The sequence below is a fragment of the Oncorhynchus nerka genome, linkage group LG10 (assembly GCF_034236695.1).
Source record: "Oncorhynchus nerka isolate Pitt River linkage group LG10, Oner_Uvic_2.0, whole genome shotgun sequence".
NCBI lineage: Eukaryota > Metazoa > Chordata > Actinopteri > Salmoniformes > Salmonidae > Oncorhynchus > Oncorhynchus nerka.
The window spans coordinates 100,088,710-100,160,798 of NC_088405.1; the positions used below are offsets into that span (position 1 = coordinate 100,088,710).

The 72,089-nt window shown below is 42.5% G+C and overlaps 2 protein-coding genes across 2 annotated transcripts; both read right to left on the reverse strand.

Moving 5' to 3' along the window:
• Positions 1-861: 861 nt before the first annotated feature.
• On the reverse strand, positions 862-6,723 carry LOC115122717 (UDP-glucuronosyltransferase 2C1-like). Its single transcript, XM_029651964.2, has 5 exons — positions 6,350-6,723; positions 5,944-6,086; positions 3,005-3,169; positions 2,040-2,750; positions 862-1,923 (listed from the first exon to the last, which is right to left on the reverse strand). The coding sequence occupies exons 1-5, from the start codon at positions 6,408-6,410 to the stop codon at positions 1,336-1,338; spliced, it is 1,668 nt and encodes a 555-aa protein (XP_029507824.2). The 5' UTR covers positions 6,411-6,723; the 3' UTR covers positions 862-1,335.
• Positions 6,724-20,778: 14,055 nt separating this feature from the next.
• LOC135573813 (UDP-glucuronosyltransferase 2C1-like) lies at positions 20,779-26,249 on the reverse strand. The gene is made up of 5 exons (XM_065024008.1): positions 26,225-26,249; positions 25,819-25,961; positions 22,953-23,117; positions 21,948-22,661; positions 20,779-21,831 (listed from the first exon to the last, which is right to left on the reverse strand). Exons 2-5 carry the CDS (start codon positions 25,954-25,956, stop codon positions 21,244-21,246), a joined length of 1,605 nt encoding a protein of 534 aa, XP_064880080.1. The 5' UTR covers positions 25,957-25,961; positions 26,225-26,249; the 3' UTR covers positions 20,779-21,243.
• Between the last annotated feature and the right edge of the window lie 45,840 nt (positions 26,250-72,089).

A 72,089-nucleotide genomic window follows, 5' to 3' on the forward strand; every position in this document is an offset into this window, starting at 1 on the left:
ACAGAACTCACCACTTAGGTTTATTACGGGTGCTGGCTACAGAACTCACCACTTAGGTTTATTACAGGTGCTGGCTACAGAACTCACCACTCAGGTTTATTACGGGTGCTGGCTACAGAACTCACCACTTAGGTTTATTACGGGTGCTGGCTACAGAACTCACCACTTAGGTTTATTACGGGTGCTGGCTACAGAACTCACCACTTAGGTTTATTACGGGTGCTGGCTACAGAACTCACCACTTAGGTTTATTACAGGTGCTGGCTACAGAACTCACCACTCAGGTTTATTACGGGTGCTGGCTACAGAACTCACCACTTAGGTTTATTACGGGTGCTGGCTACAGAACTCACCACTTAGGTTTATTACGGGTGCTGGCTACAGAACTCACCACTGTGTTTTATAACAACATGTGGGTTGGACCATGTTTTGGAATATTTGTATTCTGTACAGGCTTGCTTCTTTTCACTCTGTCATTTAGGTTTGCATTGTGGAGTAACTATAATGCTATTGATCCATCCTCAGCTGTCTCCTATCACAGCCATTAAACTCTGTGACTGTTTTAAAGTCACCATTGGCCTCGTGGTGAAATCCCTGAGGAGTTTCCTTCCTCTTCGGCAACTGAGTGAAATCCCTGTTAGGAGGTTTGCGAGGCATTGGGAAACCTCCCTGGTCTTTGTGGTTGAATCTGTGTTTGAAATTCACTGCTCGTTACTTATGTGTGGGGTTCAGAGATAAGGTAGTCATAAAAAATTATGTGAGTGAGTCCATTCAACTTATGTGACTTGGTGAAGCACATTTTTACTCATGAACATATTTAGGCCATAACAAAATGATTGAAAACTTATTGACTCAAGACATTTCAGCTTTTTTTTTTCTTTTTTTTTTAATCAATTTTAAATTCAGGCACATCAAAATGTTGAACAAGTCAAGGGATGTGAATACTTTCTGAAGACCCTGTGGCTGCACGGTTGTTGTAGGTTTTAATACGTTGTTTGATGTTGTTCCTGATATAAGTACAGATTTATAATTCATATAGATTAAAGAACATCTAATGGGCTGTATCTAATTAGTGGATACTAACACTGCTCTCAGGGCAGTGTCTGCTCATTTTTACTAACACTGCTCTCAGGGCAGTGTCTGCTCATTTTTACTAACAGAAGTTACTTTTTTGTAGCAGGTTAAGAGAACTTACCCAGTGGCTTAGGAGAACTACATTAAGTTTAGGGAAAAGGGTAGGGTTACCTAAAATGGTATAATTAAAACTATTTAGCTATATCCAGGTCTGCCCTGAGAACAGTCTTGATTTCCAGTAATGTGATTCTGCTACTGGTGTCAGTGTTGTTTGGTTTTGTTCCTGTTCTTCCGGCAGGTTCTCCAGAGGATCCTGATCAGGAGCCCAGTAAAGAGCAAGACTCCTCCCCCGGCAGCCAGCAGCAGTAGCAGCACATCCACAGAGTGGTAAGAGTACCAGGGCATCCTGTTGGCCGACGTACGGAGGTGAGACGCCCCCTTGTGTCCCATCACAAACTCCAACCAGAAGAGGGCCTTGTCCATGGGTTTGATGGGCTGGTCCCTGTGCAGGCGGGACAGCCTCTGCATGTTCTCCCTGTAGGGGGCGTGGGTGAGCACCTGGTTCAGAGCCTGCTGGAAACTGGGTCCGTTGAACATGGCCAGCTCCAGGATCTTGGCAGCGCCTCTCTCCTGCAGACGCAGAAGATTGTCATACTGGTCAAAGAACAGGGGTATCCCCAGTAATGGGGTGCCGTGGTAGATGGCCTCCTGGACCCCGTTGGTTCCTCCGTGGGCCACAAAGGCTCTGGTCTGGGGGTGACCCAGGAGGTCTTTCTGGGGCATCCAGTCCACCAGAAGAGTGTTGTTGCCCAGAGTGGAGGGCCTCTTGCCCCGGTGCCTCCAGATCACCTTAGATAGAAGAAGAAGAAGATATTAATTTCTCTTTAAATAACTTCTCGTTTACATCACTTACATTGCAGAGATTTTTACATATAAAAGCTAATAATGAAAAACAATCAGGATACCTTCTGAGGCAGCTTGGCGAACACGCTGGCGATCTGGTCTGTGATATCAACAGGAAGTGCATTAACAAGAGTCCCCAGAGACATGACGATCACCCCATGCTCCCCGGCACTCTGGACAAACTCCTCCAGGTCTGGAGGCAGGGGCTGGGCCGGCTTGCACTGGAACCCCCCCATGTAGACGACGTTGGGCATGGTGGGACGGGGGAAGTCAAACACAAAGTCAGACCTCATCAGCCAGATGTCAGCTTCCTGGATCAAGGAGATGATGTCACAGCCCCCTTCGAAGTACTTGAAGCAAATTGCGTCATAACTCGGCCCAACCATGAACCTCTGCTGATACACGATGATGCTGTAGTGCAGCATGTTTTGGACCCGTTGGACGAAGGTCATCTTGTCAGTGAATCCAGACCCTGGGACCGGGATGTAGGACAGGGGAGGGGGCGATGGCAAAATGGCCCTCCCGCTGGTGATCCAACGGGCGTTGAGCACCACAGGCAGTTTGAGGTAGTGGGCCATCAGCAGCCCTCCAGCCATAGCAGGGTCGGTGAGCATCATGTCATACTGAGCGTCCTGGAGACTCTTCATCAGCTTCTTGTCGTCAAACATGCGAGCCAGTGTGTCGCAAGCCAGGATGTGCGCTTCTTCTATCATACTGAGGAACTCCATGGTTAGTTGGAAGAACCTCAGTGTTGATACCACCTCTTGCTGAGCCTGAAGTAAGATATTAAACAGAGATTGAATGTTTCTTAGACAAAATAAATGGATGTCTTGCTGGATGGTTGATTGGCTCGTTTGCTGGCTGGATCGATTGATCAACCAATCAACCAATCAAGAAGACACATCAAACCTTCATGTGCTTCTGAAGGCACGTTATGAAGACATACCTTCAGGGTCTTCAGTAGGCACATTGCAAAGACATACCTTCAGGTTCTTCTGTACTGTAGCTACATTATGAAGACATATACCTTAAAGTGCTTCTGTAGGAAGGCCTCGAAGAAGCTGTATAAGGATTCTTTCTCCTTGATGGTGATGGAGGTGTATAGAGGTGACTCCTCAGTGATGTACCAGCTGGTGGAGGGTCTGACTACCGTGATGTTGTGGCCTCTGGCATGAAGCTCCTCGATCAGTACCTACACATTGGTGACGTTAGTAAGCTCACAAGGGAATGGTATTATGTCAGAGGCATGTTGTGGAGAGCTGTCAAAAATGTGCTTTATAAAAGGTATTAATCCTCAATCTAAGAAACCTAAGAAGTAAATGTGCATCAAAATCTTTCAGTTCAAGCTGGAGATATCATGACCTGATCTCAATCCACTGCATCTGCCTAGGTCAGCCTTCCACATCTGCGGTGGAAGTTGGCCGAGCTACAGCAGCGTTTGTCAGACTTTGAGACATCCCGAAATCGGTCTTCTCACGAAAACATCTGTAGGGTCCCAACAGTTTGACCTACAAAACTAATATGACCAGTCTATGGAAAGATGACTCTCACAAACATGATGGTGTTCTCTGTTTTGTTCTACGACCCCCAGCAGTGTCACTGGACTCGTCCGAAGCTAACCCATGCAAGCAAATGGAGGTATGAAGGTCATTTTGCATAGAAAATAAGGGATTAAATATTCAAAAATGAAAATAAGATATAATACAGACACTTCAAAACCATTTCCTTTTTTGCAATGTCATTCAATGCATTTCTATGGGCTATAGTAGTAAAGGCCAATTTCAATATTTTATCAAATCTTTTTTCAATATATATTTTTTAATACCTAAAGGGGTCCTATAATTCAACATCATTTAGCTAAATGATCCACAGTATGACCGTCCTAAAATAACTCCATATGTTAGCACAGTATACACAGTAGTCTCATTGAGATGCAGGGTTCTTCAACTCCATATGTTAGCACAGTATACACAGTAGTCTCATTGAGATGCAGGGTTCTTCAATTCCGGTCCCGGAGGGCCGACACCCACCCTTTTTTAAATTTTTTAATTTTACCTTTATTTAACCAGGCAAGTCAGTTAAGAACACATTCTTATTTTCAATGACGGCCTGGGAACAGTGGGTTAACTGCCTGTTCAGGGGCAGAACGACAGATTTGTACCTTGTCAGCTCGGGGGTTTGAACTCCGGTTACTCCGGATAACCTTCCGGTTACTAGTCCAACGCTCTAACCACTAGGCTACGCTTCCGCCCCACCCTGGTGGTTGTGGTGAGGTGTGGCCTGATTAACATGGTTGAAATCATTCATTTGAAATAGCAAAACTTGTGCAGAACACCATAACGGTAAATGACCAATGGCAGAGGTGGCTATAGTACTGAAAATCTGTATTTAAGTAAAAGTACTGCTACTTAGGTTGTAATTTACTCAAGTAAAAGTAAAAACGTATCCTGTCAGAAAACTACTTCAGTACTAGTTACACATTTGGCTTGGTCATTTTTAACACCTTACTGTAAACTGTGTGCAAACAAAAACAGATTTTTCTTCTTCTTGCGGACCTAGCTATTTACAACGTTTAGTGTTGTGTTTGGCAGTCAAATGTCCAAAGTCTGCAAAGCTGTCATCAAGGCAAAGGGTGGCTACTTTGAAGAATCTAAAATCTAAAATATATTTTGATTTGTTTAACACTTTTTTGGTTACTACATTATTCCCTATGTGTTATTTAATAGTGTTGATGTCTTCACTATTATTCTACAATGTAAAAATTAGTCACACAAAGAAACACTTAAATGAGTAGGTGTGTCCAAACCTCCGACTTCAACTGTACTGTATATATATAAACTATGAAATAAAAATATAAAAATATAATAAAAATGAAACTTCCCTTTTACCTTTTACTTTCTAAAATAATTCGTAATAAATATTTATCTTGACAGATATTCAAGGGTTTAAACATTGTTTCCTATGCTTGTTCAATGAACCATGAACAACTAATGAACATGCACCTGTGGAACGGTCGTTAAGACATTAATAGCTTACAGACGGTCGGCCATTAAGGGATCCCTAAGAGGTTTTAATGCAGCTGGTGGCCACACTAGATACTGACTGTTACTTTGATTTTGACCCTTTGTTCAGGGACACATTATTCCATTTATGTTAGTTACATGTCTGTGGAACTTGTTCAGTTTATGTCTCAGTTGTTGAATCTTCTTATGTTCATACAAATATCTACACATGTTAAGTTTGCTGAAAATAAACACAGTGAGAGGACGTTTTATTTATTTTTTGCAGAGTTTATACATAAATATATGTATTTTTTCCAAGCAGGCCGTGGATGACTGACTGCCCAGAAAGTTTCCATTAATAACCTTCCCCGGCCAGCGGGCAGTCCTGTATGTCGAGCCCTGCGACATAATATATAATAATATAAACCTATGTAACTGGAGGGATTTGGTCAAATGTAACTAAGTAAACAGTAAGTTGCAGTTCTTGACACACTGAAACATGTGCGCCTGGCACCTACTACCAGACCCTGTTCAAGGGCACTGAAATATTTTGTATTACACTTTCACCCTCTGAATGGCACACAGACACAATCCAAGTCTCACTTGTCTCAAGGCTTATAAATCCTTCTTTAACATGTCTCCTCCCCTTCATCTACACTGATTGAAGTGGATTTAACAGGTATTTCAGCTGGATTTACCTCATCAGTCTATATCGTGGAAAGGGCAGGTGTTCCTAATGTTTTGTACACCCAGTGTATAATATGTCAAGACACAATTAAGGAACCAATTTCTATTTGCTTTTCAAAATTCCCTGATTTTTCCTTGTTGGATTTCAGCATGAAATCTTTGTAAAGTAACTTTGTAAAGTAACAAAACGCTAGACATATATACACAATCCAAGTCTCACTTGTCTCAAGGCTTTAAACCCCATCTTTAACAAAACGCTAGACACAACATTGAGCACCTTCATGTTGATCCAGTGGCTTCCATCGACAGGATAGACCAGGACTTTTCCTCCATGGCAGGACGGTGCAGGAAGGAGTAGGAGAAATGACACCAGACTTAGAAACGAGAGGTGTCCCCAAGGAGAGCGGGAATACATTGTGTCTACACAGAGGAAAAAGAGGACAAAAGTCACTTGTTTTTCCAACTAGTCACCTCTAGACGTAAAATGCTTTATTGACCTGAAAGCCTATCAAGTCTTACACTCGTGCAACGTATAGGTAAATAACAGTTCATTAAGCTTCATCATTATGTTATATACTCGTGTCAATAAGTTACTATTGTCTGCACATCTTTATTACACTATTACATAACAACAAACTACTTGAGTGTAGGTGAATAAGAATATGCAATAAGAGTTGGCTTACCGGTGCTATAGAGTCCATGCAACACTAACAACGCTCTGCAGGGGACTGCAAACTGCAACATATAGGCTGGCAATACTTTGAACGTTTCCGGGTTCAAAGTCCACCTGATAGTATGGACGTCCTGCTATAGTCCAGGTAGATGATTTACAAACAGATAGTGGTGCCTCCCAAATTGCACTAGTTTTGCCCAGGGTCCTCAGGGCTCTGGTCGACATAGTAGACTATTGTAGGGAATAGGATGCCATTTGGGATTTAACCACTACATGGGCAATAACACTAGTGAGTTCTGGTAAAACACACCTGTCACATAACTGACCTCTTACCCAATTTAAATGCCTACTTATCATTGATGCAATCCTTACCATATGTGATTGTGTCCATCTCTAGTCCATCTCTAGTCTGACTCCAGGTTGTAGTTACGTGCCTTCAGAATGTATTCACTTTAATATTTTAAACATTTTGTTGTGTTACAGTCTGAATTTAACATGGATTAAATTGAGATGTTTGTGTCTCAACGTGGAATTCTGGTTTTTCGATTTTTTGTTACAAATGAATAAAAAATTAAAAGCTGAAATGTCTTGAGTCAAAAAGTCTTCAACCTCTTTGTTATGGCAAGACTAAGTCATTTCAGGAGTACAAATGTGTTAACCTGTTTGGGATAGGGGACAGTATTTTCATGTTCGGATGACAAGCGTACCCAGAGTAAACTGCCTGCTACTCAGGCCCAGAAGCGAATATATGCATATCATTAGTAGAGTTGGATAGAAATTACTCTGATGTTTCTAAAACTGTTTGAATGATGTCTGTGAGTATAACAGAACTCATATGGCAGGCAAAAACCTGAGAGAAATCCAATCAGGAAGTGGGAAATCTGAGGTTTGTAGGTTTTCAAGTCTTTGCCTATCCAATATACATTGTAAATGGTGTCATATTGCACTTCCTAAGGCTTCCACTAGAAAGGAAAAAGATGTATGATAAAAACATTCTAAAGATTGACATCGTTTGACATGTTTCTACGATCTGTAATATAACTTTTTGGACTTTTCGTCTGTACTTTCGTCTGGACTTGCTCGCGCCTTGTGAGTTTCGATGGGTGAACTAAACGCGCTAACAAAAAAGGAGGCATTTGGACATAAAGATGAACTTTATCGAACAAAACAAACATTTATTGTGGAACTGGGATTCCTGTGAGTGCATTCCGATGAAGATCATCAAAGGTAAGTGAATATTTATAACGCTATTTCTGACTTTTACTGACTCCACAACATGGCTTGTTTTCGTGGCTTAGCGCTGTACTCAGATAATTGCATGGTGTGCTTTTTCCGTAAAGCTTTTTTGAAATCTGACACAACGGTTGCATTAAGGAGAAGTATATCTTTAATTCTATGCATAACACATGTATTTTTTTATCAAAGTTTATGATGAGTATTTCTGTAAATTGATGTGGCTCTTAGAAAATTTGCCCGATGTCGAGGCACAACATTACTGAACATAACGCACCGATGTGCGTTTTTGGATATAAATATGAACTTTATCGAACAAAACATACATGTATTGAGTAACATGAGGTCCTATGAGTGCCATCTGATGAAGATCATCAAAGGTTAGTGATTAATTTTATCTCTATTTCTGCTTTTTGTGACTCCTCTCTTTGGCTGGAAAATGGCTGTATGTTTTTTTGTGACTAGGCTCTGACCTAACATAATCATATGGTGTGCTTTTGCTGTAAAGCCTTTTTGAAATCAGACATGATGGCTAGATTAACAAGAAGTTCATCTTTAATTAGGTGTATTGCACTTGTGAATGTATGAAAGTTAAATATTTCATTTTTTTTTCACACTCTGCCATTTCTACCGGAACCCTTAAATAAACACATAATGAGTTGCATGGACTTATTCTGTGTACAATAATAGTGGTTAAATTAACATTATTTTTATGACTTCTGTACCCAGGGGTGCAACTTTGGTTTTAGAAGTGGGTGGGACATAATTATAATATTGTAATTTTATTTTTTTCAGGTCGGAAAAACACTCCAAGCAGCCTACCCGACCGCTTGGAGGTGTCCGCGTGGTCCTAAAGCAAACCATCACCTCCATTTGTATTACTTTCCAATGATAAAACATGATTAAACACATATCTGTAAGGCCCCTCATTCGAGCAGTGAACTTCAAACACAGATTTAACTTCAAAGACCAGGGAGGTTATCCAATAGCCTCGCAAAGAAGGGCACCTACTCAGTTGCTGGAAGGACATTTTTTGTATTCATATACATTTTTTTTTATTTCACCTTTATTTAACCAGGTAGTTCTCATTTACAACTGTGACCCGGCCACGATAAAGCAACGCAGTGTGACACAAACAACAACACAGAGTTACACATGGAATAAACAAGCGTACAGTCAATAACACATTGGAGAAATAAAGAAAGTCTATATACAGTGTGTGCAAGTGGAGTAAGGAGATAAGGCAATGAATAGGCCATAGTAGCGAAGTAAATACAATTTAGCAAATCAACACTGGAGTGATAGATGAGCAGATGATGATGTGCAAGTAGAAATACTGGTGTGCAAAAGGGCAGAAAAGTAAATAAAAACAATATGGGGATGAGGTAGGTAGATTGAGGGGGCTATTTACAGGTGGGCTATGTACAGCTGCAGTGATCGGTAAGCTGCTCAGATAGCTGATGTTTAAAGTTAGTGAGGGAAGTATAAGTCTCCAGCTTCAGCGATTTTTGCAATTTGTTCCAGTCACAGGCAGCAGAGAACTGGAACGAAAGGCGGCCAAATGAGGTGTTGGCTTTAGGGATGATCAGTGAGATACACCTGCTGGAGCGCGTGCTACATGTGGGTGTTGCTATGGTACCAGTGAGTTGAGATAAGGCAGAGCTTTACCTAGCATAGACTTATAGATGACCTGGAGCCAGTGGGTCTGGCGACGAATATCTAGTGAGGGCCAGCCAACTAGAGCATTCAGTTCGCAGTAGTGGGTGGTATACGGGGCTTTGGTGACAAAATGGATGGCACTGTGATAGACTGCATTCAGTTTGCTTAGTAGAGTATTGGAAGCTATTTTGTAAATGACATCGCCAAAGTCGAGGATCGGTAGGATAGTCAGTTTTACTAGGGTATGTTTGGCGGCGTGAGTGAAGGAGGCTTTGTTGCGAAATAGGAAGCCGGTTCTAAACTTAATTTTGGATTGGAGATGTTTAATATGAGTCTGGAAGGAGAGTTTACAGTCTAGCCAGACACCTAGGTACTTATAGATGTCCACATATTCTAGGTCGGAACCATCCAGGGTGGTGATGCTAGTCAGGCGTGCGGGTGCAGGCAGCGAACGGTTGAAAAGCATGCATTTGGTTTTACATGCGTTTCAGAGCAGTTGGAGGCCACGGAAGGAGAGTTGTATGGCATTGAAGCTCGTCTGGAGGTTAGTTAACACAGTGTCCAAAGAAGGGCCAGATGTATACAGAATGGTGTAGTCTGCGTAGAGGTGGATCAGGGAATCACCAGCAGCAAGAGCGACATCATTGATGTATACAGAGAAATGAGTCGGCCCGTGTATTGAACCCCGTGGCACCCCCATAGAGACTGCAAGAGGTCCGGACAACAAGCCCTCCGATTTGACACACTGAACTCTGTCTGAGAAGAAGTTGGTGAACCAGATGAGGCAGTCATTTGAGAAACCAAGGCTCTTGGTAAGAATGCGATGATTGACAGAGTCAAGTTTGATGAAGATGGCTGCACAGTACTGTCTTTTATCAATGGCTAGTACCATGTTTAGTACCATGAGCGTGACTGTGGTGCACCCGTGACCAGCTCGGAAACCGGATTGAAAATCACTCAGGGATTTCACCATGAGGCCAATGGTGACTTTAAAACAGTTACAGAGTTTAATGGCTGTGATGGGAGAAAACTGAGTTACGCCACAATACTAACCTAAACGACAGAGGGAACAGGGAAACTGCTAAATGTGACAATAGAAATGAATGTCCTGAATCCAAAGTGTTATGTTTGGAGCAAATCCAACACAACACATCACTGAGTACCACTCTCCATATTTTCAAGTATGGTGGTGGTTACATTATATTATGGGTATGCTTGTCAACATCAAGGACTAGGGAGTTTTTCAGGATAAAAAAGAAAGCAATAATCAACAAGCAATTTGAAAGAGTTTGAAGGATTTTCAAAAGAATAATGTGCAAATCTCTTAGAGACATACTGAGAAAGAATCACAGCTGTAATCGCTGTGAGAGATGATTCTAACAAGCAGATGAAGGTATGTCTTCATAATGTGCCTACAGAAGAACCTGAAGGTTTGTCTTCATAACGTGCCAACAGAAGCAGATGAAGGTTTGTCTTCATAATGAGCCAACAGAAGCAGATGAAGGTTTGTCTTCATAATGTGCCAACAGAAGCAGATGAAGGTTTGTCTTCATAATGTGCCAACAGAAGCAGATGAAGGTTTGTCTTCATAATGTGCCAACAGAAGGCCCCAACCAGAATCTATGGATTACAGGCAACATTCGCACTGAATTAAAGGGAATTAAATGGTAGAGCTGCCACTTTCAAAGAGCGGGACTCTAACCCAGAAGCTTATAAGAAATCCTGCTATGTCCTCCGGCGAACCAACAAACATGCAAAGTGTCAATACAGGTCTAAGATCGAATCGTACTGCTCCAGCTCCGACACCTTGAAAACCATTACAGACTACAAAGGGAAGCTGCGAGCTGCCCAGTGACACAAGCCTACCAGACGAGCTAAATCACTTCTATGCTCGCTTCGAGGCAAGCAACACTGAGGCATGCATGAGAGCATCAGCTGTTCCGGACATCTGTGTGATCACGCTCTCCGCAGCCGATGTGAGTAAGAACTTCAAACAGGTCAACATTCACAAGGCCAGATTAGCAGGAAGTGTACTCCGAGCATGTGCTGACCAACTGGTAAGTGTCTTCAATGACATTTTCAACCTCTCCCTGTCCAAGTCTGTAAAAACCAACATGTTTCAAGCAGACTACCATTGTGCCTGTGCCCAAAAACACTAAGGTAACCTGCCTAAATGACTACCAACCCGTAGCACTCATGTCTGTAGCCATGAAGTGCTTTGAAAGGCTGGTAATTGCTCACATCAACACCATTATCCTAGAAACCCTAGACCCAGTCTAATTGGCATACCACCCTAACATATATAACAAAAGGAACACCTATGAGCGGCCCAGTGCATCACCGGGGCCAAGCTTCCTGACATCCAGGACCTCTATTCCAATTGAGATGTTGTGGTAGGACCTTAAACAAGCCGTTCCTGCTCGAAAACCTACAAATGTTGCTGAGTTAAAAGGGATTTCGCCCTGGCTCTGCAACAACATATAGTCATTATCATATTAACAACGATCATAAACATCCAATGCGGGCTTCAACTGGAAGCCAGTGGAGAGAGCGGAGGAGCGGGGTGACGTGAGAGAACTTGGGAAGGTTGAACACCAGACGGGCTGCGGCGTTCTGGATGAGTTGTAGGGGTTTAATGGCACAGGCAGGGAGCCCAGCCAACAGCGAGTTACAGTAATCCAGACGGGAGATGACAAGTGCCTGGATTAGGACCTGCGCCGCTTCCTGTGTGAGGCAGGGTCGTACTCTGCGGATGTTGTAGAGCATGAACCTACAGGAACGGGCCACAGCCTTGATGTTAGTTGAGAACGACAGGGTGTTGTCCAGGATCACGCCAAGGTTCTTAGCGCTCTGGGAGGAGGACACAATGGAGTTGTCAACCGTGATGGCGAGATCATGGAACGGGCAGTCCTTCCCCGGGAGGAAGAGCAGCTCCGTCTTGCCGAGGTTCAGCTTGAGGTGGTGATCCGTCATCCACACTGATATGTCTGCCAGACATGCAGAGATGCGATTCGCCACCTGGTCATCAGAAGGGGGAAAGGAGAAGATTAATTGTGTGTCGTCTGCATAGCAATGATAGGAGAGACCATGTGAGGTTATGACAGAGCCAAGTGACTTGGTGTATAGCGAGAATAGGAGAGGGCCTAGAACAGAGCCCTGGGGGACACCAGTGGTGAGAGCACGTGGTGTGGAGACGGATTCTCGCCACGCCACCTGGTAGGAGCGACCTGTCAGGTAGGACGCAATCCAAGCGTGGGCCGCGCCGGAGATGCTGCTCTTCCTCCCGGAGATGCCCAACTCGGAGAGGGTGGAGAGGAGGATCTGATGGTTCACAGTATCGAAGGCAGCCGATAGGTCTAGAAGGATGAGAGCAGAGGAGAGAGAGTTAGCTTTAGCAGTGCGGAGCTCCTCCGTGATACAGAGAAGAGCAGTCTCAGTTGAATGACTAGTCTTGAAACCTGACTGATTTGGATCAAGAAGGTCAATCTGAGAGAGATAGCGGGAGAGCTGGCCAAGGACGGCACGTTCAAGAGTTTTGGAGAGAAAAGAAAGAAGGGATACTGGTCTGTAGTTGTTGACATCGGAGGGATCGAGTGTAGGTTTTTTCAGAAGGGGTGCAACTCTCGCTCTCTTGAAGACGGAATGGACGTAGCCAGCGGTCAGGGATGAGTTGATGAGCGAGGTGAGGTAAGGGAGAAGGTCTCCGGAAATGGTCTGGAGAAGAGAGGAGGGGATAGGGTCAAGCGGGCAGGTTGTTGGGCGGCCGGCCGTCACAAGACGCGAGATTTCATCTGGAGAGAGAGGGGAGAAAGAGGTCAGAGCACAGGGTAGGGCAGTGTGAGCAGAACCAGCGGTGTCGTTTGACTTAGCAAACGAGGATCAGATGTCGTCGACCTTCTTTTAAAAATGGTTGACGAAGTCATCTGCAGAGAGGGAGGAGGGGGAGGGGAGGAGGATTCAGGAGGGAGGAGAAGGTTGCAATGAGCTTCCTAGGGTTAGAGGCAGATGCTTGGAATTTAGAGTGGTAGAAAGTGGCTTTAGCAGCAGAGAGAGAAGAGGAAAATGTAGAGAGGAGGGAGTGAAAGGATGTCAGGTCCGCAGGGAGGCGAGTTTTCCTCCATTTCCGCTCGGCTGCCCGGAGCCCTGTTCTGTGAGCTCGCAATGAGTCGTCGAGCCACGGAGCGGGAGGGGAGGACCGAGCCGGCCTGGAGGATAGGGGACATAGAGAGTCAAAGGATGCAGAAAGGGAGGAGAGGAGGGTTGAGGAGGCAGAACATGGAGATAGGTTGGAGAAGGTTTGAGCAGAGGGAAGAGATGATAGGATGGAAGAGGAGAGAGTAGCGGGGGAGAGAGAGCGAAGGTTGGGACGGCGCGATACCATCCGAGTTGGGGCAGTGTGGGAAGTGTTGGATGAGAGCGAGAGGGAAAAGGATACAAGGTAGTGGTCGGAGACTTGGAGGGAGTTGCAATGAGGTTAGTGGAAGAACAGCATCTAGTAAAGATGAGGTTGAGCGTATTGCCTGCCTTGTGAGTAGGGGGGAAGGTGAGAGGTGAGGTCAAAAGAGTAGAGGAGTGGAAAGAAGGAGGCAGAGAGGAATGAGTCAAAGGTAGACGTGGGGAGGTTAAAGTCGCCCAGAACTGTGAGAGGTGAGCCGTCCTTCAACGGATTGGAGCATCGAGGTCAGGGATTGGACAGCCAGGGACAATTCTTGGAAGACAGCCTTGTCTACCATTTTAATTGGAGACATGTTCAGGATGTTGTTTAGTTCATTCTGGACTAGCTGACGTGGCTCACCATATCTCGCCTTCAGGGCCTGGAGAGCAGCAGTGTATGGTGTTGCGGAGTGCATAAAGGATTGGGCCAGCCTATATGCACTGGGAAACTGCAAATGATCCATTAGTACTTGGTATTTGTAGCATTCTGACATATGACTGTGAATACCCAGTAGGCTCTCCAATGCCATTTCCAAAGGACAAATTCACTCTCCTTTCCGTTTTCAAAGTATGGCAGTTTGGGTCTGGGAATTCCATAGGCTGAGGCTACTAGAAGTTTCTCTTCTGGTTGCGTGAAGGATAAACCGGGACTTCTGATGAGCCCACTGTGGCCTCATTGGGCCGGTCCCCTACTGTCCCAGACCCTCCATTTGTGGCAGCCGGAATTGGGTGAGAGCCCTCCGACCTGATGTTTGGGGACTGGCCTGGCCCTGGACGAAAGGAACGATTTGCCGTGGTTGGTAATTGGCGGAAAGGCGAAGGAGTGATGCTTTGTCCAGATGGAGGAATGCTAACTTGTGTCACTGGCATAGAGGGTGTTGGTGGAGAGGCCTGTCACACGTGCTCCGTGTTGGCTGTTGACCCCGGAGCCTCCGGGGACTGTGTGCCATGCTGTACCAGAGGGGCAGATTGGGAAAGAAAGGCAGACAGTACAGGTCCATGTGGAGGGGTGGTCAGGTCAACTCCCTGTTCGTTCCTCTCCAGGAAGGATGAGACCATCCGTGCCTCCTCTAATTCCCTTCTGGCTTGACGGTGCCGTCGCTGCTGTGTCAGGTCCTTGGCAATGAATTCCTGTTCCTGTAGAGCTCTACGGGCCGGCACATCCAATTGGTGACATCGTTCGTCAGCCTGTCGTTCCTCCTCAATCTGACGCTCATTTCCTCCAGTGCTAATAGTTTCATCCTCTCTTGTAGGACAGCGGTCTGTGAATCACTGAGGGCTAGTGAATGGCGGCTGCCATGGCCACTTCTAAAGGGGTATCCACTGGTCGAACTCCCACTCCGTCTATAGTACTTTGACGATTTCCCTTTAGATAACTCACTTAGACCAGGAAACTCCTTGACATCTCTGCCGAAGCAGTGACCGAACTGAAATTTGTGATGTTTTTAGTAAGCATTTTATTTCTGCTGGTTTTCTTTTTTAAATAAAAAAATGTCCAACATGATCCTGACCGGTCTATTGTTTCAGTCCCTCGGCCAGATGTGGAAAACAGTAAGCCTGTTTTTAATTTTCAAGAAAGTCACAGAAGATGAGGTCTTATCTGCATTAGATTCTAAGAAATCATTAGGCGCTGACAATCTGGATCCATATTTACTCAAGTGTGCGGCACCTATTATTGCTGGTGTAGTGACGTATATCTTTAATCAAACATTTGTCGTAGGAAAGATTCCTAAAGCTTGGGAAACATCTTTTGTTTTACCACTCCTCAAGGGAGGTGATGGTAGTGAATTGGATAATTATTGGCCCATCTCTAAGCTCTCCTGTTTGGCTAAATTTCTAGAGTCATTGGTGACTACAATCTGTTTTAACTGGTAACAATACTCTTTCTAGTAATCAATCTGGCTTCAGACCTAAACACAGTACTATTACGGCCACTGTACGTGTTGTAAATGATATTACTAATGCCCTAGATAATATTAAGTACTGTGCCGCCTTGTTCATAGATTGATCTAAAGCTTTTGACACTGTAGACCATGCGATACTTTTGGGTAAACTGTCGCCAATAGGACTGGGACTGGATGCCTGTCGTTGGTTTCATGACTATCTAAAGGATAGAAGCCTGGCTGTTAGAGTAGACGGCATCCAGTCGAAGCCATTGGAGTTGGTTAAAGGGGTCCCACAAGGTTCTATACTCGGTCCATTACTGTTTACTCTCTACATAAACAATATCGGTGATGAGATAAGTAAGTGTAAAATTCATTTATATGCTGATGACACTGTCAGGTACTCTATCGCTTCAACGGCTGACCAAGCATTATCACAATTGGAGACAGATTTTTTAAAGATATTACAAGGGTCTTTTATACAGCTGAAACTTGTTTTAGATAAATACATTTTATGATTTTGAATAGGTTCAAAAAGTTTGTTTGAAAATACACTTGCACTTACGAGCTTAGATGTTTCTCGATTTAATCAGGTCTCTGCATATAAATACATAGGGATATGGTTGGATGATAAACTGTCTTTTAAAATGCATATTGACAAACTTTTATAAAAGGCTAAAAATCAAGATGTATTGATCCAGCGCCGACAGAGATGGCCGCCTCGCTTCGCGTTCCTAGGAAACTATGCAGTTTTTTGTTTTTTTACGTGTTATTTCTTACATTAGTACCCCAGGTCATCTTAGGTTTCATTACATACAGTCGAGAAGAACTACTGAATATAAGATCAGCGTCAACTCACCATCAGTACGACCAAGAATATGTTTTCCGCGACGCGGATCCTGTGTTCTGCCTTACAAACAGGACAACGGAATGGATCGCATGCAGCGACCCAAGAAAACGACTCCGAAAAAGAGGGAAACGTAGCGGTCTTCTGGTCAGACTCCGGACAAGGGCACATCGCGCACCACTCCCCAGCATTCTTCTTGCCAATGTCCAGTCTCTTGACAACAAGGTTGATGAAATCCGAGCAAGGGTAGCATTCCAGAGGGACATCAGAGACTGCAATGTTCTCTGCTTCACGGAAACATGGCTTACTGGGAAGACGCTATCCGATGCGGTGCAGCCAACGGGTTTCTCCACGCATCGCGCCGACAGAAACAAACATCTTTCTGGTAAGAAGAGCGGCGGGGCGTATGCCTCATGACTAACGAGACATGGTGTGATGAAGGAAACATACAGGAACTCAAATCCTTCTGTTCACCTGATTTAGAATTCCTCACAATCAAATGTAGACCGCATTATCTTCCAAGAGAATTCTCTTCGATTATAATCACAGCCGTATATATCCCCCCCCAAGCAGACACATCGATGGCTCTGAACGAACTTTATTTAACTCTTTGCAAACTGGAAACCATTTATCCGGAGGCTGCATTCATTGTAGCTGGGGATTTTAACAAAGCTAATCTGAACACAAGACTCCCTAAATTTTATCAGCATATCGATTGCGCAACCAGGGGTGGTAAAACCTTGGATCATTGTTACTCTAACTTCCGCGACGCATATAAGGCCCTGCCCCGTCCCCCTTTCGGAAAAGCTGACCACGACTCCATTTTGTTGATCCCTGCCTACAGGCAGAAACTTAAACAAGAGGCTCCCACGCTGAGGTCTGTCCAACGCTGGTCAGACCAAGCTGACTCCACACTCCAAGACTGCTTCCATCACGTGGACTGGGACATGTTTCGTATTGCGTCAGATGAAAATATTGACGAATACGCTGATTTGGTGTGCGAGTTCATTAGAACGTGCGTCGAAGATGTCGTTCCCATAGCAACGATAAAAACATTCCCAAACCAGAAACCGTGGATTGATGGCAGCATTCGCGTGAAACTGAAAGCGCGAACCACTGCTTTTAATCAGGGCAAGGTGTCTGGTAACATGTCCGAATATAAACAATGCAGCTATTCCCTCCGCAAGGCTATTAAACAAGCTAAGCGTCAGTACAGAGACAAAGTGGAATCTCAATTCAATGGCTCAGACACAAGAGGCATGTGGCAGGGTCTAAAGTCAATCACGGACTACAAGAAGAAACCCAGCCCAGTCACGGACCAGGATGTCTTGCTCCCAGGCAGACTAAATAACTTTTTTGCCCGCTTTGAGGACAATACAGTGCCACTGACACGGCCTGCAACGAAAACATGCGGTCTCTCCTTCACTGCAGCCGAGGTGAGTAAGACATTTAAACGTGTTAACCCTCGCAAGGCTGCAAGCCCAGACGGCATCCCCAGCCGCGCCCTCAGAGCATGCGCAGACCAGCTGGCCGGTGTGTTTACGGACATATTCAATCAATCCCTATACCAGTCTGCTGTTCCCACATGCTTCAAGAGGGCCACCATTGTTCCTGTTCCCAAGAAAGCTAAGGTAACTGAGCTAAACGACTACCGCCCCGTAGCACTCACTTCCGTCATCATGAAGTGCTTTGAGAGACTAGTCAAGGACCATATCACCTCCACCCTACCTGACACCCTAGACCCACTCCAATTTGCTTACCGCCCAAATAGGTCCACAGACGATGCAATCTCAACCACACTGCACACTGCCCTAACCCACCTGGACAAGAGGAATACCTATGTGAGAATGCTGTTCATCGACTACAGCTCGGCATTCAACACCATAGTACCCTCCAAGCTCGTCATCAAGCTCGAGACCCTGGGTCTCGACCCCGCCCTGTGCAACTGGGTACTGGACTTCCTGACGGGCCGCCCCAGGTGGTGAGGGTAGGCAACAACATCTCCTCCCGCTGATCCTCAACACGGGGCCCCACAAGGGTGCGTTCTGAGCCCTCTCCTGTACTCCCTGTTCACCCACGACTGCGTGGCCACGCACGCCTCCAACTCAATCATCAAGTTTGCGGACGACACAACAGTGGTAGGCTTGATTACCAACAACGACGAGACGGCCTACAGGGAGGAGGTGAGGGCCCTCGGAGTGTGGTGTCAGGAAAATAACCTCACACTCAACGTCAACAAAACTAAGGAGATGATTGTGGACTTCAGGAAACAGCAGAGGGAACACCCCTATCCACATCGATGGAACAGTAGTGGAGAGGGTAGCAAGTTTTAAGTTCCTCGGCATACACATCACAGACAAACTGAATTGGTCCACTCACACTGACAGCGTCGTGAAGAAGGCGCAGCAGCGCCTCTTCAACCTCAGGAGGCTGAAGAAATTCGGCTTGTCACCAAAAGCACTCACAAACTTCTACAGATGCACAATCGAGAGCATCCTGGCGGGCTGTATCACCGCCTGGTACGGCAACTGCTCCGCCCTCAACCGTAAGGCTCTCCAGAGGGTAGTGAGGTCTGCACAACGCATCACCGGGGGCAAACTACCTGCCCTCCAGGACACCTACACCACCCGATGTTACAGGAAGGCCATAAAGATCATCAAGGACATCAACCACCCGAACCACTGCCCGTTCACCCCGCTATCATCCAGAAGGCGAGGTCAGTACAGGTGCATCAAAGCTGGGACTGAGAGACTGAAAAACAGCTTCTATCTCAAGGCTATCAGACTGTTAAACAGCCACCATTGAGTGGCTGCTGCCAACACACTGTCATTGACACTGACCCAACTCCAGCCACTTTAATAATGGGAATTGATGGGAAATGATGTAAATATATCACTAGCCACTTTAAACAATGCTACCTTATATAATGTTACTTACCCTACATTATTCATCTCATATGCATACGTATATACTGTACTCTACATCATCGACTGCATCCTTATGTAATACATGTATCACTAGCCACTTTAACTATGTCACTTTGTTTACTTTGTCTACATACTCATCTCATATGTATATACTCTACTCGATACCATCTACTGTATGCCGCTCTGTACCATCACTCACTCATATATCCTTATGTACATATTCTTTATCCCCTTACACTGTGTATAAGACAGTAGTTTTAGAATTGTTAGTTAGATTACTTGTTGGTTATCACTGCATTGTCGGAACTAGAAGCACAAGCATTTCGCTACACTCGCATTAACATCTGCTAACCATGTGTATGTGACAAATAAAATTTGATTTGATTTGATTTGATTTAAGTGTGTGTGTGATGATCGTATTAATGAGTTATCGGTTCCAATGAACAGATCAATTAAGCAATTAAACACTCAGATGGAGAAGGAGACAGACACCATGGGAGACCCATGTTTTAGATAGACAGGTATAATCTCTAGGATCACCATCACCTACTGATAAGGGTCTCTGCATATAAATACTTAGGGATGATGAACATTCTATTAAAATGCATGTTGACAAACTTTATAAACGGCTAAAAACCAAGCTAGAATTCCTCTTCAGAAACAGGACATGTTTGTCCTCTACAAATAGAAGACAAATTGTGCAAGCTACTTTTATGTCTGTTACAGATTATGGGGATGTTATTTACATGAAGGTTACGGCATCAACACTTAAATCGCTGGATGCTACTTATCATTGCGCACTTAGGTTTATTACGGGTGCTGGCTACAGAACTCACCACTCAGGTTTATTAAGGTTGCTGGCTACAGAACTCACCACTTAGGTTTATTACGGGTGCTGGCTACAGAACTCACCACTTAGGTTTATTACGGGTGCTGGCTACAGAACTCACCACTGTGTTTTATAACAACATGTGGGTTGGACCATGTTTTGGAATATTTGTATTCTGTACAGGCTTGCTTCTTTTCACTCTGTCATTTAGGTTTGCATTGTGGAGTAACTATAATGCTATTGATCCATCCTCAGCTGTCTCCTATCACAGCCATTAAACTCTGTGACCGTTTTAAAGTCACCATTGGCCTCGTGGTGAAATCCCTGAGGAGTTTCCTTCCTCTTCGGCAACTGAGTGAAATCCCTGTTAGGAGGTTTGTGAGGCATTGGAAAACCTCCCTGGTCTTTGTGGTTGAATCTGTGTTTGAAATTCACTGCTCGTTACTGAGGGACATAACAGATAATTGTATGTGTGGGGTTCAGAGATAAGGTAGTCATAAAAAATTATGTGAGTGAGTCCATTCAACTTATGTGACTTGGTGAAGCACATTTTTACTCATGAACATATTTAGGCCATAACAAAATGATTGAAAACTTATTGACTCAAGACATTTCAGCTTTTTTTTCTCTTTTTTTTTTAATCAATTTTAAATTCAGGCTGTAACACATCAAAATGTTGAACAAGTCAAGGGATGTGAATACTTTCTGAAGACCCTGTGGCTGCACGGTTGTTGTAGGTTTTAATACGTTGTTTGATGTTGTTCCTGATATAAGTACAGATTTATAATTCATATAGATTAAAGAACATCTAATGGGCTGTATCTAATTAGTGGATACTAACACTGCTCTCAGGGCAGTGTCTGCTCATTTTTACTAACACTGCTCTCAGGGCAGTGTCTGCTCATTTTTACTAACAGAAGTTACTTTTTTGTAGCAGGTTAAGAGAACTTACCCAGTGGCTTAGGAGAACTACATTAAGTTTAGGGAAAAGGGTAGGGTTACCTAAAATGGTATAATTAAAACTATTTAGCTATATCCAGGTCTGCCCTGAGAACAGTCTTGATTTCCAGTAATGTGATTCTGCTACTGGTGTCAGTGTTGTTTGGTTTTGTTCCTGTTCTTCCGGCAGGTTCTCCAGAGGATCCTGATCAGGAGCCCAGTAAAGAGCAAGACTCCTCCCCCGGCAGCCAGCAGCAGTAGCAGCACATCCACAGAGTGGTAAGAGTACCAGGGCATCCTGTTGGCCGACGTACGGAGGTGAGACGCCCCCTTGTGTCCCATCACAAACTCCAACCAGAAGAGGGCCTTGTCCATGGGCTTGATGGGCTGGTCCCTGTGCAGGCGGGACAGCCTCTGCATGTTCTCCCTGTAGGGGGCGTGGGTGAGCACCTGGTTCAGAGCCTGCTGGAAACTGGGTCCGTTGAACATGGCCAGCTCCAGGATCTTGGCAGCGCCTCTCTCCTGCAGACGCAGAAGATTGTCATACTGGTCAAAGAACAGGGGTATCCCCAGTAATGGGGTGCCGTGGTAGATGGCCTCCTGGACCCCGTTGGTTCCTCCGTGGGCCACAAAGGCTCTGGTCTGGGGGTGGCCCAGGAGGTCTTTCTGGGGCATCCAGTCCACCAGAAGAGTGTTGTTGCCCAGAGTGGAGGGCCTCTTGCCCCGGTGCCTCCAGATCACCTTAGATAGAAGAAGAAGAAGATATTAATTTATCTTTAAATAACTTCTCGTTTACATCACTTGCATTGCAGAGAGCTTTACATATAAATGCTAATAATGAAAAACAATCAGGATACCTTCTGAGGCAGCTTGGCGAACACGCTGGCGATCTGGTCTGTGATATCAACAGGAAGTGCATTGACAAGAGTCCCCAGAGACATGACGATCACCCCATGCTCCCCGGCACTCTGGACAAACTCCTCCAGGTCTGGAGGCAGGGGCTGGGCCGGCTTGCACTGGAACCCCCCCATGTAGACGACGTTGGGCATGGTGGGACGGGGGAAGTCAAACACAAAGTCAGACCTCATCAGCCAGATGTCAGCTTCCTGGATCAAGGAGATGATGTCACAGCCCCCTTCGAAGTACTTGAAGCAAATTGCGTCATAACTCGGCCCAACCATGAACCTCTGCTGATACACGATGATGCTGTAGTGCAGCATGTTTTGGACCCGTTGGACGAAGGTCATCTTGTCAGTGAATCCAGACCCTGGGACCGGGATGTAGGACAGGGGAGAGGGGGCGATGGCAAAATGGCCCTCCCCGCTGGTGATCCAACGGGCGTTGAGCACCACAGGCAGTTTGAGGTAGTGGGCCATCAGCAGCCCTCCAGCCATAGCAGGGTCGGTGAGCATCATGTCATACTGAGCGTCCTGGAGACTCTTCATCAGCTTCTTGTCGTCAAACATGCGAGCCAGTGTGTCGCAAGCCAGGATGTGCGCTTCTTCTATCATACTGAGGAACTCCATGGTTAGTTGGAAGAACCTCAGTGTTGATACCACCTCTTGCTGAGCCTGAAGTAAGATATTAAACAGAGATTGAATGTTTCTTAGACAAAATAAATGGATGTCTTGCTGGATGGTTGATTGGCTCGTTTGCTGGCTGGATCGATTGATCAACCAATCAACCAATCAAGAAGACACATCAAACCTTCATGTGCTTCTGAAGGCACGTTATGAAGGCATACCTTCAGGTTCTTCTATAGGCACGTTATGAAGACATACCTTCAGGGTCTTCAGTAGGCACATTGCAAAGACATACATTCAGGTTCTTCTGTACTGTAGCTACATTATGAAGACATATACCTTAAAGTGCTTCTGTAGGAAGGCCTCGAAGAAGCTGTATAAGGATTCTTTCTCCTTGATGGTGATGGAGGTGTATAGAGGTGACTCCTCAGTGATGTACCAGCTGGTGGAGGGTCTGACTACCGTGATGTTGTGGCCTCTGGCATGAAGCTCCTCGATCAGTACCTACACATTGGTGACGTTAGTAAGCTCACAAGGGAATGGTATTATGTCAGAGGCATGTTGTGGAGAGCTGTCAAAAATGTGCTTTATAAAAGGTATTAATCCTCAATCTAAGAAACCTAAGAAGTAAATGTGCATCAAAATCTTTCAGTTCAAGCTGGAGATATCATGACCTGATCTCAATCCACTGCATCTGCCTAGGTCAGCCTTCCACATCTGCGGTGGAAGTTGGCCGAGCTACAGCAGCGTTTGTCAGACTTTGAGACATCCCGAAATCGGTCTTCTCACGAAAACATCTGTAGGGTCCCAACAGTTTGACCTACAAAACTAATATGACCAGTCTATGGAAAGATGACTCTCACAAACATGATAGTGTTCTCTGTTTTGTTCTACGACCCCCAGCAGTGTCACTGGACTCGTCCGAAGCTAACCCATGCAAGCAAATGGAGGTATGAAGGTCATTTTGCATAGAAAATAAGGGATTAAATATTCAAAAATGAAAATAAGATATAATACAGACACTTCAAAACCATTTCCTTTTTTGCAATGTCATTCAATGCATTTCTATGGGCTATAGTAGTAAAGGCCAAATTCAATATTTTATCAAATCTTTTTTCAATATATATTTTTTAATACCTAAAGGGGTCCTATAATTCAACATCATTTAGCTAAATGATCCACAGTATGACCGTCCTAAAATAACTCCATATGTTAGCACAGTATACACAGTAGTCTCATTGAGATGCAGGGTTCTTCAACTCCATATGTTAGCACAGTATACACAGTAGTCTCATTGAGATGCAGGGTTCTTCAATTCCGGTCCCGGAGGGCCGACACCCACCCTTTTTTAATTTTACCTTTATTTAACCAGGCAAGTCAGTTAAGAACACATTCTTATTTTCAATGACGGCCTGGGAACAGTGGGTTAACTGCCTGTTCAGGGGCAGAACGACAGATTTGTACCTTGTCAGCTCGGGGGTTTGAACTCACCCACCCTGGTGGTTGTGGTAAGGTGTGGCCTGATTAACATGGTTGAAATCATTCATTTGAAATAGCAAAACTTGTGCAGAACACCATAACGGTAAATGACCAATGGCAGAGGTGGCTATAGTACTGAAAATCCGTATTTAAGTAAAAGTACTGCTACTTAGGTTGTAATTTACTCAAGTAAAAGTAAAAACGTATCCTGTCAGAAAACTACTTCAGTACTAGTTACACATTTGGCTTGGTCATTTTTAACACCTTACTGTAAACTGTGTGCAAACAAAAACAGATTTTTCTTCTTCTTGCGGACCTAGCTATTTACAACGTTTAGTGTTGTGTTTGGCAGTCAAATGTCCAAAGTCTGCAAAGCTGTCATCAAGGCAAAGGGTGGCTACTTTGAAGAATCTAAAATCTAAAATATATTTTGATTTGTTTAACACTTTTTTGGTTACTACATTATTCCCTATGTGTTATTTAATAGTGTTGATGTCTTCACTATTATTCTACAATGTAAAAATTAGTCACACAAAGAAACACTTAAATGAGTAGGTGTGTCCAAACCTCCGACTTCAACTGTACTGTATATATATAAACTATGAAATAAAAATATAAAAATATAATAAAAATGAAACTTCCCTTTTACCTTGTCTTTCTAAAATAATTCGTAATAAATATTTATCTTGACAGATATTCAAGGGTTTAAACATTGTTTCCTATGCTTGTTCAATGAACCATGAACAACTAATGAACATGCACCTGTGGAACGGTCGTTAAGACATTAATAGCTTACAGACGGTCGGCCATTAAGGGATCCCTAAGAGGTTTTAATGCAGCTGGTGGCCACACTAGATACTGACTGTTACTTTGATTTTGACCCTTTGTTCAGGGACACATTATTCCATTTATGTTAGTTACATGTCTGTGGAACTTGTTCAGTTTATGTCTCAGTTGTTGAATCTTCTTATGTTCATACAAATATCTACACATGTTAAGTTTGCTGAAAATAAACACAGTGAGAGGACGTTTTATTTATTTTTTGCAGAGTTTATACATAAATATATGTATTTTTTCCAAGCAGGCCGTGGATGACTGACTGCCCAGAAAGTTTCCATTAATAACCTCCCCCGGCCAGCGGGCAGTCCTGTATGTCGAGCCCTGCGACATAATAGATAATAGTATAAACCTATGTAACTGGAGGGATTTGGTCAAATGTAACTAAGTAAACAGTAAGTTGCAGTTCTTGACACACTGAAACATGTGCGCCTGGCACCTACTACCAGACCCTGTTCAAGGGCACTGAAATATTTTGTATTACACTTTCACCCTCTGAATGGCACACAGACACAATCCAAGTCTCACTTGTCTCAAGGCTTATAAATCCTTCTTTAACATGTCTCCTCCCCTTCATCTACACTGATTGAAGTGGATTTAACAGGTATTTCAGCTGGATTTACCTCATCAGTCTATATCGTGGAAAGGGCAGGTGTTCCTAATGTTTTGTACACCCAGTGTATAATATGTCAAGACACAATTATGGAACCAATTTCTATTTGCTTTTCAAAATTCCCTGATTTTTCCTTGTTTGATTTCAGCATGAAATCTTTGTAAAGTAACTTTGTAAAGTAACAAAACGCTAGACATATATACACAATCCAAGTCTCACTTGTCTCAAGGCTTTAAACCCCATCTTTAACAAAACGCTAGACACAACATTGAGCACCTTCATGTTGATCCAGTGGCTTCCATCGACAGGATAGACCAGGACTTTTCCTCCATGGCAGGACGGTGCAGGAAGGAGTAGGAGAAATGACACCAGACTTAGAAACGAGAGGTGTCCCCAAGGAGAGCGGGAATACATTGTGTCTACACAGAGGAAAAAGAGGACAAAAGTCACTTGTTTTTCCAACTAGTCACCTCTAGACGTAAAATGCTTTATTGACCTGAAAGCCTATCAAGTCTTACACTCGTGCAACGTATAGGTAAATAACAGTTCATTAAGCTTCATCATTATGTTATATACTCGTGTCAATAAGTTACTATTGTCTGCACATCTTTATTACACTATTACTTAACAACAAACTACTTGAGTGTAGGTGAATAAGAATATGCAATAAGAGTTGGCTTACCGGTGCTATAGAGTCCATGCAACACTAACAGAGAAAATGGTTACATATCGGCTGGCAATACTTTGAACTTCTGAAGGTTCATACTCCTGATAGTACAGAAGTCCTGCCATAGCCCAGGTTGATGATTTACAAACAGATAGTGGTGCCTCCCAAATTGCACTAGTTTTGCCCAGGGTCCTCAGGGCTCTGGTCGACATAGTAGACTATTGTAGGGAATAGGATGCCATTTGGGATTTAACCACTACATGGGCAATAACACTAGTGAGTTCTGGTAAAACACACCTGTCACATAACTGACCTCTTACCCAATTTAAATGCCTACTTATCATTGATGCAATCCTTACCATATGTGATTGTGTCCATCTCTAGTCTGACTCCAGGTTGTAGTTATGTGCCTTCAGAATGTATTCACTTTAATTTTTAATTTGATGTTGTTGTGTTACAGTCTGAATTTAACATTGATTAAATTGAGATGTTTGTGTCTCTACCCTATAATGTCAACGTGGAATTCTGTTTTTTTGATTTTTGTTACAAATGAATAAAAAATTAAAAGCTGAAATGTCTTGAGTCAAAAAGTCTTCAAACTCTTTGTTATGGCAAGACTAAGTCATTTCAGGAGTACAAATGTGTTAACCTGTTTGGGATAGGGGACAGTATTTTCATGTTCGGATGACAAGCGTACCCAGAGTAAACTGCCTGCTACTCAGGCCCAGAAGCTAATATATGCATATCATTAGTAGAGTTGGATAGAAATTACTCTGATGTTTCTAAAACTGTTTTAATGATGTCTGTTAGTATAACAGAACTCATATGGCAGGCAAAAACCTGAGAAAAATCCAATCAGGAAGTGGGAAATCTGAGGTTTGCAGGTTTTCAAGTCTTTGCCTATCCAATATACATTGTAAATGGTGTCATATTGCACTTCCTAAGGCTTCCACTAGAAAGGAAAAAGATGTATGATAAAAACATTCTAAAGATTGACATCGTTTGACATGTTTCTACGATCTGTAATTTAACTTTTTTGGACTTTTCGTCTGTACTTTCGTCTGGACTTGCTTGCGCCTTGTGAGTTTCGATGGGTGAACTAAACACGCTAACAAAAAAGGAGGCATTTGGACATAAAGATGAACTTCATCGAACAAAACAAACATTTATTGTGGAACTGGGATTCCTGTGAGTGCATTCTGATGAAGATCATCAAAGGTAAGTGAATATTTATAACGCTATTTCTGACTTTTACTGACCCCACAACATGGCTTGTTTTCGTGGCTTAGCGCTGTACTCAGATAATTGCATGGTGTGCTTTTTTCGTAAAGCTTTTTTGAAATCTGACACAACGTTTGCATTAAGGAGAAGTATATCTTTAATTCTATGCATAACACATGTATTTTTTTATCAAAGTTTATGATGAGTATTTCTGTAAATTGATGTGGCTCTTAGCAAATTCGCCCGATGTCGAGGCACAACATTACTGAACATAACGCACCGATGTGCGTTTTTGGATATAAATATATGAACTTTATCGAACAAAACATACATGTATTGAGTAACATGAGGTCCTATGAGTGCCATCTGATGAAGATCATCAAAGGTTAGTGATTAATTTTATCTCTATTTCTGCTTTAAGTGACTCCTCTCTTTGGCTGGAAAATGGCTGTATGTTTTTTTGTGACTAGGCTCTGACCTAACATAATCATATGGTGTGCTTTTGCTGTAAAGCCTTTTTGAAATCAGACATGATGGCTAGATTAACAAGAAGTTCATCTTTAATTAGGTGTATTGCACTTGTGAATGTATGAAAGTTAAATTTCATTTTTTCTTTTCGCGCTCTGCCATTTCTACCGGAACCCTTAATTAAACACATAATGAGTTGCATGGACTTATTCTGTGTACAATAATAGTGGTTAAATTAACATTATTTTTATGACTTCTGTACCCAGGGGTGCAACTTTGGTTTTAGAAGTGGGTGGGACATAATTATAATATTGTAATTTTATTTTTTTCAGGTCGGAAAAACACTCCAAGCAGCCTACCCGACCGCTTGGAGGTGTCCGCGTGGTCCTAAAGCAAACCATCACCTCCATTTGTATTACTTTCCAATGATAAAACATGATTAAACACATATCTGTCGAGCAGTGAACTTCAAACACAGATTTAACCTCAAAGACCAGGGAGGTTGTCCAATAGCCTCGCAAAGAAGGGCACCTACTCAGTTGCTGGAAGGACATTTTTTGTATTCATATAGATTTTTTTTAATTATTATTATTTTTTTATTTCACCTTTATTTAACCAGGTAGTTCTCATTTACAACTGTGACCCGGCCACGATAAAGCAACGCAGTGTGACACAAACAACAACACAGAGTTACACATGGAATAAACAAGCGTACAGTCAATAACACATTGGATAAAAAAAGAAAGTCTATATACAGTGTGTGCAAGTGGAGTAAGGAGATAAGGCAATGAATAGGCCATAGTAGCGAAGTAATTACAATTTAGCAAATTAACATTGGAGTGATAGATGAGCAGATGATGATGTGCAAGTAGAAATACTGGTGTGCAAAAGGGCAGAAAAGTAAATAAAAACAATATGGGGATGAGGTAGGTAGATTGCTTCCCACAATTGCTATTTACAGGTGGGCAATGTACAGCTGCAGTGATCGGTAAGCTCGGTAAGCTGCTCAGATAGCTGATGTTTAAAGTTAGTGAGGGAAGTATAAGTCTCCAGCTTCAGTGATTTTTGCAATTCGTTCCAGTCATTGGCAGCAGAGTACTGGATTGAAAGGCGGCTAAAGGAGGTGTTGGCTTTGGGGATGACCAGTAAATATACCTGCTGGAGCGCCTTGCTATGAGTGGGTGTTGCTATGGTGACCAGTGAGTTGAGATAAGGCAGAGTTTTACCTAGCATAGACTTATAGATGACCTGGAGCCAGTGGGTCTGGCGACGAATATCTAGTGAGGGCCAGCCAACTAGAGCATTCAGTTCGCAGTAGTGGGTGTTATACAGGGCTTTGGTGACAAAATGGATGACACTGTGATAGACTGCATTCAGTTTGCTTAGTAGAGTATTGGAAGCTATTTTGTAAATGACATCGCCGAAGTCGAGGATCAGTAGGATAGTCAGGTTTACCAGGGTATGTTTGGCGGCGGGATTGAAGGAGGCTTTGTTGCGAAATAGGAAGCCGGTTCTAAACTTAATTTTGGATTGGAGATGTTTAATATGAGTCTGGAAGGAGAGTTTACAGTCTAGCCAGACACCTAGGTAATTGTAGTTGTCCACATATTCTAAGTCAGAACCGTCCAGAGTAGTGATGCTGGACGGGCAGGCGGGTGCTGGCAGCGAGCAGTTGAAAAGCATGCATTTGGTTTTACTAGCGTTTCAGAGCAGTTGGAGGCCACGGAAGGAGAGTTGTATGGCATTGAAGCTCGTTTAGAGGTTAGTTAACACAGTGTCCAAAGAAGGGCCAGATGTATACAGAATGGTGTTGTCTGCGTAGAGGTGGATCAGGGAATCACCAGCAGAGAGCGACATCATTGATGTATACAGAGAAAAGAGTCGGCCCATGAATTGAACCCTGTGGCACCCCCATAGAAACTGCAAGAGGTCCGGACAACAAGCCCTCCGATTTGACACACTGAACTCTGTCTGAGAAGAAGTTGGTGAACCAGACGAGGCAGTCATTTGAGAAACCAAGGCTCTTGGTAAGAATACGATGATTGACAGAGTCAAGTTTGATGAAGATGGCTGCACAGTACTGTCTTTTATCAATGGCTAGTACCATGTTTAGTACCATTAGCGTGACTGTGGTGCACCCGTGACCAGCTCCGAAACCGGATTGAAAATCACTCAGGGATTTCACCATGAGGCCAATGGTGACTTTAAAACAGTTAGAGAGTTGAATGGCTGTGATAGGAGAAAACTGAGTTACGCCACAATACTAACCTAAACGACAGAGGGAACAGGAAAACTGCTAAATGTGACGATAGAAATGAATGTCCTGAATCCAAAGTGTTATGTTGGGAGCAAATCCAACACAACACATCACTGAGTACCACTCTCCATATTTTCAAGTATGGTGGTGGTTACATTATATCATGGGTATGCTTGTCAACATCAAGGACTAGGGAGTTTTTCAGGATAAAAAAGAAAGCAATAATCAACAACAAATTTGAAAGAGTTTGAAGGATTTTCAAAAGAATAATGTGCAAAGCTCTTAGAGACATACTGAGAAAGAATCACAGCTGTAATCGCTGTGAGAGATGATTCTAACGTGTAGTGACTCAGGGTGTTGAATACTTACTTATATTTGTGTGTTTTACATTTAATAACTTTTATTTTTATTTTTTATTTTTACAAATGTTAGAATTTTTCTTCCACGTTGAAGTTACACAGCATTTACACAGCATTGTGTCGATCGTTGACAAAAATGACAACTAAACCCTTTTAATTTAACACAACAAAATGTGGAATAAATAAAGGCATTTGAATTACTTTCTGAATAACTTGTCTTCATAACAACCTGAAGGTTTGTCTTCATAACGTGCCAACAGAAGCAGATGAAGGTTTGTCTTCATAACGTGCCTACAGAAGCACATGAAGGTATGTCTTCATAACGTGCCTTCAGAAGCACATGAAGGTATGTCTTCATAACGTGCCTTCAGAAGCACATGAAGGTTTGTCTTCATAACCTGCCTACAGAGGCAGATGAATGTACACTGTATACAGTCGTGGCCAAAAGTTTTGAGAGTGACACAAACATAACATTTCCACAAAGTTTGCTGCCTCAGTGTCTTTAGATATTTTTTGTCAGATGTTACTATGGAATACTGATGTATAATTACAAGCATTTCATAAGTGTCAAAGGCTTTTATTGACAATTACATGAAGTTGATGCAAAGAGTCAATATTTGCAGTGCTGACCCTTCTTTTTCAAGACCTCTGCAATCCGCCCTGGCATGCTGTCAATTAACTTCTGGGCCACATCCTGACTGATGGCAGCCCATTCTTGCATAATCAATGCTGGACTTTGTCAGAATGTGTGGGGTTTTGTTTATGCACCCGCCTCTTGAGGATTGACCACAAGTCCTCAATAGGATTAAGGTCTGGGGAGTTTCCTGGCCATGGACCCAAAATATCGATGTTTTGTTCCCGAACCACTTAGTTATCATTTTTGCTTCGTGGCAAGGTGCTCCAACATGCTGGAAAAGGCAGTGTTCGTCACCAAACTATTCCTAGATGGTTGGGAGAAGTTGCTCTCGGAGGATGTGTTGGTACCATTCTTTATTCATGGATGTGTTCTTAGGAAAAATTGTGAGTGAGCCCACTCCCTTGGCTGAGAAGCAACCCCACACATGAATGGTCTCAGGATGCTTTACTGTTGGCATGACACAGGACTAATGGTAGGGCTCACCTTGTCTTCTCCGGACAAGCTTTTTTCCAGATGCCCTGAAAAATCGGAAAGGAGATTCATCAGAGAAAATGACTTTACCCCAGTCCTCAGCAGTCCAATCCCTGTACCTATTGCAGAATATCAGTCTGTCCCTGATGCTTTTCCTGGAGAGAAGTGGCTTCTTTGCTGCCCTTCTTGACACCAGGCCATACTCCAAAAGTCTTTGCCTCACTGTGCGTGCAGATGCACTCTCACCCACTTGCTGCCATTCCTGAGCAAGCTCTGTACTGGTGGTGCCCCTATCCCGCAGCTGAATCAACTTTAGGAGACGGTCCTGCCGCTTTCTGGACTTTCTTGTGCTCCCTGACAGAACACAGTGTTATAGAGACATATATAGACCCCTGACAGAACACAGTGTTATAGAGACATATATAGACCCCTGACCCACTGACAGAACACAGTGTTATAGAGACATATATAGACCCCTGACAGAACACAGTGTTATAGAGACATATATAGACCCCTGACAGAACACAGTGTTATAGAGACATATATAGACCCCTGACAGAACACAGTGTTATAGAGACATATATAGACCCCTGACAGAACACAGTGTTATAGTGACCTATATAGACCCCTGACAGAACACAGTGTTATAGTGACATATATAGACCCCTGACAGAACACAGTGTTATAGAGACATATATAGACCCCCTGACAGAACACAGTGTTATAGAGACATATATAGACCCCTGACAGAACACAGTGTTATAGAGACATATATAGACCCCTGACAGAACACAGTGTTATAGACCCCTGACAGAACACATATAGACATATATAGACCCCTGACAGAACACAGTGTTATAGTGTATATAGACCCCTGACAGAACACAGTGTTATAGAGACATATATAGACCCCTGACAGAACACAGTGTTAGTGTTATAGTGACCTATATAGACCCCTGACAGAACACAGTGTTATAGACCCCTGACAGAACACAGTGTTATAGTGATATAGACCCCTGACAGAACACAGTGTTATAGAGACATATATAGACCCCTGACAGAACACCCCTGACCCCTGACAGAACACAGTGTTATAGAGACATATATAGACCCCTGACAGAACACAGTGTTATAGTGACATATATATAGACCCCTGACAGAACACAGTGTTATAGAGACATATATAGACCCCTGACAGAACACAGTGTTATAGAGACATATATAGACCCCTGACAGAACACAGTGTTATAGAGACATATATAGACCCCTGACAGAACACAGTGTTATAGAGACATATATAGACCCCTGACAGAACACAGTGTTATAGAGACATATATAGACCCCTGACAGAACACAGTGTTATAGAGACATATATAGACCCTGACCCCTGTTACAGAGACACAGTGTTATAGAGACCCCTGACAGAACACAGTGTTATAGAGACATATAGACCCCTGACAGAACACAGTGTTATAGAGACATATATAGACCCCTGACAGAACACAGTGTTATAGAGACATATATAGACCCCTGACAGAACACAGTGTTATAGAGACATATATAGACCCCTGACAGAACACCATATATAGACCCCTGACAGAACACAGTGTTATATAGACCCCTGACCCCTGACAGACACAGTGTTATATAGACCCCTGACAGAACACAGTGTTATAGAGACATATATAGACCCCTGACAGAACACAGTGTTATAGAGACATATATAGACCCCTGACAGAACACAGTGTTATAGAGACATATATAGACCCCTGACAGAACACAGTGTTATAGAGACATATATAGACCCCTGACAGAACACAGTGTTATAGAGACATATATAGACCCCTGACAGAACACAGTGTTATAGAGACATATATAGACCCCTGACCCTGACATATAGACCCCTGACAGAACACAGTGTTATAGAGACATATATAGACCCCTGACAGAACACAGTGTTATAGAGACATATATAGACCCCTGACAGAACACAGTGTTATAGAGACATATATAGACCCCTGACAGAACACAGTGTTATAGAGACATATATAGACCCCTGACAGAACACAGTGTTATAGAGACATATATAGACCCCTGACAGAACACAGTGTTATAGAGACATATATAGACCCCTGACAGAACACAGTGTTATAGAGACATATATAGACCCCTGACAGAACACAGTGTTATAGAGACATATATAGACCCCTGACAGAACACAGTGTTATAGAGACATATATAGACCCCTGACAGAACACAGTGTTATAGACTTATATAGACCCATATATAGACCCCTGACAGAACACAGTGTTATAGAGACATATATAGACCCCTGACAGAACACAGTGTTATAGAGACATATATAGACCCCTGACAGAACACAGTGTTATAGAGACATATATAGACCCCTGACAGAACACAGTGTTATAGAGACATATATAGACCCCTGACAGAACACAGTGTTATAGTGACATATATAGACCCCTGACAGAACACAGTGTTATAGAGACATATATAGACCCCTGACAGAACACAGTGTTATAGAGACATATATAGACCCCTGACAGAACACAGTGTTATAGAGACATATATAGACCCCTGACAGAACACAGTGTTATAGAGACATATATAGACCCCTGACAGAACACAGTGTTATAGAGACATATATAGACCCCTGACAGAACACAGTGTTATAGAGACATATATAGACCCCTGACCCCTGACAGAACACAGTGTTATAGAGACATATATAGACCCCTGACAGAACACAGTGTTATAGAGACATATATAGACCCCTGACAGAACACAGTGTTATAGAGACATATATAGACCCCTGACAGAACACAGTGTTATAGAGACATATATAGACCCCTGACAGAACACAGTGTTATAGAGACATATATATGACAGAACACAGTGTTATAGAGACCCCTGACAGAACACAGTGTTATAGAGACATATATAGACCCCTGACAGAACACAGTGTTATAGAGACATATATAGACCCCTGACAGAACACAGTGTTATAGTTATAGACATATATAGACCCCTGACAGAACACAGTGTTATAGAGACATATATAGACCCCTGACAGAACACAGTGTTATAGAGACATATATAGACCCCTGACCACAGTGTTATGACAGAACACAGTGTTATAGAGACATATATAGACCCCTGACAGAACACAGTGTTATAGAGACATATATAGACCCCTGACAGAACACAGTGTTATAGAGACATATATAGACCCCTGACAGAACACAGTGTTATAGAGACATATAGACCCCTGACAGAACACAGTGTTATAGAGACATATATAGACCCCTGACAGAACACAGTGTTATAGAGACATATATAGACTGACAGAACACAGTGTTATAGAGACATATATAGACCCCTGACAGAACACAGTGTTATAGAGACATATATAGACCCCTGACAGAACACAGTGTTATAGAGACATATATAGACCCCTGACAGAACACAGTGTTATAGAGACATATATAGACCCCTGACAGAACACAGTGTTATAGAGACATATATAGACCCCTGACAGAACACAGTGTTATAGAGACATATATAGACCCCTGACAGAACACAGTGTTATAGAGACATATATAGACCCCTGACAGAACACAGTGTTATAGAGACATATATAGACCCCTGACAGAACACAGTGTTATAGAGACATATATAGACCCCTGACCCCCTGACAGAACACAGTGTTATAGAGACATATATAGACCCCTGACAGAACACAGTGTTATAGAGACATATATAGACCCCTGACAGAACACAGTGTTATAGAGACATATATAGACCCCTGACAGAACACAGTGTTATAGAGACATATATAGACCCCTGACAGAACACAGTGTTATAGAGACATATATAGACCCCTGACAGAACCCTGACACCCCTGACAGAACACAGTGTTATAGAGACATATATAGACCCCTGACAGAACACAGTGTTATAGAGACATATATAGACCCCTGACAGAACACAGTGTTATAGAGACATATATAGACCCCTGACAGAACACAGTGTTATAGAGACATATATAGACCCTGACCCCTGACAGAACACAGTGTTATAGAGACATATATAGTTACTGACAGAACACAGTGTTATAGAGACATATATAGACCCCTGACAGAACACAGTGTTATAGAGACATATATAGACCCCTGACAGAACACAGTGTTATAGAGACATATATAGACCCCTGACAGAACACAGTGTTATAGAGACATATATAGACCCCTGACAGAACACAGTGTTATAGAGACATATATAGACCCTGACCCACTGACAGAACACAGTGTTATAGAGACATATATAGACCCCTGACAGAACACAGTGTTATAGAGACATATATAGACCCTGACCCACTGACAGAACACAGTGTTATAGAGACATATATAGACCCCTGACAGAACACAGTGTTATAGAGACATATATAGACCCCTGACAGAACACAGTGTTATAGAGACATATATAGACCCCTGACAGAACACAGTGTTATAGAGACATATATAGACCCCTGACAGAACACAGTGTTATAGAGACATATATAGACCCCTGACAGAACACAGTGTTATAGAGACATATATAGACCCCTGACAGAACACAGTGTTATAGAGACATATATAGACCCCTGACAGAACACAGTGTTATAGAGACATATATAGACCCCTGACAGAACACAGTGTTATAGAGACATATATAGACCCCTGACAGAACACAGTGTTATAGAGACATATATAGACCCCTGACAGAACACAGTGTTATAGAGACATATATAGACCCCTGACAGAACACAGTGTTATAGAGACATATATAGACCCCTGACAGAACACAGTGTTATAGAGACATATAGACCCCTGACAGAACACAGTGTTAGAGACATATATATAGACCCCTGACAGAACACAGTGTTATAGAGACATATATAGACCCCTGACAGAACACAGTGTTATAGAGACATATATAGACCCCTGACAGAACACAGTGTTATAGAGACATATATAGACCCCTGACAGAACACAGTGTGACATTATAGACCCTGACAGAACACAGTGTTATAGAGACATATAGACCCCTGACAGAACACAGTGTTATAGAGACATATATAGACCCCTGACAGAACACAGTGTTATAGAGACATATATAGACCCCTGACAGAACACAGTGTTATAGAGACATATATAGACCCCTGACAGAACACAGTGTTATAGAGACATATATAGACCCCTGACAGAACACAGTGTTATAGAGACATATATAGACCCCCTGACAGAACACAGTGTTATAGAGACATATATAGACCCCTGACCCCTGACAGAGCACAGTGTTATAGAGACATATATAGACCCCTGACAGAACACAGTGTTATAGAGACATATATAGACCCCCTGACAGAACACAGTGTTATAGAGACATATATAGACCCCTGACAGAACACAGTGTTATAGAGACATATATAGACCCCTGACAGAACACAGTGTTATAGAGACATATATAGACCCCTGACAGAACACAGTGTTATAGAGACATATATAGACCCCTGACAGAACACAGTGTTATAGAGACATATATAGACCCCTGACAGAACACAGTGTTATAGAGACATATATAGACCCCTGACTGACAGAACACAGTGTTATAGAGACATATATAGACCCCTGACAGAACACAGTGTTATAGACCCCTGACAGAACACAGTGTTATATATAGACCCCTGACAGAACACAGTGTTATAGAGACATATATAGACCCCTGACAGAACACAGTGTTATAGAGACATATATAGACCCCTGACAGAACACAGTGTTATAGAGACATATATAGACCCCTGACAGAACACAGTGTTATAGAGACATATATAGACCCCTGACAGAACACAGTGTTATAGAGACATATAGACCCCTGACAGAACACAGTGTTATAGAGACATATATAGACCCCTGACAGAACACAGTGTTTATAGACCCCTGACAGAGACAGTGTTATAGAGACATATATAGACCCCTGACAGAACACAGTGTTATAGAGACATATAGACCCCTGACAGAACACAGTGACCCCTGACAGAACACACTGACAGAACACAGTGTTATAGAGACATATATAGACCCCTGACAGAACACAGTGTGTATAGACCCCTGAGAGAACACAGTGTTATAGAGACATATATAGACCCCTGACAGAACACAGTGTTATAGAGACATATAGACCCCTGACAGAACACAGTGTTATAGAGACATATATAGACCCCTGACAGAACACAGTGTTATAGAGACATATATAGACCCCTGACAGAACACAGTGTTATAGAGACATATATATAGACCCCTGACAGAACACAGTGTTATAGAGACATATATAGACCCCTGACAGAACACAGTGTTATAGAGACATATATAGACCCCTGACAGAACACAGTGTTATAGAGACATATATAGACCCCTGACAGAACACAGTGTTATAGAGACATTATAGAGACATGACAGAACACAGTGTTATAGAGACATATATAGACCCCTGACAGAACACAGTGTTATAGAGACATATATAGACCCCTGACAGAACACAGTGTTATAGAGACATATATAGACCCCTGACCCACTAGAACACAGTGTTATAGAGACATATATAGACCCCTGACAGAACACAGTGTTATAGAGACATATATAGACCCCTGACAGAACACAGTGTTATAGACATATATAGACCCCTGACAGAACACAGTGTTATAGAGACATATATAGACCCCTGACAGAACACAGTGTTATAGAGACATATATAGACCCCTGACAGAACACAGTGTTATAGAGACATATATAGACCCCTGACAGAACACAGTGTTATAGAGACATATATAGACCCCTGACAGAACACAGTGTTATAGAGACATATATAGACCCCTGACAGAACACAGTGTTATAGAGACATATAGAGACCCCTGACAGAACACAGTGTTATAGAGACATATATAGACCCCTGACAGAACACAGTGTTATAGAGACATATATAGACCCCTGACAGAACACAGTGTTATAGAGACATATATAGACCCCTGACAGAACACAGTGTTATAGAGACATATATAGACCCCTGAGACCCCTGACAGAACACAGTGTTATAGAGACATATATAGACCCCTGACAGAACACAGTGTTATAGAGACATATATAGACCCCTGACAGAACACAGTGTTATAGAGACATATATAGACCCCTGACAGAACACAGTGTTATAGAGACATATATAGACCCCTGACAGAACACAGTGTTATAGAGACATATATAGACCCCTGACAGAACACAGTGTTATAGAGACCTGACAGAACACAGTGTTATAGAGACATATATAGACCCCTGACAGAACACAGTGTTATAGAGACATATATAGACCCCTGACAGAACACAGTGTTATACCCCTGACAGAACACAGTGTTATAGAGACATATATAGACCCCTGACAGAACACAGTGTTATAGAGACATATATAGACCCCTGACAGAACACAGTGTTATAGAGACATATATAGACCCCTGACAGAACACAGTGTTATAGAGACATATATAGACCCCTGACAGAACACAGTGTTATAGAGACATATATAGACCCCTGACAGAACACAGTGTTATAGAGACATATATAGACCCCTGACAGAACACAGTGTTATAGAGACATATAGATAGAGAGACCCCTGACAGAACACAGTGTTATAGAGACATATATAGACCCCTGACAGAACACAGTGTTATAGAGACATATATAGACAGAACACAGTGTTATAGAGACATATATAGACCCCTGACAGAACACAGTGTTATAGAGACATATATAGACCCCTGACAGAACACAGTGTTATAGAGACATATATAGACCCTGACCCACTGACAGAACACAGTGTTATAGAGACATATATAGACCCCTGACAGAACACAGTGTTATAGAGACATATATAGACCCCTGACAGAACACAGTGTTATAGAGACATATATAGACCCCTGACAGAACACAGTGTTATAGAGACATATATAGACCCCTGACAGAACACAGTGTTATAGAGACATATATAGACCCCTGACAGAACACAGTTATAGAGACATATATAGACCCCTGACAGAACACAGTGTTATAGAGACATATATAGACCCCTGACAGAACACAGTGTTATAGAGACATATAGACCCCTGACAGAACACAGTGTTATAGAGACATATATAGACCCCTGACAGAACACAGTGTTATAGAGACAGTGTTATAGAGACATATATAGACCCCTGACAGAACACAGTGTTATAGAGACATATATAGACCCCTGACAGAACACAGTGTTATAGAGACATATATAGACCCCTGACAGAACACAGTGTTATAGAGACATATATAGACCCCTGACAGAACACAGTGTTATAGAGACATATATAGACCCCTGACAGAACACAGTGTTATAGAGACATATATAGACCCCTGACAGAACACAGTGTTATAGAGACATATATAGACTGACAGAACACAGTGTTATAGAGACATATATAGACCCCTGACAGAACACAGTGTTATAGAGACATATATAGACCCCTGACAGAACACAGTGTTATAGAGACATATATAGACCCCTGACAGAACACAGTGTTATAGAGACATATATAGACCCCTGACAGAACACAGTGTTATAGAGACATATATAGACCCCTGACAGAACACAGTGTTATAGAGACATATATAGACCCCTGACAGAACACAGTGTTATAGAGACATATATAGAGACCCACTGACAGAACACAGTGTTATAGAGACATATATAGACCCCTGACAGAACACAGTGTTATAGAGACATATATAGACCCCTGACAGAACACAGTGTTATAGAGACATATATAGACCCCTGACAGAACACAGTGTTATAGAGACATATATAGACCCCCCTGACAGAACACAGTGTTATAGAGACATATATAGACCCCTGACAGAACACAGTGTTATAGAGACATATATAGACCCCTGACCTGACAGAACACAGTGTTATAGAGACATATATAGACCCCTGACAGAACACAGTGTTATAGAGACATATATAGAGACCCCTGACAGAACACAGTGTTATAGAGACATATATAGACCCCTGACAGAACACAGTGTTATAGAGACATATATAGACCCCTGACAGAACACAGTGTTATAGAGACATATATAGACCCCCCTGACAGAACACAGTGTTATAGAGACATATATAGACCCCTGACAGAACACAGTGTTATAGAGACATATATAGACCCCTGACAGAACACAGTGTTATAGAGACATATATAGACCCCTGACAGAACACAGTGTTATAGAGACATATATAGACCCCTGACAGAACACAGTGTTATAGAGACATATATAGACCCCTGACAGAACACAGTGTTATAGAGACATATATAGACCCCTGACAGAACACAGTGTTATAGAGACATATATAGACCCCTGACAGAACACATATAGAGACATATAGACCCCTGACAGAACACAGTGTTATAGAGACATATATAGAGACCCCTGACAGAACACAGTGTTATAGAGACATATATAGACCCCTGACAGACACAGTGTTATAGAGACATATAGACCCCTGACAGAACACAGTGTTATAGAGACATATATAGACCCCTGACAGAACACAGTGTTATAGAGACATATATAGACCCCTGACAGAACACAGTGTTATAGAGACATATATAGACCCCTGACAGAACACAGTGTTATAGAGACATATATAGACCCCTGACAGAACACAGTGTTATAGAGACATATATAGACCCCTGACAGAACACAGTGTTATAGAGACATATATAGACCCCTGACAGAACACAGTGTTATAGAGACATATATAGACCCCTGACAGAACACAGTGTTATAGAGACATATATAGACCCCTGACAGAACACAGTGTTATAGAGACATATATAGACCCCTGACAGAACACAGTGTTATAGAGACATATATAGACCCCTGACAGAACACAGTGTTATAGAGACATATATAGACCCCTGACAGACAGTGTTATAGAGACATATATAGACCCACTGACAGAACACAGTGTTATAGAGACATATATAGACCCCTGACAGAACACAGTGTTATAGAGACATATATAGACCCCTGACAGAACACAGTGTTATAGAGACATATAGACCCTGACAGAACACAGTGTTATAGAGACATATATAGACCCTGACAGAACACAGTGTTATAGAGACATATATAGACCCCTGACAGAACACAGTGTTATAGAGACATATATAGACCCCTGACAGAACACAGTGTTATAGAGACATATATACCCTGACAGACACAGTGTTATAGAGACTGACCCTGACAGAACACAGTGTTATAGAGACATATATAGACCCCTGACAGAACACAGTGTTATAGAGACATATATAGACCCCTGACAGAACACAGTGTTATAGAGACATATATAGACCCCTGACAGAACACAGTGTTATAGAGACATATATAGACCCCTGACAGAACACAGTGTTATAGAGACATATATAGACCCCTGACAGAACACAGTGTTATAGAGACATATATAGACCCCTGACAGAACACAGTGTTATAGAGACATATATAGACCCCTGACAGAACACAGTGTTATAGAGACATATATAGACCCCTGACAGAACACAGTGTTATAGAGACAGTGTTATAGAGACATATATAGACCCCTGACAGAACACAGTGTTATAGAGACATATAGACCCCTGACAGAACACAGTGTTATAGAGACATATATAGACCCCTGACCACTGACAGAACACAGTGTTATAGAGACATATATAGACCCCTGACAGAACACAGTGTTATAGAGACATATATAGACCCCTGACAGAACACAGTGTTATAGAGACATATATAGACCCCTGACAGAACACAGTGTTATACCCCTGACAGAACACAGTGTTATATAGACATATATAGACCCCTGACAGAACACAGTGTTATAGAGACATATATAGACCCCTGACAGAACACAGTGTTATAGAGACATATATAGACCCCTGACAGAACACAGTGTTATAGAGACATATATAGACTGACAGAACCTGACCCCCTGACAGAACACAGTGTTATAGAGACATATATAGACCCCTGACAGAACACAGTGTTATAGAGACATATATAGACCCCTGACAGAACACAGTGTTATAGAGACATATATAGACCCCTGACAGAACACAGTGTTATAGAGACATATATAGACCCCTGACAGAACACAGTGTTATAGAGACATATATAGACCCCTGACAGAACACAGTGTTATAGAGACATATATAGACCCCTGACAGAACACAGTGTTATAGAGACATATATAGACCCCTGACAGAACACAGTGTTATAGAGACATATATAGACCCCTGACAGAACACAGTGTTATAGAGACATATAGACCCCTGACAGAACACAGTGTTATAGAGACATATATAGACCCCTGACAGAACACAGTGTTATAGAGACATATATAGACCCCTGACAGAACACAGTGTTATAGAGAACACATATATAGACCCCCTGACAGAACACAGTGTTATAGAGACATATATAGACCCCTGACAGAACACAGTGTTATAGAGACATATATAGACCCTGACAGAACACAGTGTTATAGAGACATATATAGACCCCTGACAGAACACAGTGTTATAGAGACATATATAGACCCTGACAGAACACAGTGTTATAGAGACATATATAGACCCCTGACAGAACACAGTGTTATAGAGACATATATAGACCCCTGACAGAACACAGTGTTATAGAGACATAGACCCCTGACAGAACACAGTGTTATAGAGACATATATAGACCCCTGACAGAACACAGTGTTATAGAGACATATATAGACCCCTGACAGAACACAGTGTTATAGAGACATATAGACCCCTGACAGAACACAGTGTTATAGAGACATATATAGACCCCTGACAGAACACAGTGTTATAGAGACATATATAGACCCCTGACAGAACACAGTGTTATAGAGACATATATAGACCCCTGACAGAACACAGTGTTATAGAGACATATATAGACCCCTGACAGAACACAGTGTTATAGAGACATATATAGACCCCTGACAGAACACAGTGTTATAGAGACATATATAGACCCCTGACAGAACACAGTGTTATAGAGACATATATAGACCCCTGACAGAACACAGTGTTATAGAGACATATATAGACCCCTGACAGAACACAGTGTTATAGAGACATATATAGACCCTGACAGAACACAGTGTTATAGAGACATATATAGACCCCTGACAGAACACAGTGTTATAGAGACATATATAGACCCCTGACAGACCCTGACAGAACACAGTGTTATAGAGACATATATAGACCCCTGACAGAACACAGTGTTATAGAGACATATATAGACCCCTGACAGAACACAGTGTTATAGAGACATATATAGACCCCTGACAGAACACAGTGTTATAGAGACATATATAGACCCCTGACAGAACACAGTGTTATAGAGACATATATAGACCCCTGACAGAACACAGTGTTATAGAGACATATATAGACCCCTGACAGAACACAGTGTTATAGAGACATATATAGACCCCTGACAGAACACAGTGTTATAGAGACATATATAGACCCCTGACAGAACACAGTGTTATAGAGACATATATAGACCCCTGACAGAACACAGTGTTATAGAGACATATATAGACCCCTGACAGAACACAGTGTTATAGAGACATATATAGACCCCTGACAGAACACAGTGTTATAGAGACATATATATACCCTGACAGAACACAGTGTTATAGAGACATATATAGACCCCTGACCCACTGACAGAACACAGTGTTATAGAGACATATATAGACCCCTGACAGAACACAGTGTTATAGACATATAGACCCCTGACAGAACACAGTGTTATAGAGACATATATAGACCCCCCTGACAGAACACAGTGTTATAGAGACATATATAGACCCCTGACAGAACACAGTGTTATAGAGACATATATAGACCCCTGACAGAACACAGTGTTATAGAGACATATATAGACCCCTGACAGAACACAGTGTTATAGAGACATATATAGACCCCTGACAGACAGTGTTATAGAGACATATATAGACCCCTGACAGAACACAGTGTTATAGAGACATATATAGACCCCTGACAGAACACAGTGTTATAGAGACATATATAGACCCCTGACAGAACACAGTGTTATAGAGACATATATAGACCCCTGACAGAACACAGTGTTATAGAGACATATATAGACCCTGACAGAACACAGTGTTATAGAGACATATATAGACCCCTGACAGAACACAGTGTTATAGAGACTGACAGAACACAGTGTTATAGAGACATATATAGACCCCTGACAGAACACAGTGTTATATATAGACCCCTGACAGAACACAGTGTTATAGAGACATATATAGACCCACTGACAGAACACAGTGTTATAGAGACATATATAGACCCCTGACAGAACACAGTGTTATAGAGACATATATAGACCCCTGACAGAACACAGTGTTATAGAGACATATATAGACCCCTGACAGAACACAGTGTTATAGAGACATATATAGACCCCTGACCCAGTGTTATAGAGACATATATAGACCCCTGACAGAACACAGTGTTATAGAGACATATATAGACCCCTGACAGAACACAGTGTTATAGAGACATATACCCCTAGACCCTGACAGAACACAGTGTTATAGAGACATATATAGACCCCTGACAGAACACAGTGTTATAGAGACATATATAGACCCCTGACAGAACACAGTGTTATAGAGATATAGACCCCTGACAGAACACAGTGTATATAGAGACCCCTGACAGAACACAGTGTTATAGAGACATATATAGACCCCCTGACAGAACACAGTGTTATAGAGACATATATAGACCCTGACAGAACACAGTGTTATAGAGACATATATAGACCCCTGACAGAACACAGTGTTATAGAGACATATATAGACCCCTGACAGAACACAGTGTTATAGAGACATATATAGACCCTGACAGAACACAGTGTTATAGAGACATATATACCTGACCCCTGACAGAACACAGTGTTATAGAGACATATATAGACCCCCCTGACAGAACACAGTGTTATAGAGACATATATAGACCCCTGACAGAACACAGTGTTATAGAGACATATATAGACCCCTGACAGAACACAGTGTTATAGAGACATATATAGACCCCTGACAGAACACAGTGTTATAGAGACATATATAGACCCCTGACAGAACACAGTGTTATAGAGACATATATAGACCCCTGACAGAACACAGTGTTATAGAGACATATATAGACCCCTGACAGAACACAGTGTTATAGAGACATATATAGACCCCTGACAGAACACAGTGTTATAGAGACATATATAGACCCTGACAGAACACAGTGTTATAGAGACATATATAGACCCCTGACAGAACACAGTGTTATAGAGACATATATAGACCCCTGACAGAACACAGTGTTATAGAGACATATATAGACCCCTGACAGAACACAGTGTTATAGAGACATATATAGACCCCTGACAGAACACAGTGTTATAGAGACATATATAGACCCCTGACAGAACACAGTGTTATAGAGACATATATAGACCCCTGACAGAACACAGTGTTATAGAGACATATATAGACCCCTGACAGAACACAGTGTTATAGAGACATATGACCCCTGACAGAACACATTATAGACCCCTGAGACAGTGTTATATAGACCCCTGACAGAACACAGTGTTATAGAGACATATATAGACCCCTGACAGAACACAGTGTTATAGAGACATATATATAGACCCCTGACAGAACACAGTGTTATAGAGACATATATAGACCCTGACAGAACACAGTGTTATAGAGACATATATAGACCCCTGACAGAACACAGTGACAGAACACAGTGTTATAGAGACATATATAGACCCCTGACAGAACACAGTGTTATAGAGACAGTGTTATAGAGAGACCCCTGACAGAACACAGTGTTAGACCCCTGACAGAACACAGTGTTATAGAGACATATATAGACCCTGACAGACATATATAGACCCCTGACAGAACACAGTGTTATAGAGACATATATAGACCCCTGACAGAACACAGTGTTATAGAGACATATATAGACCCCTGACAGAACACAGTGTTATAGAGACATATATAGACCCCTGACAGAACACAGTGTTATAGAGACATATATAGACCCCTGACAGAACACAGTGTTATAGAGACATATATAGATGACAGACCCATATATAGACCCCTGACAGAACACAGTGTTATAGAGACATATATAGACCCCTGACAGAACACAGTGTTATAGAGACATATATAGACCCCTGACAGAACACAGTGTTATAGAGACATATATAGACCCTGACAGAACACAGTGTTATAGAGACATATATAGACCCCTGACAGAACACAGTGTTATAGAGACATATATAGACCCCTGACAGAACACAGTGTTATAGAGACATATATAGACCCCTGACAGAACACAGTGTTATACCCCTGACAGACATATATAGACCCCTGACAGAACACAGTGTTATAGAGACATATATAGACCCTGACAGAACACAGTGTTATAGAGACATATATAGACCCCTGACAGAACACAGTGTTATAGAGACATATATAGACCCCTGACAGAACACAGTGTTATAGAGACATATATAGACCCCTGACAGAACACAGTGTTATAGAGACATATATAGACCCTGACAGAACCAGTGTTATAGAGACTAGACCCTGACAGAACACAGTGTTATAGAGACATATATAGACCCCTGACAGAACACAGTGTTATAGAGACATATATAGACCCCTGACAGAACACAGTGTTATAGAGACATATATAGACCCTGACAGAACACAGTGTTATAGAGACATATAGACCCCTGACAGAACACAGTGTTATAGAGACATATATAGAGACCCCTGACAGAACACAGTGTTATAGAGACATATATAGACCCTGACAGAACACAGTGTTATAGAGACATATATAGACCCCTGACAGAACACAGTGTTATAGAGACATATATAGACCCCTGACAGAACACAGTGTTATAGAGACATATATAGACCCCTGACAGAACACAGTGTTATAGAGACATATATAGACCCCTGACAGAACACAGTGTTATAGAGACATATATAGACCCCTGACAGAACACAGTGTTATAGAGACATATATAGACCCTGACAGAACACAGTGTTATAGAGACATATATAGACCCCTGACAGAACACAGTGTTATAGAGACATATATAGACCCTGACAGAACACAGTGTTATAGAGACATATATAGACCCCTGACAGAACACAGTGTTATAGAGACATATATAGACCCCTGACAGAACACAGTGTTATAGAGACATATATAGACCCCTGACAGAACACAGTGTTATAGAGACATATATAGACCCCCCTGACAGAACACAGTGTTATAGAGACATATATAGACCCCTGACAGAACACAGTGTTATAGAGACATATATAGACCCCTGACAGAACACAGTGTTATAGAGACATATAGACCCCTGACAGAACACAGTGTTATAGAGACATATATAGACCCCTGACAGAACACAGTGTTATAGAGACATATATAGACCCCTGACAGAACACAGTGTTATAGAGACATATATAGACCCCTGACAGAACACAGTGTTATAGAGACATATATAGACCCCTGACAGAACACAGTGTTATAGAGACATATATAGACCCCTGACAGAACACAGTGTTATAGAGACATATATAGACCCCTGACAGAACACAGTGTTATAGACATATATAGACCCCTGACAGAACACAGTGTTATAGAGACATATATAGACCCCTGACAGAACACAGTGTTATAGAGACATATATAGACCCTGACAGAAGAACACAGTGTTATAGAGACATATATAGACCCCTGACAGAACACAGTGTTATAGAGACATATAGACCCCTGACAGAACACAGTGTTATAGAGACATATATAGACCCCTGACAGAACACAGTGTTATAGAGACATATATAGACCCCTGACAGAACACAGTGTTATAGAGACATATATAGACCCCTGACAGAACACAGTGTTATAGAGACATATATAGACCCCTGACAGAACACAGTGTTATAGAGACATATATAGACCCCTGACAGAACACAGTGTTATAGAGACATATAGACCCCTGACAGAACACAGTGTTATAGAGACAGTGTTATATAGACCCCTGACAGAACACAGTGTTATAGAGACATATATAGACCCCTGACCCAGTGTTATAGAGACTGACAGAACACAGTGTTATAGAACATATACAGACCCCTGACAGAACACAGTGTTATAGAGACATATAGACCCCTGACAGAACACAGTGTTATAGAGACATATATAGACCCCTGACAGAACACAGTGTTATAGAGACATATATAGACCCCTGACAGAACACAGTGTTATAGAGACATATATAGACCCCTGACAGAACACAGTGTTATAGAGACATATATAGACCCCTGACAGAACACAGTGTTATAGAGACATATATAGACCCCTGACAGAACACAGTGTTATAGAGACATATATAGACCCCTGACAGAACACAGTGTTATAGAGACATATATAGACCCACTGACAGAACACAGTGTTATAGAGACATATATAGACCCCTGACAGAACACAGTGTTATAGAGACATACAGACCCCTGACAGAACACAGTGTTATAGAGACATATATAGACCCCTGACAGAACACAGTGTTATAGAGACATATATAGACCCCTGACAGAACACAGTGTTATAGAGACATATATAGACCCCTGACAGAACACAGTGTTATTATAGACCCCTGACAGAACACAGTGTTATAGAGACATATATAGACCCCTGACAGAACACAGTGTTATAGAGACATATATAGACCCCTGACCCACTGACAGAACACAGTGTTATAGAGACATATATAGACCCTGACAGAACACAGTGTTATAGAGACATATATAGACCCCTGACAGAACACAGTGTTATAGAGACATATATAGACCCCTGACAGAACACAGTGTTATAGAGACATATATAGACCCCTGACAGAACACAGTGTTATAGAGACATATATAGACCCCTGACAGAACACAGTGTTATAGAGACATATATAGACCCTGACAGAACACAGTGTTATAGAGACATATATAGACCCACTGACAGAACACAGTGTTATAGAGACATATAGACCCCTGACAGACACAGTGTTATAGAGACATATATAGACCCCTGACAGAACACAGTGTTATAGAGACATATATAGACCCTGACAGAACACAGTGTTATAGAGACATATATAGACCCCTGACAGAACACAGTGTTATAGAGACATATATAGACCCCTGACAGAACACAGTGTTATAGAGACATATATAGACCCCTGACAGAACACAGTGTTATAGAGACATATATAGACCCCTGACAGAACACAGTGTTATAGAGACATATATAGACCCCTGACAGAACACAGTGTTATAGAGACATATATAGACCCACTGACAGAACACAGTGTTATAGAGACATATATAGACCCCTGACAGAACACAGTGTTATAGAGACATATATAGACCCCTGACAGAACACAGTGTTATAGAGACATATATAGACCCCTGACAGAACACAGTGTTATAGAGACATATATAGACCCTGACAGAACACAGTGTTATAGAGACATATATAGACCCTGACAGAACACAGTGTTATAGAGACATATAGACCCCTGACAGAACACAGTGTTATAGAGACATATATAGACCCCTGACAGAACACAGTGTTATAGAGACATATATAGACCCCTGACAGAACACAGTGTTATAGAGACATATATAGACCCACTGACAGAACACAGTGTTATAGAGACATATATAGACCCCTGACAGAACACAGTGTTATAGAGACATATATAGACCCCTGACAGAACACAGTGTTATAGAGACATATATAGACCCCTGACAGAACACAGTGTTATAGAGACATATATAGACCCCTGACCCACTGACAGAACACAGTGTTATAGAGACATATATAGACCCTGACAGAACACAGTGTTATAGAGACATATATAGACCCCTGACAGAACACAGTGTTATAGAGACATATATAGACCCCTGACAGAACACAGTGTTATAGAGACATATATAGACCCCTGACCCACTGACAGAACACAGTGTTATAGAGACATATATAGACCCCTGACAGAACACAGTGTTATAGAGACATATATAGACCCCTGACAGAACACAGTGTTATAGAGACATATATAGACCCCTGACAGAACACAGTGTTATAGAGACATATATAGACCCCTGACAGAACACAGTGTTATAGAGACATATAGACCCCTGACAGAACACAGTGTTATAGAGACATATATAGACCCCTGACAGAACACAGTGTTATAGAGACATATATAGACCCTGACAGAACACAGTGTTATAGAGACATATATAGACCCCTGACAGAACACAGTGTTATAGAGACATATATAGAACACAGTGTTATAGAGACCCCTGACAGAACACAGTGTTATAGAGACATATATAGACCCCTGACAGAACACAGTGTTATAGAGAACACACTGACAGAACACAGTGTTATAGAGACATATATAGACCCCTGACAGAACACAGTGTTATAGAGACATATATAGACCCTGACAGAACACAGTGTTATAGAGACATATATAGACCCTGACAGAACACAGTGTTATAGAGACATATATAGACCCCTGACAGAACACAGTGTTATAGAGACATATATAGACCCTGACAGAACACAGTGTTATAGAGACATATATAGACCCCTGACAGAACACAGTGTTATAGAGACATATATAGACCCCTGACAGAACACAGTGTTATAGAGACATATATAGACCCCTGACAGAACACAGTGTTATAGAGACATATATAGACCCCTGACAGAACACAGTGTTATAGAGACATATAGACCCCTGACAGAACACAGTGTTATAGAGACATATAGAGACCCTGACAGAACACAGTGTTATAGAGACATATATAGACCCCTGACAGAACACAGTGTTATAGAGACATATATAGACCCCTGACAGAACACAGTGTTATAGAGACATATATAGACCCCTGACAGAACACAGTGTTATAGAGACATATATAGACCCCTGACAGAACACAGTGTTATAGAGACATATATAGACCCCTGACAGAACACAGTGTTATAGAGACATATATAGACCCCTGACAGAACACAGTGTTATAGAGACATATATAGACCCCTGACAGAACACAGTGTTATAGAGACATATATAGACCCCTGACAGAACACACACAGTGTTATAGAGACATATATAGACCCCTGACAGAACACAGTGTTATAGAGACATATATAGACCCCTGACAGAACACAGTGTTATAGAGACATATATAGACCCCTGACAGAACACAGTGTTATAGAGACATATATAGACCCCTGACAGAACACAGTGTTATAGAGACATATATAGACCCCTGACAGAACACAGTGTTATAGAGACATATATAGACCCTGACAGAACACAGTGTTATAGAGACATATATAGACCCCTGACAGAACACAGTGTTATAGAGACATATATAGACCCTGACCCCTGACAGAACAGTGTTATAGAGACATATATGTTGACAGAACACATAGAGAGATATATATAGACCCCTGACAGAACACAGTGTTATAGAGACATATATAGACCCCTGACAGAACACAGTGTTATAGAGACATATATAGACCCTGACAGAACACAGTGTTATAGAGACATATATAGACCCCTGACAGAACACAGTGTTATAGAGACATATATAGACCCCTGACAGAAACACAGTTATGTTATAGACAGAACACATATATAGACCCCTGACAGAACACAGTGTTATAGAGACATATATAGACCCCTGACAGAACACAGTGTTATAGAGACATATATAGACCCCTGACAGAACACAGTGTTATAGAGACATATATAGACCCCTGACAGAACACAGTGTTATAGAGAGACTGACAGAACACAGTGTTATAGAGACATATATAGACCCTGACAGAACACAGTGTTATAGAGACATATATAGACCCCTGACAGAACACAGTGTTATAGAGACATATATAGACCCCTGACAGAACACAGTGTTATAGAGACATATATAGACCCTGACAGAACACAGTGTTATAGAGACATATATAGACCCCTGACAGAAACAGTGTTATAGAGACATATATAGACCCCTGACAGAACACAGTGTTATAGAGACATATATAGACCCCTGACAGAACACAGTGTTATAGAGACATATATAGACCCCTGACAGAACACAGTGTTATAGACAGACATATATAGACCCCTGACAGAACACAGTGTTATAGAGACATATATAGACCCCTGACAGAACACAGTGTTATAGAGACATATATAGACCCCTGACAGAACACAGTGTTATAGAGACATATATAGACCCTGACCACTGACAGAACATATATAGACCCCTGACAGAACACAGTGTTATAGAGACACATATAGACCCTGACAGAACACAGTGTTATAGAGACATATATAGACCCCTGACAGAACACAGTGTTATAGAGACATATATAGACCCCTGACAGAACACAGTGTTATAGAGACATATATAGACCCCTGACAGAACACAGTGTTATAGAGACATATATAGACCCCTGACAGAACACAGTGTTATAGAGACATATATAGACCCCTGACAGAACACAGTGTTATAGAGACATATATAGACCCCTGACAGAACACAGTGTTATAGAGACATATATAGACCCCTGACAGAACACAGTGTTATAGAGACATATATACCCCTGACAGAACACAGTGTTATGACAGAACACAGAACACAGTGTTATAGAGACATATATAGACCCCTGACAGAACACAGTGTTATAGAGAGACCCCTGACAGAAACACAGTGTTATAGAGACATATATAGACCCCTGACAGAACACAGTGTTATAGAGACATATATAGACCCCCCTGACAGAACACAGTGTTATAGAGACAGTATATAGACCCTGACAGAACACAGTGTTATAGAGACATATATAGACCCCTGACAGAACACAGTGTTATAGAGACATATATAGACCCCTGACAGAACACAGTGTTATAGAGACATATATAGACCCTGACAGAACACAGTGTTATAGAGACATATATAGACCCCTGACAGAACACAGTGTTATAGAGACATATATAGACCCCTGACAGAACACAGTGTTATAGAGACATATATAGACCCTGACAGAACACAGTGTTATAGAGACAGAGACTGACAGTGTTATAGAGACATATATAGACCCCTGACAGAACACAGTGTTATAGAGACATATATAGACCCTGACAGAACACAGTGTTATAGAGACATATATAGACCCCTGACAGAACACAGTGTTATAGAGACATATATAGACCCCTGACAGAACACAGTGTTATAGAGACATATATAGACCCCTGACAGAACACAGTGTTATAGAGACATATATAGACCCCTGACAGAACACAGTGTTATAGAGACATATATAGACCCTGACAGAACTGACAGAACACAGTGTTATAGAGACATATATAGACCCCTGACAGAACACAGTGTTATAGAGACATATATAGACCCCTGACAGAACACAGTGTTATAGAGACATATATAGACCCCTGACAGAACACAGTGTTATAGAGACATATATAGACCCCTGACAGAACACAGTGTTATAGAGACATATATAGACCCCTGACAGAACACAGTAGAGTTATAGAGACATATATAGACCCCTGACATAGACAGAAGAACAGTGTTATAGAGACATATATAGACCCCTGACAGAACACAGTGTTATAGAGACATATATAGACCCCTGACAGAACACAGTGTTATAGAGACATATATAGACCCCCTGACAGAACACAGTGTTATAGAGACATATATAGACCCCTGACAGAACACAGTGTTATAGAGACATATATAGACCCCTGACAGAACACAGTGTTATAGAGACATATATAGACCCCTGACAGAACACAGTGTTATAGAGACATATATAGACCCCTGACAGAACACAGTGTTATAGAGACATATATAGACCCAGAACACTGACAGAACACAGTGTTATAGAGACATATATAGACCCCTGACAGAACACAGTGTTATAGAGACACCCTGACAGAACACAGTGTTATAGAGACATATATAGACCCTGACAGAACACAGAACACAGTGTTATAGAGACATATATAGAGACCCTGACAGAACACAGTGTTATAGAGACATATATAGACCCCTGACAGAACACAGTGTTATAGAGACATATATAGACCCCTGACAGAACACAGTGTTATAGAGACATATATAGACCCCTGACAGAACACAGTGTTATAGAGACATATATAGACCCCTGACAGAACACAGTGTTATAGAGACATATATAGACCCCTGACAGAACACAGTGTTATAGAGACATATATAGACCCCTGACAGAACACAGTGTTATAGAGACATATATAGACCCCTGACAGAACACAGTGTTATAGAGACATATATAGACCCCTGACAGAACACAGTGTTATAGAGACATATATAGACCCCTGACAGAACACAGTGTTATAGAGACATATATAGACCCCTGACAGAACACAGTGTTATAGAGACATATATAGACCCCTGACAGAACACAGTGTTATAGAGACATATATAGACCCCCTGACAGAACACAGTGTTATAGAGACATATATAGACCCCTGACAGAACACAGTGTTATAGAGACATATATAGACCCCTGACAGAACACAGTGTTATAGAGACATATATAGACCCCTGACAGAACACAGTGTTATAGAGACATATATAGACCCCTGACAGAACACAGTGTTATAGAGACATATATAGACCCTGACAGAACACAGTGTTATAGAGACATATATAGACCCACTGACAGAACACAGTGTTATAGAGACATATATAGACCCCTGACAGAACACAGTGTTATAGAGACATATATAGACCCCTGACAGACAGTGTTATAGAGACACTGACAGAACACAGTGTTATAGAGACATATATAGACCCCTGACAGAACACAGTGTTATAGAGACATATATAGACCCCTGACAGAACACAGTGTTATAGAGACATATATAGACCCCTGACAGAACACAGTGTTATAGAGACATATATAGACCCTGACAGAACACAGTGTTATAGAGACATATATAGACCCCTGACAGAACACAGTGTTATAGAGACATATATAGACCCCTGACAGAACACAGTGTTATAGAGACATATATAGACCCCTGACAGAACACAGTGTTATAGAGACATATATAGACCCCTGACAGAACACAGTGTTATAGAGACATATATAGACCCTGACAGAACACAGTGTTATAGAGACATATATAGACCCCTGACAGAACACAGTGTTATAGAGACATATATAGACCCCTGACAGAACACAGTGTTATAGAGACATATATAGACCCCTGACAGAACACAGTGTTATAGAGACATATATAGACCCTGACAGAACACAGTGTTATAGAGACATATATAGACCCCTGACAGAACACAGTGTTATAGAGACATATATAGACCCCCTGACAGAACACAGTGTTATAGAGACATATATAGACCCTGACAGAACACAGTGTTATAGAGACATATATAGACCCTGACAGAACACAGTGTTATAGAGACATATATAGACCCCTGACAGAACACAGTGTTATAGAGACATATATAGACCCCTGACAGAACACAGTGTTATAGAGACATATATAGACCCCTGACAGAACACAGTGTTATAGAGACATATATAGACCCACTGACAGAACACAGTGTTATAGAGACATATATAGACCCCTGACAGAACACAGTGTTATAGAGACATATATAGACCCCTGACAGAACACAGTGTTATAGAGACATATATAGACCCCTGACAGAACACAGTGTTATAGAGACATATATAGACCCTGACAGAACACAGTGTTATAGAGACATATATAGACCCTGACAGAACACAGTGTTATAGAGACATATATAGACCCCTGACAGAACACAGTGTTATAGAGACATATATAGACCCCTGACAGAACACAGTGTTATAGAGACATATATAGACCCCTGACAGAACACAGTGTTATAGAGACATATATAGACCCTGACAGAACACAGTGTTATAGAGACATATATAGACCCCTGACAGAACACAGTGTTATAGAGACATATATAGACCCCTGACAGAACACAGTGTTATAGAGACATATATAGACCCCTGACAGAACACAGTGTTATAGAGACCCCTGACAGAACACAGTGTTATAGAGACATATATAGACCCCTGACAGAACACAGTGTTATAGAGACATATATAGACCCCTGACAGAACACAGTGTTATAGAGACATATATATAGACCCCTGACAGAACACAGTGTTATAGAGACATATATAGACCCCTGACAGAACACAGTGTTATAGAGACATATATAGACCCCTGACAGAACACAGTGTTATAGAGACATATGACAGAACACAGTGTTATAGACCCCTGACAGAACACAGTGTTATAGAGACATATATAGACCCCTGACCCACTGACAGAACACAGTGTTATAGAGACATATATAGACCCACTGACAGAACACAGTGTTATAGAGACATATATAGACCCCTGACAGAACACAGTGTTATAGAGACATATATAGACCCCTGACAGAACACAGTGTTATAGAGACATATATAGACCCTGACAGAACACAGTGTTATAGAGACATATATAGACCCCTGACAGAACACAGTGTTATAGAGACATATATAGACCCCTGACAGAACACAGTGACAGAACACAGTGTTATAGAGACATATATAGACCCCTGACAGAACACAGTGTTATAGAGACATATATAGACCCCTGACAGAACACAGTGTTATAGAGACATATATAGACCCCTGACAGAACACAGTGTTATAGAGACATATATAGACCCTGACAGAACACAGTGTTATAGAGACATATATAGACCCCTGACAGAACACAGTGTTATAGAGACATATATAGACCCCTGACAGAACACAGTGTTATAGAGACATATATAGACCACTGACAGAACACAGTGTTATAGAGACATATATAGACTGACAGAACACCTGACCATATATAGACCCCTGACAGAACACAGTGTTACCCCTGACAGAACACAGAGAGACATATAGACCCCTGACAGAACACAGTGTTATAGAGACATATATAGACCCCTGACAGAACACAGTGTTATAGAGACATATATAGACCCCTGACAGAACACAGTGTTATAGAGACATATATAGACATGACAGAACACAGTGTTATAGAGACAGTGTTATAGACCCTGACCCCTGACAGAACACAGTGTTATAGAGACATATATAGACCCCTGACAGAACACAGTGTTATAGAGACATATATAGACCCCTGACAGAACACAGTGTTATAGAGACATATATAGACCCCTGACAGAACACAGTGTTATAGAGACATATATAGACCCCTGACAGAACACAGTGTTATAGAGACATATATAGACCCCTGACAGAACACAGTGTTATAGAGACATATATAGACCCACCCCTGACAGAACACAGTGTTATAGAGACATATATAGACCCCTGACAGAACACAGTGTTATAGAGACATATATAGACCCCTGACAGAACACAGTGTTATAGAGACATATATAGACCCCTGACAGAACACAGTGTTATAGAGACATATATAGACCCCTGACAGAACACAGTGTTATAGAGACATATATAGACCCCTGACAGAACACAGTGTTATAGAGACATATATAGACCCTGACAGAACACAGTGTTATAGAGACATATATAGACCCCTGACAGAACACAGTGTTATAGAGACATATATAGACCCCTGACCCTATAGAGACCCACTGACAGAACACAGTGTTATAGAGACATATATAGACCCCTGACAGAACACAGTGTTATAGAGACATATATAGACCCCTGACAGAACACCCTGACAGAACACAGTGTTATATATAGAGAACACAGTGTTATAGAGACATATATAGACCCTGACAGAACACAGTGTTATAGAGACATATATAGACCCCTGACAGAACACAGTGTTATATCAAATCAAATCAAATCAAATTTATTTATATAGCCCTTCGTACATCAGCTGATATCTCAAAGTGCTGTACAGAAACCCAGCCTAAAACCCCAAACAGCAAACAATGCAGGTGTAAAAGCACGGTGGCTAGGAAAAACTCCCTAGAAAGGCCAAAACCTAGGAAGAAACCTAGAGAGGAACCAGGCTATGTGGGGTGGCCAGTCCTCTTCTGGCTGTGCCGGGTAGAGATTATAACAGAACATGACCAAGATGTTAAAATGTTCATAAATGACCAGCATGGTCGAATAATAATAAGGCAGAACAGTTGAAACTGGAGCAGCAGCACAGTCAGGTGGACTGGGGACAGCAAGGAGTCATCATGTCAGGTAGTCCTGGGGCACGGTCCTAGGGCTCAGGTCCTCCGAGAGAGAGAGAAAGAAAGAAAGAGAGAATTAGAGAGAGCATATGTGGGGTGGCCAGTCCTCTTCTGGCTGTGCCGGGTGGAGATTATAACAGAACGTGGCCAAGATGTTCAAATGTTCATAAATGACCAGCATGGTTGAATAATAGTAAGGCAGAACAGTTGAAACTGGAGCAGCAGCATGGCCAGGTGGACTGGGGACAGCAAGGAGTCATCATGTCAGGTAGTCCTGGGACATGGTCCTAGGGCCCAGGCCAGTTGAAACTGGAGCAGCAGCATGGCCAGGTGGACTGGGGACAGCAAGGAGTCATCATGTCAGGTAGTCCTGGGGCATGGTCCTAGGGCTCAGGTCCTCCGAGAGAGAGAAAGAAGAGAGAGAAGGAGAGAATTAGAGAACGCACACTTAGATTCACACAGGACACCGAATAGGACAGGAGAAGTACTCCAGATATAACAAACTGACCCTAGCCCCCCAGACACAAACTAATGCAGCATAAATACTGGAGGCTGAGACAGGAGGGGTCAGGAGACACTGTGGCCCCATCCGAGGACACCCCGGACAGGGCCAAACAGGAAGGATATAACCCCACCCACTTTGCCAAAGCACAGCCCCCACACCACTAGAGGGATATCTTCAACCACCAACTTACCATCCTGAGACAAGGCCAGTGTTATAGAGTATAGCCCACAAAGATCTCCGCCACGGCACAACCCAAGGGGGCGCCAACCCAGACAGGCCGACCACAACAGTGAATCAACCCACCCAGGTGACGCACCCCCCCCCAGGGACGGCATGAGAGAGCCCCAGTAAGCCAGTGACTCAGCCCCCGTAACAGGGTAGAGGCAGAGAATCCCAGTGGAAAGAGGGGAATCGGCCAGGCAGAGACAGCAAGGGCGGTTCGTTGCTCCAGAGCCTTTCCGTTCACCTTCCCACTCCTGGGCCAGACTACACTCAATCATATGACCCACTGAAGAGATGAGTCTTCAGTAAAGACTTAAAGGTTGAGACCGAGTTTGCGTCTCTGACATGGGTAGGCAGACCGTTCCATATAGAGACATATATAGACCCCTGAGCCACTGACAGAACACAGTGTTATAGAGACATATATAGACCCTGACAGAACACAGTGTTATAGAGACATATATAGACCCCTGACAGAACACAGTGTTATAGAGACATATATAGACCCCTGACAGAACACAGTGTTATAGAGACATATATAGACCCCTGACAGAACACATTGTTATAGAGACATATAGACCCCTGACAGAACACAGTGTTATAGAGACATATATAGACCCTGACAGAACACAGTGTTATAGAGACATATATAGACCACTGACCCACTGACAGAACACAGTGTTATAGAGACATATATAGACCCTGACAGAACACAGTGTTATAGAGACATATATAGACCCCTGACAGAACACAGTGTTATAGAGACATATATAGACCCCTGACAGAACACAGTGTTATAGAGACATATATAGACCCCTGACAGAACACAGTGTTATAGAGACATATATTTTTTGTGCAAAGCAATGATGACGGCACGTGTTTCCTTGCAGGTAACCATGATTGACAAAGGAAGAACAATGATTCCAAGCACCACCCTCCTTTTGAAGCTTCCAGTCTATTATTCGAACTCAATCAGCATGACAGAGTGATCTCCAGCCTTGTCCTCGTCAACACTCACACCTGTGTTAACGAGAGAATCAATGACATGATGTCAGCTGGTCCTTTTGTGGCAGGGCTGAAATGCAGTGGAAATGTTTTTTCAGGGATTCAGTTCATTTGCATGGTAATGAGGGACTTTGCAATTAATTGCAATTCATCTGATCACTCTTCATAACATTCTGGAGTTTATGCAATTTTCCATCATACAAACTGAGGCAGCAGACTTTGAAAATAATAAATTGTGTCATTCTCAATACTTTTGGCCACGATGTATACAAAAGTATGTGGACACCTCTTCAAATGAGTGGATTTGTCTATGTCAGCTACACCCGTTGCTGACAGGTGTATACAATCGAACACGCAGCCATGCAAGCTCCTCAGACAAACAGACCTAAACCCAATTGACATGTTGTGGCAGGATCTTAAACGAGCCGTTCCTACTCAAAAACCCCCAAATGTTGCTGAGTTAAAAGGGATTTCACCCTGGCTCTGCCACAACATGTAGTCATTATCATATTAACAACGATACGTTTTGATCATAAACATCCAATCCACAAGCTAGAACGAGCACATTTTCATTTCACTGGTAGAATCAGGAAGTTTCGACTTGCTGTGTTTTCGTGTTCTCATAGTGAACCACGTCACTCATAGTGAATGTAGACACCGCCCCTCAGGGCGTGCCAACAAACTTAGATGATGCTATCAGGTGTTGTTTAGTTGTGCTCAGAACTTCTCTCGGTGAGAGATTTTTTTTTTGAAACGTTGTTTTTTCACTAACATTTGTCTGTGTGGTGCTTTGTAAAAGGAAAGGCTCACCCATAATGAATGTTATATCGTTTTGTCCATCTCTGAGTAATGTTCTTTCGATTCCCTGGATCATTTCATGTTTTCATGTGTATTTGAGTTATTGGCCTGGAGGTGTGTTGGGTCATTGACCTGTTGAGAAACAAATGATAGCCAAACCAGATGGGGAGTATATATATATTTATTTAACTAGTCAGTTAAGAACACATTCTTATTTACGGTGACGGACAATTGTGCCAATTGCAGCTGGATACGATAAAGCCTGTAACCAGCCTGGAATCGAACCAGGTACTGCAGTGACACTTCTTGCACTGTGATGCAGTGTCAGACCACTGAGCCACTCAGAATCCCTATGTATACAATGGAACAAAATGTGGAAAAAGTCAAGGGTCTGAATACTTTCCACTATAAAAATATACATTATATATATATATATATAATGTCCATCTTAATCTTTTATTTTTATTGGGCAGTCTGAGATATGGCTTTTTCTTTGCAACCCTGCCTAGAAGGGTGGTTGAATTAGTAGGGATGAATAGTGTCTCGTAGGGTGGTTGAATTAGTAGGGATGAATAGTGTCTCGTAGGGTGGTTGAATTAGTAGGGATGAATAGTGCTGTGTCACGATGTTGCCCTTTGGGCTGTATATTGTGCCCCCCCCCTCTCACTCTCTCTCCCACCACATGTTTTATGCCTTTGTGACAGTTCATAAAATCCTGGCAGAGAATCCCCCTCTCTCACTAGACCCCCCCTCTCTCACTAGACTCTCCCCTCTCTCATTAGACTCTCCCCCTCTCTCACTAGACTCTCTCCCCCTCTCTCACTAGACTCCCCCCCTCTCTCACTAGACTCTCCCCCTCTCTCACTAGACTCTCTCCCCTCTCTCACTAGACTCTCTCCCCTCTCTCACTAGATTCTCTCCCCCCCTCTCTCACTAGACTCTCTCCCCCTCTCTCACTAGACTCTCTCCCCCTCTCTCACTAGACTCTCTCCCCCTCTCACTAAACTCTCTCCCCCTCTCTCACTAGACTCTCTCCCCCTCTCTCACTAGACTCTCTCCCCTCTCTCACTAGATTCTCTCCCCCCTCTCACTAGACTCCCCCCTCTCTCACTAGACTCTCTCCCCTCTCTCACTAGATTCTCTCCCCCTCTCTCATTAGACTCTCCCCCTCTCTCACTAGACTCTCTCCCCCTCTCTCACTAGACTCTCTCCCCCTCTCTCACTAGACTCTCTCCCCCCTCTCTCACTAGACTCTCTCCCCCTGGTCATGCAGAAAGAGAAGGGAAATAAACCTATGGAACAAAGTGCTTTGTTTTGTTCAATTCCTATTCCCCAAAATGAGAGGATTAAACAATATTTCTAATTTTGAGAACGTGGGAATGTGGGAATGTGGGAATGTGGGAATGTGAGAATGTGGGAATGTGAGAATGTGGGAATGTGAGAATGTGGGAATGTGGGAATGTGGGAATGTGAGAATGTGGGAATGTGAGAATGTGGGAATGTGAGAATGTGGGAATGTGGGAATGTGAGAATGTGAGAATGTGAGAATGTGGGAATGTGAGAATGTGGGAATGTGAGAATGTGGGAATGTGAGAATGTGGGAATGTGGGAATGTGAGAATGTGGGAATGTGAGAATGTGGGAATGTGGGAATGTGAGAATGTGGGAATGTGAGAATGTGGGAATGTGAGAATGTGGGAATGTGGGAATGTGGGAATGTGGGAATGTGGGAATGTGAGAATGTGGGAATGTGAGAATGTGAAAATGTGGGAATGTGGGAATGTGGGAATGTGAAAATGTGGGAATGTGGGAATGTGAGAATGTGGGAATGTGGGAATGTGGGAATGTGAAAATGTGAGAATGTGGGAATGTGGGAATGTGAGAATGTGGGAATGTGGGAATGGTCCGTGGGTATTTAAAGAGCAGTCCCGTCGAAGGTGTTTCATTTTGTGACATCAGGAAGTGTACATTTCTCAGTTATTAGTTTCTGCCTGAATGTTGTGTAAAATATATGATTGATTATGAAACTATTTGTGAGAAGATGTAATGTTATGTTGGCCTTCTAAACCAGATACTTGTTTAGTGTCACGAACCGACTCAAAGCCCGTAACAAAAGGGAGACAACGTGGAGATAAGGAGAAACAAAATATATATATATTAAATAAGTAACTAAGTACAATATACAATGGTGTGTGTAATCCGTAATCAGTAGTGTAAGTGAGTGTTATGAATGTGATAATGCAGGGTGTTGAAAGGTGCCAAAGCAAACAACCAAAAGGCCACCAAGATACACAACAAAATCTATAAAGGTGTCTGCATGGAGAGTCTCCTCCATGAATGGGGAAGTGGTGTATTTATCCTGGGAGACACCGGGCCCGGGTGTGTCTGCATGGAGAGAGTCTCCTCCATGAATGGGGAAGTGGTGTATTTATCCTGGGAGACACCGGGCCCGGGTGTGTCTGCATGGAGAGAGTCTCCTCCATGAATGGGGAAGTGGTGTATTTATCCTGGGAGACACCGGGCCCAGGTGTGTCTGCATGGAGAGAGTCTCCTCCATGAATGGGGAAGAGGTCTATTTATCCTGGGAGACACCGGGCCCAGGTGTGTCTGCATGGAGAGAGTCTCCTCCATGAATGGGGAAGAGGTCTATTTATCCTGGGAGACACCGGGCCCAGGTGTGTCTGCATGGAGAGAGTTTCCTCCATGAATGGGGAAGTGGTGTATTTATCCTGGGAGACACCGGGCCCAGGTGTGTCTGCGTGGAGAGAGTCTCCTCCATGAATGGGGAAGAGGTCTATTTATCCTGGGAGACACCGGGCCCAGGTGTTCTGCATGGAGAGAGTCTCCTCCATGAATGGGGAAGTGGTGTATTTATCCTGGGACACACCTGGCCCAGGTGTTCCCCATGTAGCTGACGACCCTGCCAACTCCGCCCACCGGCATCCTAATAAGGAAACAAGAACAAAGAGAGAATAAGGCAGACAGAGTGGGAGGGTCGTCACATTAGTTATAACGTTTTAACTAGTCAGTGTCACGCCCTGACCTTAGAGAGCTTTTTATGTCTCTATTTTGGTTTGGTCAGGGTGTGACTAGGGTGGGCATTCTATCTTATTTTTTCTATGTTTTTTGTATTTCTTTGTTTTTGGCCGGGTATGGTTCTCAATCAGGGACAGCTGTCTATCGTTGTCTCTGATTGGGAACCATACTTAGGTAGCTTTTTCCCACTATGGGTTTAGTGGGTAGTTATTTTCTGTTTAGTGTTTTCTGCACCTGACAGGACTGTTTCGGTTATTCATTTTGTTATTTTTGTTTAGTGTTCAGTTTAAATAAAAAGTCATGAACACTTACCACGCTGCGCTTTGGTGTGATTCCTCTTCTTCAGACGACGACTCACGTTACAGTGGCCACACCCCCGTGAGCCCAGACATTACATCAGGTGTCATAGAACCGCCCCTTTTTCCAAGGTGTATAAAACCCTCTTCCTACAGAATATACATTAAGTCAGAGAACGCCGGCACAGAGTCCCCACATTGGAGTGGCTACAATTCTATAGGCCACGGAGACCATACAGCTGTAGTTTGGCTACACGTCTGGAAATGGTTCAACTCTGACACTATCGATTACTACAGAACAAGAGTAAATCTTAGACGTAGAATTACTAAGTCTGCAGCTAGAAATTACGTAAGTCGAGTACGAGAATACCGACAACCGCCAAAGCATCTATTGGAAGAACGCGGTACGCCTGACGTATCCATGACAACAGACACTATCCAGAGCCGCAGAGAAAGTTACCAATCACTAAGGACATTGTGATTTCTGGGGAAGTAAAAAAATTCTCTGATGAAGTGACACTCCAAGCAGACGGACCGGCGATTCCAACAGAGAAGACAACAACGACTTAAGGGCGTAAACATATATAATAAATAATCATAAATAAATAAAATGTATATATACATTGCAATTGTTCTCGAATATTCATGTGCAAAGGATTAGCATTTCAATAAATATAATCAAACTGTGTGTAGTGAATCCATTTAGTCTTTCCTGCTCTTTCTCAGTCCCCACCTCTTTCCTTTGTCTACCAAGCTGCCATATCGGCTTCGTCCGCTAGGGACTTCATGTTTACATGATCAGTTTAATCACGTAATAGTTCAACCTAGAGAACTGATTTGATGTAAATATGTATTCACATTTAATGATAGTCCAGACACGACAGCTGGTACCTCGTAGGGTGGTTGAATTAGTAGTGATGAATAGTGTCTAGTAGGGTGGTTGAATTAGTAGGGATGAATAGTGTCTAGTAGGGTGGTTGAATTAGTAGGGATGAATAGTGTCTAGTAGGGTGGTTGAATTAGTAGGGATGAATAGTGTCTCGTAGGGTGGTTGAATTAGTAGGGATGAATAGTGTCTCGTAGGGTGGTTGAATTAGTAGGGATGAATAGTGTCTCGTAGGGTGGTTGAATTAGTAGGGATGAATAGTGTCTCGTAGGGTGGTTGAATTAGTAGTGATGAATAGTGTCTCGTAGGGTGATTGAATTAGTAGGGATGAATAGTGTCTAGTAGGGTGGTTGAATTAGTAGGGTTGAATAGTGTCTAGTAGGGTGGTTGAATTAGTAGGGATGAATAGTATCTCGTAGGGTGGTTGAATTAGTAGGGATGAATAGTGTCTCGTAGGGTGGTTGAATTAGTAGGGATGAATAGTGTCTAGTAGGGTGGTTGAATTAGTAGGGATGAATAGTGTCTAGTAGGGTGGTTGAATTAGTAGGGATGAATAGTGTCTAGTAGGGTGGTTGAATTAGTAGGGATGAATAGTGTCTAGTAGGGTGGTTGAATTAGTAGGGATGAATAGTGTCTCGTTGGGTGGTTGAATTAGTAGGGATGAATAGTGTCTCGTAGGGTGGTTGAATTAGTAGGGATGAATAGTGTCTAGTAGGGTGGTTGAATTAGTAGGGATGAATAGTGTCTCGTAGGGTGGTTGAATTAGTAGGGATGAATAGTGTCTCGTAGGGTGGTTGAATTAGTAGGGATGAATAGTGTCTCGTAGGGTGGTTGAATTAGTAGGGATGAATAGTGTCTCGTAGGGTGGTTGAATTAGTAGGGATGAATAGTGTCTCGTAGGGTGGTTGAATTAGTAGTGATGAATAGTGTCTCGTAGGGTGATTGAATTAGTAGGGATGAATAGTGTCTAGTAGGGTGGTTGAATTAGTAGGGTTGAATAGTGTCTAGTAGGGTGGTTGAATTAGTAGGGATGAATAGTATCTCGTAGGGTGGTTGAATTAGTAGGGATGAATAGTGTCTCGTAGGGTGGTTGAATTAGTAGGGATGAATAGTGTCTAGTAGGGTGGTTGAATTAGTAGGGATGAATAGTGTCTAGTAGGGTGGTTGAATTAGTAGGGATGAATAGTGTCTAGTAGGGTGGTTGAATTAGTAGGGATGAATAGTGTCTAGTAGGGTGGTTGAATTAGTAGGGATGAATAGTGTCTCGTTGGGTGGTTGAATTAGTAGGGATGAATAGTGTCTCGTAGGGTGGTTGAATTAGTAGGGATGAATAGTGTCTAGTAGGGTGGTTGAATTAGTAGGGATGAATAGTGTCTCGTAGGGTGGTTGAATTAGTAGGGATGAATAGTGTCTAGTAGGGTGGTTGAATTAGTAGGGATGAATAGTGTCTAGTAGGGTGGTTGAATTAGTAGGGATGAATAGTGTCTCGTAGGGTGGTTGAATTAGTAGGGATGAATAGTGTCTCGTAGGGTGGTTGAATTAGTAGGGATGAATAGTGTCTCGTAGGGTGGTTGAATTAGTAGGGATGAATAGTGTCTCGTAGGGTGGTTGAATTAGTAGGGATGAATAGTGTCTAGTAGGGTGGTTGAATTAGTAGGGATGAATAGTGTCTAGTAGGGTGGTTGAATTAGTAGGGATGAATAGTGTCTCGTAGGGTGGTTGAATTAGTAGGGATGAATAGTGTCTCGTAGGGTGGTTGAATTAGTAGGGATGAATAGTGTCTCGTAGGGTGGTTGAATTAGTAGGGATGAATAGTGTCTCGTAGGGTGGTTGAATTAGTAGGGATGAATAGTGTCTCGTAGGGTGGTTGAATTAGTAGGGATGAATAGTGTCTCGTAGGGTGGTTGAATTAGTAGGGATGAATAGTATCTCGTAGGGTGGTTGAATTAGTAGGGATGAATAGTGTCTCGTAGGGTGGTTGAATTAGTAGGGATGAATAGTGTCTAGTAGGGTGGTTGAATTAGTAGGGATGAATAGTGTCTCGTATAAATGACAAATACATTTAGTTTTGTTCTCCAACGGCCCTTAAATTGACTGGAATTTAATACCGTCCTTTGTAATGATAACTATTGCTGTTTAACGACTCTTTATTAAAACAGATGAATACATGTTTACTATCCTTTGAAGACTCGTAAGTGTCTCCATGTGTATATTGTCATACACATCTGGTACGCCCACTCAATCAGGAAAAAACTAGACGGTTCTCTCTGCTACCACACGGCAAGCGGTACCGGAACGCCAAGTCCATGTCCAAAAGACTCCTAAACAGCTTCTACCCCCAAGCCATCAGACTGCTGAACAATTAATCAAATGGCCACTGGGAATATTTACATTTACCCCCTCCCTTTGTTTTAACACTGCTGCTACTGTGATTTTCATCATGGGTGCACTTCAAATATGACAGACAAAGTGAGGGGGAAAGATCCGGAGGATCACATTGTGGGATTTTTAGTGAGTTTGTTTGCAAATTATGGTGGAAAATAAGTATTTGGTCAAATTATTGTAAAGTGGCTGTTCCACTGGATGTCATAAGGTGAAAGCACCAATTTGTAAGTCGCTCTGGATAAGAGCGTCTGCTAAATGACTTAAATGTAAATGTAAATACATGTACAAATGACCTAAACTAACCTGTACCCCTGCACATTGACTCAGTACCGGTTCCCCCTGTATATTGCCTCATTATTGTTATTTTATTGTGTTGCTTTGACATTATTTTTTACCTTAGTTTATTGAGTAAATATTTTCTGAACTCTACTTTCTTTTAAAACTGCATTGTTAGTATTTAACGATAAGGTTGTTTTTGGCGCATGTGACAAATAAAATGTCATTTCATTTGAAAAGATAAAGGTGTTCTGTCCCGAAGTTTGTTACTGCGAACGAAAAATTACATTCGGACCTTCTCCACTTAGGAACTGTGTTTGACTGAACCGTCCCAAATAGTGCTCCTGCTATACGGTTTCCACTAGATAACACAGCAACAAAGTCTGTATCAGCTTTATTGTAACAATCTATGAAAACAAGTTAGCGTTAGAAAACAGGTTAGCGGTGTGATTAAGGTTAGGTTTGAGGTTAGGGTTAAGGTTAGGTTTAAAATTAGATTTGATTATTTAGAGACGTTTTAGCCATTATTATGACTTTGTGGCTGTGTTAACTAGTGACCACACTGTTATACAGCATGGGACGATGTATGACAGTTGGGACACAATCTACCCACCTCTCATCTCTCTCCCCCTCTGGGCATCTCTCTCCCCCTCTGGGCATCTCTCTCCCCCTCTGGGCATCTCTCTCCCCCTCTCATCTCTCTCCCCCTCTCATCTCTCTCCCCCTCTGGGCATCTCTCTCCCCCTCTCATCTCTCTCCCCCTCTCATCTCTCTCCCCTCTGGGCATCTCTCTCCCCCTCTGGGCATCTCTCTCCCCTCTCATCTCTCTCCCCTCTCATCTCTCTCCCCCTCTGGGCATCTCTCTCCCCCTCTGGGCATCTCTCTCCCCCTCTGGGCATCTCTCTCCCCCTCTGGGCATCTCTCTCCCCTCTGGGCATCTCTCTCCCCTCTCATCTCTCTCCCCCTCTGGGCATCTCTCTCCCCCTCTCATCTCTCTCCCCCTCTGGGCATCTCTCTCCCCTCTGGGCATCTCTCTCCCCCTCTCATCTCTCTCCCCTCTCATCTCTCTCCCCCTCTGGGCATCTCTCTCCCCCTCTGGGCATCTCTCTCCCCCTCTCATCTCTCTCCCCTCTCATCTCTCTCCCCTCTGGGCATCTCTTCCCCCTCTGGGCATCTCTCTCCCCCTCTCATCTCTCTCCCCTCTCATCTCTCTCCCCCTCTGGGCATCTCTCTCCCCTCTCATCTCTCTCCCCTCTCATCTCTCTCCCCTCTGGGCATCTCTCTCCCCCTCTCATCTCTCTCCCCCTCTGGGCATCTCTCTCTCCCCTCTGGGCATCTCTCTCCCCTCTCATCTCTCTCCCCCTCTGGGCATCTCTCTCCCCCTCTGGGCATCTCTCTCCCCCTCTGGGCATCTCTCTCCCCTCTCATCTCTCTCCCCCTCTCATCTGGGCATCTCTCTCCCCCTCTGGGCATCTCTCTCCCCTCTGGGCATCTCTCTCCCCTCTGGGCATCTCTCTCCCCCTCTGGGCATCTCTCTCCCCCTCTGGGTCTCTCCCCCTCTGGGCATCTCTCTCCCCCTCTCATCTCTCTCCCCCTCTGGGCATCTCTCTCCCCCTCTGGGCATCTCTCTCCCCCTCTGGGCATCTCTCTCCCCCTCTGGGCACAGAGGTCAGATGAATATCGAGTTTGGATTCACATGTGGTTGAGTTGACAACTAACGTGAATTCAACCTAAAATGTGCGGTGACCTGTGTTGTTTTACAGGGTCAGCCAGAGTAGTACTACACCCCTGGAGTAAATTAGGGTTAAGTATCCTGCTCAAGGACACATCGACAGATTTTTCACCTTGTCAGCACAGGAACCAGCAGCCTTTTGATTACCGGCCCCGACACGTTAACCACTAGGATACCTGCCGCCCTTCTATGAATTGGCTCACATCGCACGCACAGACAGACAGACAGGCAGGCAGACAGGCAGACAGACAGACAGACAGACAGACAGGCAGGCAGGCAGGCAGGCAGGCAGACAGACAGACAGACAGGCAGGCAGGCAGACAGACAGACAGACAGGCAGACAGGCAGGCAGACAGGCAGGCAGGCAGGCAGGCAGGCAGACAGACAGACAGACAGACCCGACTCTGTGTGAGGGGTAGCTAGCTACATCAGTCCTCTCTCCTTTCATCAGCCTTCTTAGTCTGTACAGGTTCCAGCGAGGGTGACGTCATCCTCTCCACTGACACACAAATCACAGTATCGTCATTAATCACTTCTTCACGTCCATAGATATGTGGATCCACCGACTGGCCAAGATCTAACTGACATCTGAGACAACACGTTCTGCTGTAAACACCTGGAGATGTGGAATCTCAGCACGTGTCTCTGTTAGAATGAAGCGTTGGACACACAGGACTCAACAAGCACAACTTCAGAATCGGCAAATCTGGTGAAGTGGAAATATTAAAATCAGGGGTGGTTGAATTAGTAGGGATGAATAGTGTCTCGTAGGGTGGTTGAATTAGTAGGGATGAATAGTGTCTCGTAGGGTGGTTGAATTAGTAGGGTTGAATAGTGTCTAGTAGGGTGGTTGAATTAGTAGGGATGAATAGTATCTAGTAGGGTGGTTGAATTAGTAGGGATGAATAGTGTCCAGTAGGGTGGTTGAATTAGTAGGGATGAATAGTGTCTCGTAGGGTGGTTGAATTAGTAGGGATGAATAGTGTCACGTAGGGTGGTTGAATTAGTAGGGATGAATAGTGTCTAGTAGGGTGGTTGAATTAGTAGGGATGAATAGTGTCCAGTAGGGTGGTTGAATTAGTAGGGATGAATAGTGTCTAGTAGGGTGGTTGAATTAGTAGGGATGAATAGTATCTCGTAGGGTGGTTGAATTAGTAGGGATGAATAGTGTCTCGTAGGGTGGTTGAATTAGTAGGGATGAATAGTGTCTAGTAGGGTGGTTGAATTAGTAGGGATGAATAGTATCTCGTAGGGTGGTTGAATTAGTAGGGATGAATAGTGTCTCGTAGGGTGGTTGAATTAGTAGGGATGAATAGTGTCTCGTAGGGTGGTTGAATTAGTAGGGATGAATAGTGTCTAGTAGGGTGGTTGAATTAGTAGGGATGAATAGTGTCTCGTAGGGTGGTTGAATTAGTAGGGATGAATAGTGTCTCGTAGGGTGGTTGAATTAGTAGGGATGAATAGTGTCTAGTAGGGTGGTTGAATTAGTAGGGATGAATAGTGTCTAGTAGGGTGGTTGAATTAGTAGGGATGAATAGTGTCTCGTAGGGTGGTTGAATTAGTAGGGATGAATTGTGTCTAGTAGGGTGGTTGAATTAGTAGGGATGAATAGTGTCTCGTAGGGTGGTTGAATTAGTAGGGATGAATAGTGTCTCATAGGGTGGTTGAATTAGTAGGGA

Bases quoted from the DNA above. Each gene is read 5' to 3' on its own strand.
- LOC115122717 (XM_029651964.2), bottom strand. From the start codon at position 6,410: ATGTTGCAGTTTGCAGTCCCCTGCAGAGCGTTGTTAGTGTTGCATGGA. The intron at 2,751-3,004 runs GTATATGTCTTC...ATCTTACTTCAG, and splicing joins TCCTACAGAAGCACTTTAAG to GCTCAGCAAGAGGTGGTATC. The intron at 1,924-2,039 runs GTATCCTGATTG...CTTCTATCTAAG, and splicing joins TCGCCAAGCTGCCTCAGAAG to GTGATCTGGAGGCACCGGGG.
- LOC135573813 (XM_065024008.1), bottom strand. From the start codon at position 25,956: ATGTATTCCCGCTCTCCTTGGGGACACCTCTCGTTTCTAAGTCTGGTG. The intron at 23,118-25,818 runs GTGCTCAATGTT...ACCAATGTGTAG, and splicing joins GCCACTGGATCAACATGAAG to GTACTGATCGAGGAGCTTCA. The intron at 22,662-22,952 runs GTATATGTCTTC...ATCTTACTTCAG, and splicing joins TCCTACAGAAGCACTTTAAG to GCTCAGCAAGAGGTGGTATC.